At 34.3% G+C, this 60948-nt stretch overlaps 2 protein-coding genes across 3 annotated transcripts; both read left to right on the top strand.

The window, feature by feature from the left end:
• Positions 1–249: 249 nt before the first annotated feature.
• On the top strand, positions 250–33157 carry LOC6640367 (homeotic protein distal-less). Of its 2 annotated transcripts, none has more exons than XM_002062924.4 (7): positions 250–749; positions 4571–4746; positions 8073–8266; positions 32127–32268; positions 32358–32462; positions 32544–32763; positions 32904–33157. In XM_002062924.4, the coding sequence occupies exons 1-7, from the start codon at positions 619–621 to the stop codon at positions 32920–32922; spliced, it is 987 nt and encodes a 328-aa protein (XP_002062960.2). In that variant the 5' UTR covers positions 250–618; the 3' UTR covers positions 32923–33157. The 2 variants fall into 2 exon arrangements, with proteins under 2 accessions (XP_002062960.2, XP_023037897.1); XM_023182129.2 differs by having other exon boundaries at positions 32337–32462.
• A 20316-nt stretch (positions 33158–53473) lies between these two features.
• On the top strand, positions 53474–56355 carry LOC6639961 (odorant receptor 88a). The gene is made up of 3 exons (XM_002062925.1): positions 53474–54490; positions 56064–56219; positions 56308–56355. The coding sequence occupies exons 1-3, from the start codon at positions 53474–53476 to the stop codon at positions 56353–56355; spliced, it is 1221 nt and encodes a 406-aa protein (XP_002062961.1).
• Positions 56356–60948: the final 4593 nt, after the last annotated feature.

Below are 60948 nucleotides of genomic sequence, written 5' to 3'. Positions count from 1 at the left end.
ATGATGATGATGATGATGATGTTGTGTTTGTTGCATATTTTTGCAAATGCCAATTGAATAAAGAGAAGAATATATATATATATATATAAAATTATATACAAAAGAAATTCAAATTCAATTTCTATCGAAAATTGTAACAAGTGTTCAAGTGACCCCATAAAATTTACAAGTGCCACAAGTGAGCAAAATAAAAGTGCATAAAGAAAAATTTATTAAAAAAAAAGGATTTACGCGAAAAAAAATATAAGAATACTAATATAAACTGTGTGTGTGAGGAGGGGCGCATGTCTTTTAATTGCCCAATTGAACTGAACTCTAATTAAAACTTTTGTTTACGTGCAATTAAAAGTCACACACACAAACACACACACACACACCATACACACTTATACACCTTATCACCTCTATTTACACACACACACACAATCGTTCATAGAGATTTATTGACCCATCGAAACGGAGTTTTGTCGGTGATTCTGATTCTGATTATTTCCCGCGACCGTTCCAACAAAAGCCGCCAAAATTCTTGATAAAGTGGCCTCAATAGGCGCCAACACGCTTAATTTCACGGATCTAGGGAGCCCCTACGAGGGGCCTCCCAGTACACCGCAATCGGGCATGGATGCTCCGGATGCCCCTCATACGCCCAAATATATGGATGGAGGGAGTACGGCCAGTAGCATAACGCCCGGTGTTAATATACCCGGCAAATCGGCCTTTGTCGAACTCCAGCAACATGCCGCCGCCGGGTAAGTGGGTGGAGGGGGGCATGGGGGGGAGAGTTGGATCATCAATTCATTACAATGGACACAGAAAAACTATCTGAACATTTTAATTATAGAGACAAAAACTTTATCGCTAGTTGAAAATCTTGCAAAAAAAAAAAAAAAGTGCACAACGACAAAATAAACTGAAGGACTGGCAATCTGAGTGACTGACTGACTGAGTGAGTGACGGAATGACGGACTGACTGACAACTGCCAGCCTCAAGTTAGCTAAACCCCCAAAGTTTTCCATTGCATTTTGCTATTTAAGTTTTGTTGTTTTGCATTTCGGTTTTGTATTTCTTTTTTTTGGTTTTTGTTCTTATTATCGTTCAGTCTTGATCAGTTTACAAGCAACCACATTTTTTAGGTAAACACACCCCAATTCAAATAAAAAAGGTAGAAAAAACACACAACATAAATTCTAGGGGCGTTCCCCAAGCCAGGCTAATAGATCAAATTAAAGTAGTTCAGTATGAAAAATGAATGCAATATCAAAAGCCATGAAATATTCAATACATATGCAATAGACAAATTTCATTTCAATAATTTTTTTGAAAATGACAAACGATTTCGATCAGTTAACTTAGCGACTTACTTAAAGAATTTATATTAGCATTCAATACTTAGAAAAAGTATAGAAAAGTAATGAAATATTTGTAGATGGTAGAAAAGAACTTTTTATAACAGATTTTTTTTTGTTGAGTTTGTGTTATGAAACCTTTATATATTTATGAATATTTCTAGTATTTAATACTTTACAATGGTATTAATATTTTTAGGCATGGTAATTATTAAAAATGTGCCAATGCATAGAAAAATATTTACAAAAAAAGAAGGAAATCTGATTTAACAACAAGTTTTTAAACTCCTTTTAAGTCAAACGAAAAAAACACAAAAATAATAAACTTTTATAGGAGCAATTGGTATAAAACCATTTGAAAGCAAGTAACTGTAGGCTAACTATGGTTAGATTTAGTTACTTTCTTTAAAATCGTTTTATTTAATAACTAATTGTTGTCAGATATACGGATCTAGGGAGCCCCTACTAACTGTTGTCAAATTGATATGTTGTGGCTAGAAAATTGGAAAAAACAAACAGGATCATTTGAAAGCAATTCAAGAACATTTTAGATTCGTAAAACACAAAAAAAAAAATCTAAAAAACACATAAAATATTTTATAAGAAGTTAATTTCGAACATAATTCAGTTTCAGAATTCAACAACATTTTAAATTGGTGAAACATAAAAAAAATCTAAAAAGCCAATGAAATACTTTATAAGAAGTAAATTTTAAACATAATTCAGTTTCAGAAAGACTTATACATTGATTCATTCATTCATTTATTGACTAATATTGATGGGTATATATATTTAATGAGTGAGAGTAATATTCTAAAGACTTACATATATGGTGAACAAATTACGTTCGAAATCAAATTTTAGAATGCTTACAAAATTAACAAGAACAGGAATGTTTAAATGTTTTAAAATAACAAAATAAATTTAAAACCAATCAAAAAGAATCTTTTAAAGATGAACAAAAAAAACATTCTTAAAAATGTCTTAGAATCCAAATTGAAAATGTACTAAAAACACAATCGTAAGCTTAATTTTGAAACTTTACAAAAAACAAAAAAAAAACCTTTCTGAAATTTTTCTTAGTAAAAGGTTTTTAACGTAAAAGAATTATGTCTTTTAAATCGTAATAATCGAAGTAAGCAAAATCTTATATCAACTTTGATTATCATTGTAGCTTTTAAATAAAAAGATTTCTTCTTAAGTTAATAAACGAACTTCAAACTAGGCAAAGATAACCTTAACACTACTTGGTTTGACGTTCGATTATTTACTTCAAACTAGGCAAAGAAATTGTTCTTCTTAAGTTCGATTATATACTTAAGAAGAACAATTTTTATTAATACCTTTTAATTCGTAAAGCTCAAATATTAAATATTAGAATATTTTATTTACAAACTGCTTAAACAAATTTTTCATTCATTCATTTATTTGCACATTCAGATGTATAAATATAAAACCAAATGGTTATGTGAGCCATATTATAAGTACAAACAAGTTTTTTCTACTTAAAAGATAGTTTATAACTTAACAATACAGTAAATATTTATATATTTAGATATATATTGGTTTATGTGAGCACTAAAATTATAAGCACAGACAAGTTTTTTCTACCTAGAAGATAGTTTATAGATTAACAATAAAGTAAATGAATATAAAAGATTAAGTTCATGGACTTAATCCAATTTGTTTCATGGCTTCCTTTGCATAAATCTCAGACATAATTTATATAAAATTTTAGGTCAAAATTAAAAATAAATGAAACAGGAATAACAACTGTTTACTAACTAAAGACTAAAGCAAAATCAATTGATAGAAATCTAAAGATTTGATACAAGTCCAAAGCTAATAATCATAGATATTTTGAGTTTAGTTTTCGTTTCTTCGTTTTAGATTGAAGTTTTTGATTTAACTTAAATTAGTAGAAATCTAATATACTTAGTTCTAGTTGGTATCTGAGTGTTGTCTTCTTTAACATGAGGATAACTTTTTCCGGCTTATGGATTATGCTGGTTGATGTAGACGATGATGGTTGATGTTGATGTGGATCACTCCACAATTTCTCCCTCGCCATGGCAATGAACGGAAGCCAAAAATAAATTCAATTAAGTGCAGTTAGTTTATTTATTATTATTTTTTGTACAGTAGAGGGGAACTTACTCACTCACTCACTGACTCTCTAGACGGATATATGTGACTGACTGTAGTCTATATATCCAGGGGTAGTGAGTGGTTCCGGGGTAACGCACGATTCGATTTTTCATTATACATATTTTATGGCATTTTGTGTGTGTGTGCGGTTTGTCATTTTCTTTTTGCCCATTGCCCATTTTTTTCTTCAGTTTTTTTTTGCGGTGCGTGTTCAAGTTGACTGGGCCCTGGCTATGCGGTTAACTTGAGCTGGCTTAGACTGGCCTATGGGCCTATATGCCAAAGTGGCAAAAGTAACTGCCATATTGCGGAGTTTTGGTTAGACATTTTGCGGTTTTTTTGGGCCACTTTTTCAGCTGTAGCTTGTTTCCGTTTCCGTGTTGCCGCCAGAAAGTATTGAATATTTCATGGCTCTTTGGTATTGGGCAATTTGTTAGGAACGTTAACATAATGCGGTGGTTCTACCAACGGAAATGCATGGGAACTAACTCAACTGTTTTTTCCACCTCCCCCCTCTCTCTCTCACTCTCTGTGTCTCTCATTCTTTACCTTTTGTTTTATTGCAGTGGCTTCTAACTGAAAAGTGTTAACAAAATATTTACTAGAACTGAGAGAACTGGAAATTCTTTGACATTTTATTGATTTTTTTCTTTCTATATTAACCGCATAAAGTTCAGAGAAGTTGTCTATATAAATGAAGTCATGGAAAAAAGTTTGGGTTTGGTTTTTTTTTGTTCCTCTTTTTTTTTGTTAGTTGTTGTGAGAAAAAAAGTTTTATTTCGACGCTTTTTGCATTAAACATGAAAATTTGGTCTATTTCTTTTTTGGTGTTGTCTGTTGTTGTTGTTGTTGTTGTTGTTGTTGTTGTTGTTGTTGTTGTATTTGGAGTTGTTGGCTTGAATTTAATAGTGAAAAGTGTAGGGAAAACACGCAAACTCTAGGCCGTGGCCAGAATCTAGTCTAACCAAGTTTAGTTTCATTTATTTTACTTTTTCTGTGTCTGTTTTATTGATTTACTAGTAAAAAAAACAAATGGAAATTTAATATTTATTTTTATTGCCTATTCTATTTTCAGGTATGGCGGCATACGCAGCACCTATCAACATTTTGGTCCACAAGGTGGCCAGGATTCGGGTTTTCCGAGTCCTCGCAGTGCCTTAGGCTATCCATTCCCGCCCATGCATCAGAATTCTTATTCTGGCTATCATTTAGGCAGTTATGCGCCACCCTGTACGAGTCCACCAAAAGATGGTAAGTAATAAAATTTCCAAATTGTTGTCGCACATCACTTTAAAGTTCATCATGCTGATAATATCAAGGGGGGGCCAGAAGATCCATTGAGTTTCATTGTTCAACATTATGTTGGCTTTAGTTTTTTGATTTTTGGCGACACTTGAACTGAAGTAGACAACCGTTTCAAGTGCCATTGTTGTCTCTCTTTGCTGGGGGCTTTGTTTGAATAAAGTCAAAAAATATACGAAGGCGAAACAACTTTATTTTATTTTATTGACTTATCTTAGTTTTTATTCAACAACGGGTACAGTTTGCGAAAAAAAAGAATATATAAAATATGAATAGACTTTGAATTGATTACTGATATTGAATATTCTGTGGTTATTTGAAGAGTTATTTTATATTAATATATATTTTCTTCCGATGTATTGATTGATATTAGAAAATAGGAGGAAAATGTTTATTTGCTTTAATTTTCTCTTGTGGTTTTTTTAAAATATTTTGTATCATATAAAAATCTGATTTTCCATTCGATGTTAAAAGTAAATTTCATCAGCAAACAAATTTTAATATTTACTTTAAACTTCATTTAATTATTTATATTGAAAACTTGTTATACAATCTAAAAAAGTAAGTAAATTGAACTTAAATTCAATCTAAAAAAGTTTTTTATAAATTCTAATTGAATTTAAATTCAAATTACTAACTTTTTTAGATTGTATTACAAGTTTAAATTTAAATTCTAATTCTTTTGGACTTAAATTGAGTTTAAATTCTAATTCTTTTGGATTTTTTTAAAAGTAAAGCTATGATATTTATTAGAAAATGAAAATTAGATGGAGTATATTTATATATGTATATCTTAGTGAAAAACAATTTTTATTCATCAAAGTTTTACATAAGATCGACTTTCTGTTTGGAAATCGGGTATTTAGGTGGGATATTGAAATTTTACTAGTTTCAGTGGAAAAATCTTGGTTCTCCCTCGTTTCCCTAAAAACTATGCTTTAGTTTAGTCATTACTTAGGTTTGATAAAGTCAAGAACACTATAGAAGTCTATATAGAGACTTCCACTGAAATCCTAATTAATTTCAATCTTTTCAATTCTTTTTAAATATTCTTATAAATAAGGTCTAAGACATAAGCCAAGCATTACAATAGCTAAACAAGTAAGGAAACGTTCCTAACGACAAGATATAAAACATAAGTCAAGCTTTATAATAGTGAAATGAAGTCCTTCCTAATCTTAGAGTTCTCAAAGTTCGTGATTCATTGATGGAGATACGTATTCAATATAAACTTTTTCAGAACTTTTCCAAGAACCTTCTTAAAAACAAGTTTAAAAACACATACCAAATTTTCGAATAGTTAAATGTGGGACTGGAATATTGATTGATGAATATACACATTCCCGGTTATAATTTGATGGTTATTTGATTTAATATTAGGATAAGTATTAATTTTTAGATAATACTAGATTTAAATGAATTAATGTTTAATGCCTTTCGTCGTTTGCGTTAAGTCTTTTTGTCGTCTTCGATTCGTCTTTTCCTTCGTGCTCTCAATTCTTGTGTGTCGTCTTTTACTTCGTAAAGACGAAGAAAAGGAAGACAATCCGGCAAACCGGCCAGAGAGGGAGTGTTAGTAAAAGTACTTAGTGTTAGTAAAAGTATTTACTCTCTGGCCGGCTTGCCAGATTGTCTTACTTTTCTTCAATCAGCTGACTTAAATAGCATTGCCAGACCATTCTCACATAAATAAACTTTCAACTATTCTAAGTTCAACACAATATCTCATATTTTTTTAGGAATTTTTATATGCCATTCATTGATTCAGAGATTCAATTGTATGCTGTTGGCTGTTGGCAAATTTTTCTCAAATTTTCCATATAGCTAGAGATACACATACATAGATAATGGTTTTCCTTTAGCTTGACGGTTCTCGTTGCTGGCATAATTGCGCGCTTGACTGTGACATTTTGTGTATTTTATTTTTGTTGCTTGTTTGTTTGTTGTCTACCCAAAAGTATCCAAAACATATAGATGGATGGATATATCTATCTATAGTCTCGTATTTTGTTAAACACTTTTTTGTTTTTCGTTTGTATTTTATGCGTTTTGGTTGAGCAGTTTTTCAGTTTTGTTGTATAAGTGAAAAGCAATTCATTTTCAGTTCACCCATTGTAGTTGTTGTTGTTGTTACTGTCGCAATTTGACTTTCGTCACTCATACGCAACGTTGGCCAATTAACCTTGATGCGAGTTGTGTAGATATGTACTTGGACTTGAATTGACAGAAAGGCCAAAAAGAAAGGCAAAATGATAATAAACAAGAAAAAAACAGCTGATCGTTAGCGCTTCATTGATGATTAATTTAATCCCTCTCTCTCTCTAGCACTCACTCTGATGTATGTGAGTGTGTGTGTGTGTGTGTGTGTCGAGTTGTTTGTAATTATAATTGCCCGTAATTACGCTTTCGTTTGGCGTAATTAATTATACCATTCTTTGGCAAATGGCGACCATTGGCCAGGCCAGAAAAGACCCAACAACATGTGCATAAACTCTAGGGACAAAGTGTCAGCCTGACTAATGGCTCATACATACATTGGGTGGTCTCTTTCACTCTCTCTCTCTCTCCCTCTCTCTCTGTCTCTCTCTCTCATATGAGGGTTGCCATTTTGTCATTAAGCCGGCCAGCAGCACGTGCCTCAATTCACTTTTGGGCGCCAATATTTGTGTAGATATTTTTGGCGCAAACTCACTCTCTCATCGAGTTGGCCTCACCTTCCGCCCCCTCCATCCCCTTCTTTATACCTGTTACCATATTTGGCATTTAATAATAGTTTTTGTGTGGTTGGCTTCATGCTATTTTTAAACAATTAGCAGTCGTCGTTGTCGTTTGTCGATTGCAGTTGTCGCTCATTGAACTTCAGTAGCAACATCAACAACAACAACAACAACAATCCGGGGGAGCTTTGAACTTTTGCTTTTTGTTTATGCAATTAACTTTAATTTGATGACATTTACAAGTTACTTAACTAAGAGGACTTCTAGCAATTAATTTCTGTATTTATTTTCTGTATTTTTTGCCATAAATGTAACAGATTTTATGCATTCCAATATTTGCTCATTAATATGTAAAAGTTTCCAGGAAAGGTTTCAATTCGCATACCTCTCCCTCGCTCTATCTCTCTCTCTCTCTCTTTCACTCACTTGGTCTGCTAATTATAAATTCATTATCCAAAAGCAAAAGTAAGGCCAGACCTTATTTGATCAGAGTTTCAGTTTTTTTTTGTCTCTGTCTTTATTTAATTCTTTTTTTTTTTTTTTTGTCCATTTTTGCAGATTTTTCCATCTCCGACAAATGCGAAGATTCGGGCTTACGAGTCAATGGCAAGGGCAAGAAAATGCGCAAACCTCGCACCATTTACAGTTCACTGCAGCTCCAGCAATTGAATCGACGTTTCCAAAGGACTCAATATCTAGCCTTGCCAGAACGTGCCGAATTGGCAGCCAGTTTGGGCCTAACACAAACGCAGGTAAGATAAAAGTCAATAACTATAAGCCAAATAGAATTTATTAAGTATTATATTGAAATATTTGATCTAGTATTGGAAGTATTGGATTATATATATGAATCTCTGACTTCTCGATGCAGTCCAATAATTTCGGTCTAAGGAGAACTTCCAATTCCATATATTGAAACATTTTATATTCAATATTAGGACTATGTATCATATATACGAGTTATTATATTACTCGATACTACTCGATATCTAGTATTGAATGGATCATATATACGAGCGTTTAACTTCTCGATACACTCAAATAATTTCATTCTAAAGAGAACTTTTAATTCCTTTTATTTAAAGAGAACTTTCAATTCCATATATAGAATTTTAACAAATATTAGAACAATGGATCATTTATGCCAGTATTTAATTACTCGATACACTTTCATAACTTCAGTCTAAAGAGAACTTCCAATTCCCTATATTGAAATATTTCATCCAATATTTCTTTCTATAGATCATATATTCGAGTTATTATGTTACTCGATACACTCAAATAAAATCAGTCTAAAGAGAACTTTCGATATCCTATGTAGAAATATGTATTATAACTAAGGATAACTATGTATATACCAGTATTCAATTACGATATACTTTAATAATTTCAGTCTAGAGTAAACTTCCAATTCTCTGTATTGAAATATGGTATCCAATATTAGAACTATGGATTATATATTCGAGTTATTATACATATGTATCACTCGATTCACTCGAATAATTTCAGTCTAAAGAGAACTTCCAATATGGAAATACTTCATCTAATATTAGATCTATAGATCATATACATATTTGAGTTATTATATTACTCGAAACATTCCAATAATTTCAGTCTAAAGAGAACTTCCTATTCCCTATATAGAAATATGTTATCCAATATTATAACTAAGGATTACTATGTATATACCAGTATTAATATACTCGATACACTCACTTAATTTCAGTCAGTTCCGTTCCAATTCCTTTTATTTAAAAAGAACTTCAATTCCATTGCTCCTACTTCTTCCTTCAGAAGATATAACCATCCTTCCCAGATATATAAAGGTTTGATATCTTCAGATTTCAGTTTTATACTTAAATTTTATTTTTTATTGTTGATTTATATCTAGAGTCTAGACTAACAAATTAAAAATCAGAGACTTAGAAAGGTTTTAGGCTGGGAGTTGTAGGATTTATAGTGTTATATTTTCGAAAAGGTAATAGAAAAAATATCAAGTTTTATACGAATCTGTGTTTTAGCCCTCGAAAAATAGTATTTAAATGATTTCAAAAGCCCAACTTTCACCTTCAAAGGAGATACTCCAACATATGAGATACGATCAAAGTATTTGACTATTATTATTTTAATAACAAATATTGAAAAGAATTCGTAAATTATTAGCACTTAAATATGCCTTAGCAGATCGATATACAGTAGAATCCGGTTATAACGACGCAGCTTATAACGTCTGCCGGGTTATAGCGACTAGAGTTCGATGAGTGATTGGTTGGCAGCAATACAAACTTATATGAAAGGGACTCCGGTTAGTAGGTCTTCCGGATATAACAACGAAAATCGTCGGTCCTTCGAGCGTCGTTATAACAGGAGTCTACTGTATCTATGAATTGGCTAAGCATACCCTAAAAAAGTTACGAGTTGGACATTTTTTAAACTTACTTATTTTTTACTTTTTAAATATTATAAAGTAAATTTCATGCTTAACCTCTTTAAAACAAGTCAACTAATTTTATGGCATTACTCTTTTAAGTCCATCATTGCATTTCATGCGCAAATCCCTTGTGCATTTTGTTAGTTTCTCTTTGTCCTTTGCTATTTTAATCCTTTCAGCCATTGTTTCTAACCGGGCAGTCAGTTAATTTCTATTTTCAAATTGAATTGTTGACATGCCTCCTAATGTTAAATGACAAACGAGCAAAGACAACGCCAACTACCAGAGACCTCCTACGCCTGTGACCCTCAGAGTTGATGGACTAACCGAGAGACAGACAGACAGACAGACAGAGAGACAGACAAACCGAGTGAGGCATCGCACATGCAACTGACTATGTTGTATTGTTCTCCACGTGTGTCAATGTCAACTTTTTGTGTTTTTTTTTTCATACACGCGCTGCTGCTCACAAATGTCTTTACATATATAAAGAGAGAGAGAGAGAGAGAGAGAGAGAGAGAGGGAGAGATAGAGAGAGAGACGACACCCACCCACAAATAAGCTAGATGCAAAAAAACTAAGAAGAAAACTAAACTACAACTGGAAATGAGAAATGTGAATGAGTCTCGTTTTAGTGAAAATTTATTGATAGTGGGCGTGGGCTTCCTAATTGAATTAGTGTGCCACAAAAGTTCATACAAACAGCACACAGAATGAGACAGAGAGTGAAAGAAAGAGAGGGAGAGAGAGAGAGCAAGTAACAGACCATTCGAATGTTGTAAAACTAAAAACTTGTAAAACAAGTTGAAGACCCTGTCTATATGTGCGTGGCCTGAAATGGCGTGGGTGTTGCTCCAGCCTTAAGTTGTTTATCATGATATATATTTGAATATATATGTATTTGTATGTATGTGCAACATATATCTATGATATGCAGAGGAGACTAGCAGAGACATTGACGCCCGACATCGGTTAGACGGGCGTGCCACACGGCGGCTGTGTAATAAATTTTCAGGGACTTAGTCACCCTATAAAACGCAGATTTGAAGTTTTCTCTCTCTGTCTCTCTAGATGGCAGCTGTCAATCGGCAGGCCAAAAAAGAAAACTTCCAACTAAAGTCTAAACAAACAGCCACGCCCCAAAATTGCATTTCAGACAATTCGGCGTGCACCACAATCAATTTGGTTTATCTTGTTGACCCTCAGGGCAAAAGTCACAATGCAAAAAGGGGTTAAAATGCAGAAGGAGCATTAATTTATGAGTGCAATTGAGAAGAGTGTGGTGGGGAGGTTTAGTTTAGTCCTACCCAGGAGTAGGACTTTCGCTTTTGGTGTTAATTAAAACCGCCCCGACAATTTCTACCTTCGTTTTTGTCGTTCGTTTTTTTCGGACTACAGCGGAAGTTTTTGTTCTTTATTGATTTGCCTAGGTCTCTCGTCTCAGGTGCGGACTTAGTCCACGCCAATGTTTGCGACCGGCAAACAAACCATTGTGCTTTAGCCCTAAGATTTATGCGTTACACAAACAACAACCGCTGCAACACTTAATGGCCTTCAGCGTTGGGGGCACTACATTCAGTCAGTTAGTCCGTTTTACTTATATTTTTTGTTGTTTTTGGGGCGTGTTAAACAATTTGTTTTGTCTTAAAGTTAAAGTTTTGCATGTTAAGTTTCGTTGTTTCGTTGTCTTTTCAAAACGAACTTTGGTTTTTGGGGTGATAACATTTACAACAAGTTAAGAATGCATACTAAAATTAAGACTGAACACTCTATAAAGTTTGCATAGTATTCATTCATAAAAAGGCATCATAAAAAGTGTATTAAAAGCTAGTTAAACCAGGTACTCGCTCTATAAAAAGTCTCGAAATGTAAAAAAAAAAACTATAAAAATCATAAATCACTGTCATATTTTGTTAGTTTACAGTTTTGTACATACAAATCTTTTTATTAGGAACTCTACAAAGTCAACAAAAGTTTGCAGTGCTCTCCAAAAGTATTCAAACTAAATTTGATTCAAAAATTTGTTTATTTCAATCTTGAAGAATCTCTACAATCTCTCTATGCAGGTTTTTTGACTTAGTCTACAAAGTCTCCACTAAATAGAAAAAATGTAGGTCTCCAAAAGTGCTCTCCGAAGGTTTTCAAACTAAATGTGATTAAAAATTCGATAATTTCAATCTTGAAGAATCTTTACAAACTCTGTATTCAGGTTTTTTAAGTCTCCAAAAGTTTGCAGTGTTCTTCAAAAATATTCAAAATAAATTTAATTCAACAATTTATTAATTTTAGTCTTAAAGCTTCTCTACAAACTCTCTATTCAGGTTTTTTCACTTAGTCTACAAAGTCTCCACTAAAAATAAAGTATCTAATAGCAAAAATGTAAGTCTCCAAAAGTATTCAAACTAAATGTGATTCAAAAATTGGATTATTTTAATCTTGAAGCATCTCTACAAACTCTCTATGCAGGTTTTTTAACTTAGTCTACAAAGTCTCCACTAAAGATAAAGTCTCTAATAGCAAAAAAGTATGATTTTTGGTTGAATGTTTTATATTAAAGCTGCCGAAAACATTTTTTTCAATACTTTCAAAAAGTCTCCAAAGCCTGAAACAGCCTCCAAGCTCTCGTTAGCCCATAGTTGAAAGTGTCTAGTGCAATTACTCAACAAAGGCTCTTAAAAAACACAACCCAAATAACTATAAAAAAAAGTTGGAGACTGCGAGATCATGAAACTAGTCACATTATATATACATATAGATAGACCTGCTGTTAGAAACCTATTTGCATCTTTCACTTTGGCCACTAGCTGAGTTTTTTATTTGAAAGTGCATCCGGTCGATGTTAATGATCACAGAGAGAGACACACACACACACAAACACACACACACTCATTGCTACCTATATTAATTAATTTTCAATTAGAGCAAAAATCTTGGCTACTGTTTTTAGTGTTTTTTATGTTTGCTTGTTTTGTTTTGTTGTTGGTTTTTTTTATGTCTTACACTCCACCTAATTGAATAATTACATAGAACGTTAAAGCTGATTGCCAAATGTTTCAATATCGAAACAGCCACACAAAAAATTTCAACTCAAAACCTGACAGCGCGAGACAAAAGTTCTCCCTCAACTCCTCGATTGCCTGAACCACCTATAAAATACATATACATATATGTATATATATAGGAAGGTATAAAACTTAAAATACTTTTAAACTGCGTGTTTATGAGCTCATATCGGCACATTTTGATCTGTTTTTTTTTTTGTTTTTTGGTTTCTGTTGTGCAGCAACAAAAGGGCGCAACGCTGAAAAGAAAACCAGAAAAAGATCGAGAAAGAAATATATTTTGTAGGAGGCCACGCTGCTGGCTGCAAAAAAAAAAGAAAGAAAGAAAAAAAAAAAAACAAAGGATTTTGGCAGCAGCAACATCAAGTTTAGCAGACGAACTGCCAAAACGGCGCTTGTGGGAGCTACAAAACAAAGCCAGACCATAACGAAAAATGTTCGTAGTGGAGGAAGTTATGAGAAATGAATGTGAAATATATACAACAAGAAGCTTCAGCTACAATAATATTACTTTAATTTGAAACTAAATTGACTTTTAATTGCATAATTTTGTTGATTAACTTTGCCAAAAGCTAACTTAGCTGATTAGCTACTACTTCATGACGATTTCAAGCTCCTCAGATAGATAGAGAACTGATATAGAAGAACTGAAGAGTCATATGTAAACCTTGAAAGTAAGACTTTAATAGATGATTTTTTGAGTCTATAACCATTTCAGGCCCAAACAAGAAGTCCATTAAATGTTGTCAATGGTTTTGACAGGAAAGTCATGTTTCTAATTTCTTGGATAAATGTAGAAGAAGATACTTGATAACAATAGGATTTACTGGTGGCGGTAGATGAATCAACCGATGTCAGAATATTTAGGAGATTCGGGTTATAGTTGCTTTAGATTAGTAGTAGTTTACTTCATTTCTTCACTGTACTTATTATAGTTATCATTATAGTTAATAAGTTTCTCTCGATATCTGTCCTACACGACCCACACGTCAGACGCGCTAAACTTACCTCTCTCTCAGAGAGTCATTAAAAATACCGGGATCAAAGAGTAGCAAGAGGGCAAGTGTCACCGTTTCTCCTGCTACATTACTTAGTTGAAAAACCTTTATTAAAAGTTATTATTTGTAGAATACGTTAATGTATGTAAAGTATCGATATACGCCTTGATATCGATAATTAAACACAACTCTGCATAGGACTTTTTTCTATAAATTAACATAATAATGTTAATTGAGGCACAAAACTTGTGACTTAAGAACAATTGCAAGAAAGACTAGCACTTTTTCTTACTTTCTTCTAAAAATGAACTTTAAAAAGGAACTTAAAAAGAATTTTACTCCATCTACTTTTTACTTTCTTTTATGAATTAACTTCAAAATTGCAAAATGGACTGAAGAAGAACTTGAAAAGATGGCTAGTAATACATAATAAAATAAATAAAATAATAAAATAATAAATTAAATAATACCAAGTTTAACCTCCAACCTCTAACATCTGACCTCTGACAATAACTAAAAACATACAAACCTACCAAAGTCATTGATTCTAGAGTCTAGACTAAGATTCTGCTTCGAAAAAAAGTTGCTAAAAGTGGCAAGTTCTCATCTAGAAACAGTTCTTAGCTAGCCTTGTCTTCTCTCTATATACAAACAATTGCTTCTTAAATCTTAGTTTGACTAACAATTTTTTGGTTTTCCTAAGTCCTACTTTGGGTCTGTCTTCAAAAATCAACAACGCCTGCTTTATGAGTGTGTGTTTGGTTGCTGCTGTCGCTGCTGCTGCGGATCACGAGTCCGTAAGTCGCAAGTTGTTGTTGTTGTTGTTGTTGCACGCAGCCAGAGACGATGACGACGCAGACGCATCGCCCACGGTGCACACCTTCGCTCTTTCTTGTTTTTTTTGTTGTTTTTTTGTTGTATTCTTGGTTTTTTGCTCGACTGCGATATAAGTCTGCTCCACCCCTAACATGAACGTGGTGGCCAATATATACTCAAAGGTCATGGACTTTACTAAACATCATTTTCACTGGAATTTTTGAAAACGAAATACTTGCAAAAATTATAATTAATTTCCACACATCAAATACAAGTAAAGCAAAGAAAAAGATATACAAAAAAAAACCCAATCTGTACGTGCAAAAAATAAAGAGAAAAAAGCTAAGAAAAAAAAACTAGCACAACTTGATTTAAATAATACAAGTGTCTAGTTAGTATCAACGGCTAAATACAAACATGAAAACTGGCTGACCGCATTTAAATGTTCAGAGATGTTGCCCAGTAGCCGGCTCTTTGCTCACGTTCATAGTAGTAACAGTAGCAGCAGCAGCAACATATCGTCGTCGTCGTCGTGATCGTTGTCGTTGTCGTTATGTGTATACATATATCAGTGATTGCCTGATTTACACGAGCAATGTCAATTAAATTATGGCACATAATACAATGTAACTTGCCTGGCATCAGCTCGCACGTCTTCTTAAACGCACGCACATTGCTGCAACAACAGCAACAACAACAGCAGCAACAGCCCACCAGCAACATCAGCAATAGCAATAGCAACAGCTGCTTGCCTCCCTATGTCGAAATTTTGCACCGTGAGCTCGCGTAACAGGAACTTTGAATTAAGTTTGATCAATGTTGATGCTGGTACTACTACAACAGCAACAGCAACAAAAACAACAACAACTACAACAGCAATGACGACGACAACAACAAAACAAGTTGCCATTAACAATGATGCATTGCTTTGAAGCTTTTGAAGAGTAAGCAACGAGACAGGCAACACTTGCGACGGAGGCGACTCAAGCTCTAGCTATAAAACGTTTCTCAATTTCTCACTTTGCTCACAATTCTCATCATCATCATCATGATCTGACCGCATTTGCATATTTTCTAAAGAGAGATAGATAGAGTCTCCCCCCCCTCTCTCTCTCTATGGCCTACGTGTGCCTAGCTTTTGTCTGATCTTGTAGTTGACATAATTTGTTACAGGTAGAGAGATCACACATGAAAGATACAAATACGATAGTGTCCAAGTCGAATTGACCCACAAAGCGTGCCACTGTATAAAGACTTACACATAAAAGTGAATTTTTTGAAGGCAAAGCAAGTGAAAAGCGATTTCAAATTGTATTTAAATGGTTAGAGTTTGAAAACTCTATAGGATTTTTCTTTAGTTTAAACTATTAACTACTTTAAATCGATCGAGAGTCAATGATTTGGAGAAATGTTGAAGAATTGATAGGAAAAATTCGTAGAAAATGAACTAGATCTGAGGTCAATTTGTTGAGAATCCAAATTTAAAACATTTTAACGAAAATTTACAAAGAAACTTCGTCAAAATCATAAATATATCGGCTAGTTGAGAATTTCAGGGATTCCTGCATCGTTGTTTCCATTATTGGCTTCCATTTTTGTCACTAGGTTTGTCACAATGGCAGCGTATTCTGTCATCGCACATATCTAGTGTTAAACAGTTCTACATCAGTCATGTTATTCATTACTCAACACTGATCAATTCGCCTTAAAAGTAGGCTCACAATTCCAATTGTTAGAAATGCCTAATACAATCTCCGACAAATACAAGCAAAAATAATATTTTTGTAATTTTTTTAACATTTACCTTTACCTCTATACTCTTAGCCTTATGTCTACTACCAAAAGAAAGCACAAGCACTTTAAGCTTAGAACTTTTTACCAAACTTACCACTTTACCATTTTCCATTGTTCTTTATCTAGTTTTCGAAACAATATGTGAACTTAAATGTTGCAAGAATTCGCCAGCAAATCTAGCTAAACGAACCACTGTGCGTTCTAATTAATAAATTTGCATTACAAATGTTAAATATGTGGGAAATAACAAATCAAAATGTAAAGCAGTTTCACTCGAGAAGTTGATACTAGAATTAGACTCTAAATAGAGCAGTTAGTAGTAAGGTTAATCATTAGAATAAAAATAGTTGAAGATTTCAAATTCCTGTCCTTCTTCACATATTTAAGATGGATCTTGTAAAAAAGAGGTATCAGTATATGACAGGATATCCCATGTTTTTATGTGAAGAAGTTTCAATAGTTTGGCCTTCTCTTCAACTTTGTCTAGCTCATGCAAACTGGCTTTTTGAGAGCCTTTCGTTTTAGCATCCTGCTCACATTGGCTTCCACTTCCCATTGAAATTAACCATTTACAATCAGCCATCAACTCTTCAATCGCCTGCAATCTCTTTATTCCATCATCACAAAAAAAAAAAGAAAAGAAAAACCAAAAAAAAAAATGTTGCCACACAGCGTGATCTTGGTGGAAAGATTTCACGCTTGTCGCTGATGTTGCTGCTCGATGGTTTGTCCGGTGGTTGATGGTTTGCTGAAAGCAAGTTTCGCATTTCATTCACAATATTTTTCGTATGCTTTCAAAAAACTGGCCACCACTTCCACTTCGAACGTTGAAACTGAACAACAACGGATAAATATCATACGCAATGCTCAGGAAATTACAAAACTTGAAGACAGGGCAAGCGGCTAGTGGCGTGGGGGGAGGGTAAGAAAAAACTTGTAGTGTCTCATGCCTTAGACCTGCCCAAGTGAGAGTATTCAAATAAATAAAATTTTATGATTATAGTTTGGCATAGTTTGAATGCCAACAAAAAAACACAACTGAGGACAAAGTCAACCCAGTCACAGTACAGACGACAGAGTGTCTGGTGTGTATATAGTTTTTTTTTTTTGTTTTTTGGGGCCTGTCAAGGGTTAATTACACGCTCATTTATTGACACACACACACAGCAAGAGACGGCAGCAAAACCGCTCCTCCTCTCAAGGATGGAGTCTCCATTCCATTGGGCTCCAATGAAGATTTCAGTTACGCGATAATCATAATAATTATTATTTTATTATGGTCGAGGCCTCAACATTTTAACGAAGTCGCAAAGACGTAAAAAGTCAACAACAAAAGGAAAAACCAACATATGAAAACTCCTTTAATTTTCTGTAACTTGTTTTCTTCTTCTTCTTGTTCTCCTTCGTCTTTGGGTGGGTGGTGACTGACTAAAGTCTGACTCATCTGTTCTCTCTCTCTGTCTCTGAGTCTCATATTTTAATTGGTTCTCAAATTGTTTCGCAGTTAGCGCAGTTATATGAAACCAAAACAAAGCAATTTTTGTGGCCAATGCTGAAAAAACTGACGAGAGAATACCCTGTTAGACATATGCGGAAATAGCGACTAGAGAATACCCTGTGAGAGTTTGGTTTGCTTTCTGTTACTTTTTTTTAGTAACTTTAACAAAGATTATGATCTTTCTGATCCAAAAGTTGGGACTTATAAGTTTGTAATAGATTTTTACTTTACAATTTTCGATTCTGAACTGATTTAATGGGTTTTTGATTCCTTCTTAAGGCCTTTTTCTGGATCTGTTGCAAAGAGATTAAGGAATTGATAGAAAATACCCTGTAAGGGTTTAGTTTCCTTCCTGTTACTCTTTTTTAGTAACCTAAACAGAGATTATGATGCTTCTGCGTCAAAAGTTGAAGCTTATAAGCTTATATTGGTATTTAACTTTACAATTTTCGATTTTAAACTGATTTTATGGGTTTTTGATACATACTATTAGATCCTTTTCTGGATCTGTTGCAATGAGATTAAGAGATTGATAAGATAGTGGCTTCATAAGTCCTTTTGTTCAGAAGTTAGTTTTGAGAAATCGCGTCTATTTAACTGGGAATATGAAATTTATCATATATTTGTATTATATCTTTATGCTTCTAATGTAAGACTCGTGAATCCTTTTATGATTTCTATAAATCTCAAAGAGTCTATACGAGATAATAATAGAATCAAATGAAGTTGCATCTGAAGACAGTCATAGGCTTAGCTTTAGTAAGTTAAAAGACTCTTTGTATACCTTTGACTTTTCGATTGTATATGCCCCTTAATATGACTAATAGATACTGCACCTGTTAGAAACTGCTTCACTTATGCTCATACCCAATATACCCTTCAAAAACGAGGGTAAAATTGGCAATCTCAACCCTTATTTGGCCTGCACTTGTTTCGTCGCTCTGGTAAATGCGATGCCAATTATAATGCTCGAATATCCTTCATCATTTCTTGGGCTGATGCTGCTCCTGCTGCGTTTTCCGCTTGTACTTTGACACCAATTAATATATACACACACACATACATAAATGTATAGGAAATCAGAATCTTTAGACCTTTAAAGCAATCCAACAGCAGCAACAGCAGCAACAATAGACAACAGACAAAACTTTTAACGCTTGGTTAAGTTTTCCACTCTTTTGTTTTGTTGTCGTTGTTGTTTTTTTCCTCCTCTTTTTTTTTATCATGATCGCTGCTTTTGTGAAAATGCATAGGAAAATGTAAAGCGACAAATAATAGTCAGTTGACCATGATTTCATTTGGCCAGGTAAAAATAATATTTAAATTACTTAAACACAAAACAAAACGTAGACAGAGAGAGAGAGAGAAACTTATATAAATTGTGCAATTAAGCGCCACACTTTTTTTTTAGTATTGTGGTGGGTTGTACTATCTATTTTTATAGATCTCAATCTGGATCGTCTGTAATTATACAAAAAAACAGTCTGACCACAAAAATGATTTTTACCTAGTTCAGGGAGTTTTGTTTGGAATCTTTTTTTTTTTGTGTGTTTGTGTTTGCGTTTGTTTTTGTTTCTGCTGTGACTTTTTCACTTAATTTGTTTAACAATTTGATATTCAACTATGCACTTCGTGGTCAACAAGAAAGGGAGGGAGAGAATGTGTGTGTGTGTGTGTGTGTGTGTGAGGAGGGTCAACCAAGTGGAAAATGTTCTTTTCAAGTGCACTCACTTTTATGGGAGACTATTTAAACTAAGTCGGGAAGGGAGAGAATTAAGAAAGAGTTGCATTTTATGATAGGATATGAAATTATTGCAAGCATAAGAATATGCAAATTTCATTATCAATATTAATTGTAATAAAACTTATGGCAAGGACATTAAAAATAATCTTAAATTATAAATTTTCAGTTATAGAACTTTTGTATTTTAAGTTTTCTATTGAAAAGTAAGAAAAGATAGTGAAAAAGCGATTAATGTACACTGTAGGACGGTGAAAAGGTGAAAACTTGCCCTCTAATGTATGCAATAAGCAGCCAAACAGTTCCTTCTTTTAAAACATTTTGAAATTTTTAAATGTACTGTAGATAAAAATAAATCTTTCAAACAATTATTGTTAAAAAAGACTTACAAGGTATACAAAAATGTATAAAAATCGTTGAAAACAACATACATGTACATATGTTACTATATCTTTTTGAAATTACTTCTCTTACAATTAATTTTTTTTAAATAAGACATGGACAACTTAACTCAACAAATGAAATGTATATTCCCAGCATATTGCATACTTTAAGGGGCAAAGTTCCCCTGATTGTCGTCCTAGATCCACCAATGTTTTTCCCTCTATAGAAAAGTTTTGAGAACCCTAACATTCTTTGCATCTAAATGAAACTTTCCTTACCTTCTTAGAAAATTTCAAAAAACTTGTATGAAGAATTTATGAAAATAGTTTCTTGACTGTTCCCAAGAACCCAATACAACCAAATTCTATATAAAAGAAGTCTTAGAAATTGAATTGAAATCATTTTTTAATGTTTACTTACTAAAAATATAATATAAATACAAAATTAACTATTTGTTGGGCCATGTTCTTGAAAAACTTCCTAAAGGGTTCCATTTTTAGTAAGTAAACATTAAAAAATGATTTCCATTCAATTTCAAAGACTTCTTCAATACAGAATTTGCTTGAATTCGGTTCTTGGGAAGAGTCAAGTAACTATTTTCATATAATCTTCATACAATTACTAGCCAAATTTGGTACAGTTATCTTTTGATTAGCATGAAAGTTCATGCGGGAATCCCCTGACATTGATTTGGAATTTGATCTTAAATTCATTATTATGACTGGGTTGTTCCCCCTTTTAATACAGTTTGCTACAATTACTGAAAAACTGAGAATGCCTTTATCCTCTCTCTACCTCTTCCTCTTTCTCAATTAAGATGCACACGTCACAGTGTATTAGAAATGTATAGATTTTTTTTTTCAACAGAATCGCATTAATATTAAACAAGTTTGGTTTTTTTCCCAAACAATAGACAAACCAAAAAGTATATATATGTATATATTTTTTAAGTATATACAGAAAGCAGCTACAGAAAAAAAAAAAACAGTTGCTAAAGAGTTTTTACCCATTTGTCTTGTTGCCTGTTTTAGATAGTCAAAATGACATAACTGCAAACAAAGTGTGCAAGTTGTTGTTCCTTTTACCTATTTAACTGTCACTTGCTACAAAACCAAAACTAAATTAAGTATGACTAATATTTTTCAGTGACTGTTTAAAACAAAACAAAAAAAAAAAAAGTAACTTGGAGAGACGGCAACAACAATGCTGAATAAATGTGCAAGTTTTTGCTTTTAAAATAATATACATTTTTTGTTGCTGTTGTTGTTGTTGTTGTTGTAGTTGTTGCCGTTGTGTCCGCCCCTAAGGCAACTACTTGGAACTGCACTTGCAGCGTCATGAGTTGATGTTGTTGTGGTTGTTGTTGTTGTTGTTGTTGTTGTTGTTGTTGCTGCTGTTCTATCTGCTTAGAATCTCACCTTGACAATTGTTGATCAAATGTTGCCGCCGATTTATTGTTGAAATTTTTTCTGTGTGCTGCAATAATTTTTGTTCAAACTGAGTCAGTTTTTTGTTTAGTTTTTTTGTTTTTGCAGTTGTTTTTGAAATTAGAATTACAAAATTTCAAGGCTTTGCAGGTGAATCAAACGACAACAACTACAACGAATAGCAACAAAAAGCAAAAATTCCCATTCGCATTGCATGATGCGAAATAAAAAAGTTTTGTTTTTTTTGGCTGGGGCTTTATTTTTTTCTGTCCTCTTCTCTGTGTGTTATTTGTTGCTGCTGTTCAATAGTTCACAGCAGCAGCAAGTGTCTATAGAACCTGGGAACAGTTTCCGGATTGAGACAAAACAACATTTGTTGTTGCTATTTTGTATTTTGTATTTTTGTTGCACAATAGCTTTAAGAAGTCCGAGAGAGGACTGAGAGCTGTGACCAGGTCAGACCGGATGACGACGAACGTCAGAGATGGGAGATTCAATTGCCATTTTAATTGTTTCTATGAAAACTATAAACACAAATTGTACATTTCTATCTCTGTCTCACTTGTCGATGCGAATCGTCTCCTATAAAGCACTAATTGAGTTAGTATAATGCTCGATTTGTCTCTTGGCCAAGACTAAATTTGGCTATTGGCATGCAGTTGACTTGTCGTGAGTTCGCGCTAGGCCCATAACCATATTGACCATTATAACCATCTTCATTTTTCTCTTCTTACCTTCAAGTTGAGGCCAAAAGCCGTTAGGCCAAGTCGGTGTAACAACTTTATCAAATTAATACACAACTTCTTCTACTTCTTCTTTATGAAACGATTAAGCAATCATTGCAAACGTTCGGTTGATCGAACAAATGTTAAACTGGTCCACACACACACAAACTCTCTCTGTATATAGAAATTAGATCAATATCTTTATTTATTTATGAAAAAAAAGAGAGAAATAGCCGTTGAAGACTTAGTATGTGGAGACTCATTTCTCATTACCAGCATCCAAGGCATCCATTGAAGTCCACATTGCCGTCATCGTCCACGTTAATTGCTATTAGAAAGAGTTAACCAACGGCAGCAACATTGAAGCCACATCAGCAGCAACAGCAACAGCAACATGAACATCAGCGGCATCTTATATAAACAGCCAACAGACTGACTGGCCTTGCTTAATTGCATATTTATTGTTTATTAAGCAGAGCTTCCCTCTAGGCTAGACGCAACTCTCTCATAACTAAGCCCCTCTCCATCCCGCCCCTCTTCTTTCTCCATCATACCGATTCTCATTCACTTTTTACGCATTGCCTATATATGCATAAATTAATGCAGCTGGGGCAAACAGTCTTCATTTTCATTCAGACATAAGTATGTCGCCATCCTTTGCCTATCTTCTGTCTCTCTTCCTCTTTGTTGTTGTTTCATTGATAAAGATCAATGGCATAGCTAGGCACTCTCCCTGGGGTAAAAGCTAACTACTAGTATATATTGAAGGCAGTAAACCAAAAATGGTCAAATCAAGTGGCATATTTTGCATGACAATGCCCAATGAGACTCACTGAGCATCAGTAAACTTTAGTATGCAGTTTATTTTAACCCACTGTTGCCCCCCCTATATTCCCATGTTGAAACTTATGATGAAGCTATAAAGTAACTATAAACGTGTTATACATAGTTTACTATAACAGTTTTAACTATAACATTTTGTAATTTATATTTAATGAAAAGATTGTGAAAATTTATCTTTTAAAATCGAAAGGTTTTAACTTGTCTTCAGTTTTGGTTAAGTCTAACATCTAATAGGTTCTTTTTATGATAGATTGTTATGGTCTGCTTCTAAGTGAAAGTTATATATGTATCTGGTAAATCTTCAACCTAACTAGAACATAGATCAGAAAACTTAAATTTCCAAATAACAATTTGTAATTCATATCTAATGAAAAGATTGTGAAAATTTATCTTTTAAAGGTTTTAACTTGTCTTCAGTTAAAGAAAGTTAAAGTCTTCAGTCTAAGAACTAAAAGGTTCTTTTTCAAAATCAAAAGGTTTTAACTTGTTTTTAGTTTTTGTTAAGTCTAAGATCTAAAAGATAGATCTATGATAGATTCTTATGGTCAGTTTCTAATAAAAAGTTATATATCTACGAAATCTTCAACCTAATTAAAATCTAAATCTAAAAAATTAAATAGATCAGAAAACTTAAATTTCACAAGGTTTGAGCCATTGTTCTTTGCCTTTTTGAACTTATTTGATATTGGATTCTCACTCATTTCATAACAGATTTAAATTGTATAGTAAAGATATAGCCAATTATTGATATTTGAATTTCAGAGTATAGCATATAGCTTATAGCTATAAGTAATCATATCAATTTAACAAAGATTTTGAAAGTTGGAGTAACTACTCCAAGCTCCTTCCTTAACTACTCCAAGCTCCTTCCTTATCTACTCCAAGATCTTTCCTTAACAAAATTCTAATTTTTAAAGAGCTTCAAAACAGTTTTCAACCCTTTTCACCTAAAGACAATACAACTTTACCTGTAATAATAGACAAATAGTTTCACTTTTTTCACATTAAATCAAAGTTGAGTCCATTTAAAAGCCAAGATCAAGCCTAACATTAAACATATCAAAGACTATTGCAATTTCTTAACTTTTATGAGCATTAGATTAGATATAGATAAATATATATGGATGTATATGCAGCAATTGCAATTGAAATTCCGTTTGGCAGCCACATGGCACAGGTGAAAATGAAACCTCACATGATTTTCAGGTAGCTGGTAGCTGGTCTAAAACAAGCAACTAGAGAGAGCCACGTGCGTACAACTATTTGTTGGAGGTCAAAGCTGCAACCTGAACCCTACGGCCACGTGTTTCAACTTTGAACGTGGGCAACAACTGTTGCTGCTGCTGCTGTTGCTGCTGATGATGAGATGATGCTGATGCTGGTCACGGGCTCAAGCTGGTTGGCCTGTTGCCGCATCGATTTGCTTTCAATTTGTTTGGCGGCATCGGCGTGTTAACTTGCGTTCATTTGCGCTGGACCAGCAACACACTCTCCGTTGCTGTTGCTGGTGGTTGCTGGTCAAGCTGGAGTTTGGAACTGGAGTCCAAGGCGTTTTCGTTGCGTTGCGTTGCTGGCCTTGAAGCCTTTGAGCGTTTTGCTCGTTGCTTTCTTTTTTTTTTGTTTCGTTCGTTCGTTTTTTTTTCCTTCTCCTGAGTTTTTTGTTTCGGTTTTTTTTTTTTTTTTTTTGGATAGGCGTTGCCCAAAACAGCCCGCAACGATTTTATTTGGAAATCACTTTTGTTGCACCTCGACGAGGCCAAGCAGCAGCAGCAGCAGCAGCAACGTTTTTTGGTTGCCTTTCTTAGTGGCTGCTAACAAGAACATCCATGAAAACGAAAGACTTAAGCAGCAAACTTGAAACCTTTTGCATGTGGCTTTAATGAGCTGAAGAGTTTTTTTTCCCATTTTTGAAGCTGGAACTGTGTGCGTGACACTTGACTCTAGGGCATGGAACAGCCAAGCTAAGTCAGCCAGCCAGCCAGAGAAGGGAGGAGCGGTTGAGGCAAGGCGAGACAAAGGCTTTTCAAAAGAAAAGTTTTTTTTTTTTTCGTTACCACGACATGGCATTGTTTTTTTTTGTTGTTGTTATTTTGTTTTCTGCTGTTTTTTTTGAAGTCATTGCCTGCCTGGCGGCGGTTGTACACTTGCATTCAAAATTATAAACAAATTTTTTGTTCAACGGCAAAACAATTGCATGCAATGTACAAATTTTCCACCAACAACAACAACAGCAGCAACAACAATAACAACAACAGCAATAATAACAATAATAAAATGAAAATGCTACGGCCGGCAAGTTGCGTAATCCGTCAACCATGGCAGTCAAAAGAGCATAGAAGAAGTAGAAGGAGAAGGAGAAGGAGAAGAAGAAGAAGAAGAAGAAGAAGAAGAAGAACCCCCGCCTACCAACCCTCCTCCTCATCCTCCTCCTCTAACAGAGAGTGGGTGGGGCTGGGTCTATGTAGCGGTTTTTGTTTTTCTTTTTGCCACACGCAACAACAATTGTTTTTTTTTGAGACACACAGACAGAGAGAGAGAGAGAGAGAGAGAGATGGAAGATAAGTAATATTAAATAAATGCGTTTTGTTGGCTTGGCTTTTACTTTTCGTTGTTGCTGTTGGCTGAGATAAAAATCTGGCTAACTGCCACGCGGTGAGCCTCAGCTGTTTTGCTGCTAGCTTTTATGAATGATCGTCATCTCGAAGGAGGGGGGAGGGGTTGATGCTGAGACAGAGACTCAGACTGACCGCTGCGTCTGACGCGTTGGACACTTGGACTGACTGACTAACTGACTGACTGAATTTTGAGTGAGTTATACTGCCAAAAGCACTTGTTGCGCCAGCAAAAAAAAAAAAAACACAAAACTTGTACGGCAGCTTCAGACCGGCCAAGTGTATGTGTGTGTGTGTGTGTGTGTGTTGACGAACAACTTCAGCGACAAGATCATAAATCAAAATTTTTATTTTTATTTCAGGCAACCGCTCTTCCGCTCTCGTGCCTCCCCCCCACACACTTTTAGCCCCTCCCCAACCACTCAGCACTATCTCTATAAACTTTTTTATTATATTTTGTTTTGTGCATAAATTAAGAAAATATAAAAAAACACACACACACACACACATTTTTTTGCACTAAAGCGCAAGCTGTGGCTATTGCAGTGCGATCAAAATAGATTGTCGAGTCAGATCAGTGGCCGTTCGGTTGAGGCCACAAAAAAAAAAAAAAAAAAAAACAAATAAAATTGAACCAATTCCTTTTGGCTAATTCAAAGAAGAAGCCGACGCCCCGAAAAGCAGCAGCAGCAACAACAACAACAACAGCTAAAAATGTGCACAAAAATATGTTAAAATCTTGTTGCTTGGAATTTATGAATGAAAAGCAAAGCAAATGCGGTAACAAGCAACATGTTGCCACTGAGAAGAACAATGCGGGGAAAAACTTTTATTGTTTTTCGTTGTTTTTGTTGTTGTAGCCATAAATTTGTAGCTGCAGCAGCAGCAGCAGCAGCAGCAGCAGCAACTGCAACCATTTCTTGCGCTCGTTTGTTAGGCCACATAAACATTTTTTTTTTTCGCTTTTTTGTGATGGTTTAACGTTTAAGCCGACTCTGGGGTTCCAAAATGGGAAAATGTTTGCACCAGCAGCGAACCAGCAGGAAATTTAAGTGTGTTTTTTTTCTGTGGGGAAAGCTTGGATACCCTGGCCAAGTAATGTGGAAAGGCAATTGACGGCAAATTAATCAGACTGCAGCAATGTCATAGGAAAAAATGGTTTGCAATGCTTTCGAAAAATAAAAAAAACAGTCAAGAGAGGTGCATAAAATGGCTCCAAAGTGAAGGCATTTGATTTAGATCTGATTAAGTTAATAGCCAAGAATGAAAGAATTGAATGGTGTGAACAATTTCCTAGAATCTAAGCCTATTTATCATGTTGTTTGATTCATTTATTCTTAAGTTTCTAGTTAGAGATATAAAACTTGCTTAGGAAAATCTTGAAATTTATATTTTCAAATCTTCAAACATAAATTCTACTTTCATCAAGTCAAATAAATGCATAATGTAAACACTTTTTGCATTAATTGTGTATATTTTATGCACTTTTTCTTATTTCTTATATAAATTTGTAAGAAATTTTTAGTCTTAAGTCATAAGAAAATGCATTTTTGTTAAACATTGCCATTGTAGACTTGGAAAATTTTAAGAATTTGATGGCTTAAAGCTAATATTTCTATCATTTTTTCCAATATTCTATGTCTTAATGGTGCATTGCAACCAAAAGTGTTGACGATTTCCTTAAAAATTTTATAACTTTAAGAAACAGCACTTAAGAAATGTTAATGGCAAATCCTTATAAGGCTTATAAAGCAGGCTTATGAAGCAAATTTAACCCCCTAAAATATGCAATAACCAGTCCAAAAGCGTCCCAAATTAAACATAAAAAGAAATTATGAAAAGTTCTGTGTATAAAAAAACTCCACAACACAAGAATAGTTTATAGACAATTTCTAAGCATATGAAAAGTTAAAAAAACGTTTGAATTAAAGAATACATTTCCAGTATATTGCATATTTTAAGGGGCAAAGTTCCCTTACTTCTCAGCTCTACACACGACTCTTTAAACGTTTTATCCCTTTTTGAACATTTTGATAGAATGTTTCAGATAAGATTCTTAATTAAATAACAAAAATAACGATTTAAGTTATAATGACTCCGCTTATAAAGTCCGTCCGGTTATAGCGACTAAAGTTGGTTGTTTCTAATTCAAACTTATATGAAAGGGCCTTTGGTTAGTACGTCTTCCAGATAAGCCGACAAAAATCGTCGGTCCCTTGAGCGTCGTCGGATCCTACTGTATTAGCATTTTGATTTGTTTATTTTTTCATTACCAAAGCACAAATTAGTTGCTTATATCGAATGAACTTTTTCAAAGTAAGTGTATAACATAGTTCACAGTTATTGTTGTTGTTGTTGTTGTTGGGTGGGCGTTGTTGTTGTCATTAGGTGGCGGGCGCATCCGTGTCCGAGGTCTGTCTTAGCTATTTGCCAAGCTTGGTCAAAAAAGCATTTGAGGTCTTGGTACTTCTCAAAGTAAATAAAGACATGAGTTTTGCTTATTTACGATGCAGCAAAAAGGGGCGTGTTATACGCCCAAGATTTATTACACAAACACTCAGAGACAGCAAGAAAGAGAAAGAGACAGGATTAGGATTAGAAATATGATTTTTGTTGTCAAAAGACATAAGCAAATCTCCCACACTAATCAATTTGCCAAAAGAGTTTTCTACAGTTTGTTCGTATGGAAAATCAATTGGCGCTTATCTTTTCCCACGTTTTAAATGCTCAACTGTCAAATGAATTAAATGCCAAGCCAAGTGGGGTGGGGGAAAGGCAAACGCACTTTGGTTTTAACCGAAACCAGTTCCAATGATCTTACAATTTGTTCGAAACGCAGGTGTCTGGCCAGTCACTAAAAACCGTTCGTTGGCTCCTGCCTCACCAAGTGGAATGCTAGAAAGTCTCCTCGGTTCGAATTTAGATCCGAAAGCTCAAAGAGCACTCGATCCATCTGTTGCTTCTACTGCTGCTGCTGCTGCTGCATCATCAGCCATCTGTAATCATCTTCATCTGCATCTTCATCTTCATCTTCATCTGGCTAGCCATCATCAATTCTGCATAAATATATTGTGACATATTGCGGAAGTGATCAAGCAAGTGTTTCTTTCCAACCACCAAATGTGGGTTAAAAGGATAAGGCCAGACAAAGCCAACTTCAATATCTTCGAGTGACACAGTGACATGCTAATTTCTTGTTGTTTTACCAACATCTATATATATGTATATGTATATATATATATTTATAAGTCAAACACATTGACTGAGCGAGACGAAGACGAAACCAGACATAAGGCTGATTGACATTTTGACAGTCTGGCTGGCATTTTGGCCAACTCTGGCAAAATGTTGTTATTCATGACAACTGTTCAAGCCACACTTTTACTTTCCGTCTATACATACAAAATGAGTTTACTACTTATTAATTGTTTTAAACATTCAAGTGCAGAAATAAAATATTCGTTTTTTTTTGTGACAATTTCATCCCGCAGTAGCTTCCTGACTTTGTGCATAAATAAATTTATATATATTTATTTTTTTTTTTTGGTTTTCGTTTTTTTTTTGCTGTTTAACCGAACCTCGACAATATTTTATCATTGAGCGCATATTTTTCGCTTGGTTTCTCTTGCGTAACACAAAGCCAAAGCCGATAAAAAGTATACAAAAAAAAAAATAAAACCCAAACAAATTTCTTAGTTTCAAAATAGACAACGACTAAGCAGATACCTGGTAAAGGGTGGATTTATATAGTATCATATTTTTGACTACTTCTTGATTACTCTAATCGATGAGCTACTCAAGAATAAACTGAAAAGTTCAAAGGGATTAAATAAGCTATTCAAAGATATGTATATCTACATAAGTAGTTTTTAGGGATATTTGCAAAGTCAGAAACACATTTTAATAAGAAACTATTAAAGATTCGTAACAATAAAAAATCGTAAAAAATCAGTTAGGAATTTTAACTTTAAAATATAATTTGACACCTGAACTAATTTGTTTTTTGAGAATAATTATTTTTTCTGACAAGCACAAGTCGAACTGTTTACGAAGTGCCGTTGCCGAACCTACACGAGCATTTACAGTGTATGTGAGACGGCAGTGCTGCGGCAGAGCTAGGCCCTAGTCCGGGGAATGGGCCGTGCCGACCACTACTTTAAATCTTCAGACTGATATAGCCCTAACCGTTTCAACCAATATAAATCACATTTGTCTAGGTATTTTAAAGTTTTAAAGAAAGATTAGGAATATCAAAAGGTGTATCAATTAAAAAACTATCTTCAATAGGGTAAAATGAGTACTAAAGATTAACATTTTTCCGGGCCGCAGAGAGAAAATTAGGCCCCGGGGGTAACCATGTTTGGGCCCCCTACTTCCCTTAAAATAAATCCGCTGTTTTCGACTGTGATGTATCGCGGGCCCTTCTGAAAACTGCGTTAGCCCCCTCTCGGTGGCCCTGCCTAAAGGTATGCACAAAAAGGTGGTTTTCAGTAGCTTTTGCCAACTTTTTTCGCTCCACTTAGTTGTAATTCCCAATTAGTTCTAGCGTTGAAGACATGGTATGGCTATTGCAATTCTGGAGTTCTTTAGCAAAGTCTGCAGATGATAGAACTTGGTGGTTCTTGAAATTGATATACAGACAACCTGTTCACCTTTTTGAGCTATCTTTGATATAATCTTCTTTTGCAAGATTGACATCGAGCCGACTAAATTGCACGATTCGATTTAGATTAACATTTATGTTATATTTTTAGCAAGCCGAAGATACTTTAAATGAAAAACATTTTATAATAATATATTTTCTTATGCTATCTACCTAATTTTGAGGATGTCTTTAAAAACTTACGTAAGTAAGCCTACAAAGCCTAACCTAATATTATTTTCCATTCATTGGCTACATTTTGTAAGCCTCAATATACCTCCATCTAACATTGATTTAAAGGGTGTATATAAATGAAACACCAAGAGTAATAAATGTGGTGTCTGAGCTTCTGTTTCCTTCTAAGCATCTCAAAACGCTTTGGCTTTCTAAAAGACTGATATATCAAGGTTGTTCTTATGGAAAAGCTAAAAATCCATTTCAATGACGTTTCCCGCTTGATTAAGCAAAACCAAAAAAACCATAGAGAAAAATCAAGAGAAAAAAAATTGAAAGAATTAAATGGAAATTGTATAATCTATTAAAGTCTTTTGGGCAACACTTGTCCAACTTGTCAATAATCGCTTTGATCGCATTGATTACGATAATAAAAATTTAGAAAAAAAAACACACTGAAATAGATTGATTAGACAGCATTCAATACCGGTAGTTGGTTATCGCTTAATTGAAATCAACTAACAAAATGCACATAAAAATAAAAAGCCAAATGAAAAACGCAAAAAAAAACATTCTTCAAACTGTTTATGGACAACATAAAAACAGTCAGTGAAATTTGCCCACAAAATTCAACCAAGCGCGAAGAACGACCTTGAACAAGTCGGGCTTTAAGTATATATAAAAAAAAACAACAACAAAAACTATATATATATATATATGTAGATATATTTAAGATTGCAAATTGTAGATACAGTTAAGAGCTGAGCGCATAAATAGCATTAGATATGCGTTGTTGTTGTTATTGCTTTTGCTCTGATTGTACCTATATTTAAACCAAATACTATATAGGGGCTGAGGCTTTTAAAAGTGAAGTGAAGTGAAGTGAAGTAAAGTGCTTTGGCTCACAATTAGTTCTACATACAACAGCAGCAGGCAGCATTTTGAGATACTCGTCAAATGGAAACTGAAAGTAACTCTCAGATATATATTTTGGTTTTTTTTTGTTTTTTCTGACTCTTCAAGTGCACACACACACACAAAAAAAATTGTAAACCAAATCAAGTTTGATGACGAAATCTACTGACTTAGATTATTTGTCTCTCACACTCTGCCAAAATCTTGGGTTTTTTTTTTTATTTTAGAGCCATTTTCCAGCCAGCTGCAGTTTTAGCAGCAGCTCACTTTTAATTTCATATGAAAAGTGGTTTGAAAAGCTGTCACCAATGTTGGCTTCAATGCTCTTAATACATATCATTAACATTTTCTAAGGATGTCGATTTGTATTAATCTCTCCATCCCCCTCCTTACCCTCTCCCTCTCTCACTCTCTGTAACTACTTGGATTAGTTCACACGTCACAAATGTAAAACTCATGCTTTAATTGTGTAATAATTAATTAATTGTCATCGTGATTCAGCATTAATTTCTTTAACTAAATAGAGTCTTCCCTCTTTTTTATTTTTCAGGTGAAAATCTGGTTCCAAAATCGCCGATCCAAGTATAAAAAAATGATGAAAGCAGCCCAGGGACCGGGTACAAATAGTGGTATGCCTTTGGGTGGCGGTGGACCAAATCCTGGTCAGCATAGTCCAAGTCAAATGCATGGTGGTAAGTCTCCATCCCCCCATCTCTCCCACTTTTTTGGGGAATTGTTTCAATTCTTAGCTAAAAAACAGAATTTGGTCTCTATTTGACAGGCGGTAATAACGGCAGTGGCTCGAATAGCGGTTCCCCATCACATTATCTACCTCCCGGACATAGTCCAACGCCATCAAGTACGCCTGTGTCTGAGTTATCACCTGGTAAGTTATCTAAGTTTACTTTTTTACTCCATGATGTGTTTTTTGACAAAATTTTGGGTTTGTTTCTTGTTGTTGTTGTAGAATTCCCACCAACGGGACTCAGTCCGCCAACGCAAGCGACTTGGGATCAGAAACCGCATTGGATTGATCATAAGCCACCACCGCAAATGACACCGCAACCACCTCATCCAGCGGCAGCAGCGCCACATCCGCATTCGCATCTTCATAATCCGCCGCCACAAATGGGCGGTTATGTGCCCCAGTATTGGTATCAGCCCGAAACGAATCCCTCATTATTAACGTAAGTGTGCTAATCCTACTTTACCCTTTTCACCCTTTCACTTCTCTCTCCTCCCTCCTCTTTGTGATTTGGTCTAAAATGGTATTTTTCCTTTTGCTCTTTTCTCTTTTCTTTTTGGGGATTTGCTTGCTTTTGTTTAGTGCTTGGCCGACGGTTTAACAGCACCCGAATCAACTGCCCCCCGCTGCTGTAGCCTGGTCGCAGGCCAACTCCTCCTGCCAGCAGCAGCTGCATTCAGATTTGAGCCTGCATCCGGAATTGCAGCATCCGCCGCAGCATCAGCAGCAGCAGCAGCAGCCGCCACATGAGGCAACGGCCACAGTCTACGGGGCAGTTAACCATCATACAATATCTTAGCCAATAATAATAATAAAAAAACAACAACAACCTTGATAGCAACTTGTAAAATATTATAAATATTAAAACAAACAACATTTTTGTACATTTTCAATAATTAAATTTTATCGAGAATATAATAAAAACAAAAAACAAAAAGTCGTTTTACAATTTAGCCTAAGGAACAACAAAAACAGAAAGAAATAAATCTAAAAAAAAACAAACATTCCTCACACTTTGAAGCGTGTCCTTCACTTTTGTTAAAATCTTAAATTAAAAATAAAACAAAACAAAAAAAAAAGTAAAACAAAATACATAATTGAATCATGAAATCAGCTGTTGATCTTAAAGCCTTTTTTTCTAAGCCAAAACCGAAATGCAAAAAAAAAAAACACAAAGTTATAAAAAAAAAAACAACAGACAAAGTTATGGCAAAAAAAAAAAACAAAAACAAAAATAAAATCAGTAAAATCAGATCTCAAAAACAAACAAAAAATAAAGAAAAAGAAAAAAAGGAAACAATTTTTTTTTTGCATTAATGAATTTTTTCTTTTATTTTAATTTTTGTTTAAACATCTAATTTGCACTGCAGACAACAACAACAACAATAATATCAACATCTACAACAAGAGAAAATTGTGCAATATAATTTTACAACTAACTAACTAAAAAAAACTAAAAGCCACAACAAAAATGAAATAAAATAAAATAATAAAAAATTTTGTAAAAGGCATGACAAAAAGGCAAAAACGAAAAACATTTTTTGATTGTAAATTTGAACTGTAAATTAAGCTAAATCAAAGGCATGAAATGTAAAGTAAAACATTAAACACAACCAGCGTAATAATTATAATAATAATAATAATAATAATAATTCTATATAAAACAATAAACAAAAAAACAAAACAGTTTATGCTAAATAATAGTTATTATTGCTGTAGTGCTTTGCTCTAGATCTAATTGTAATTTTTAAGCAGCGACTTGTGTTTCACTGTACAGTGAGGCAAAGGCAAAAACAACAGCTACCCAAAAAAAAAACAAGAAAAAATGTGTTTTAAGATATGTGAAATATATTAACAAATAAATTTTGTAAACTTATATAGGGCTCAGAAGAATCAAGAAAGACAAAAATATAGAAACATTTTCTAAAAATTTGAAAATTAATACAAAAATTTGTTTTATTAAACGAAAAATGGATTTAGAAAAGATTCGAAAATCAAGATCATTCTGAGTGCTGTTTGGTACTGAAATATTTGAGAATATATTTCTTGTATTTTATAAACATTTTTCAATATATTTTTTTTTTTGGGTGCTCTGTTATATTATTTGTTCCACTGTAGCTTAATTTAACTCAAAACAAACACAAAAATTCAGAAAGAAGAAAAAAACAAAACACATAAAAAATAATTTAATTCAATTTTTTAGTTTAACTGTGTGTGTGAGTGTCTGAATGTGTGTATGTATGTGTGTGTCTGCTGCATTGTAAACTATTAAAAAGGAACAGAAACAAAAAACAAAACAAAAACAAAAAAAACAAAAATCTATGCAAAATACAAAAAACAGAAAAATTATGATAAAAAAAACAACTTTAAACAAAATTATGTGCTAGCATTTAAATTTAAATAGTTTTTAATCTAGAAAATGGCATAAATAAACCAGAATATAAAAAAACATAAAACACACAACTATAAAACGAAGAGAGAAATGCCTAGCAACCCAACAACAAAACCCTTCCACCCTCCCCCTTCTACCCTTCCCTTTCCACTCCTCCACTACCACCCTTTCCCCTAAGTCCTTTAATTTGTAGTAATTGTCGTAATTTTTAAATTGAAATCAAATCGAAACAAAAACAATAAGAAAACAGCAAAAAACAAAAAAAAAGAAAACAAACAAAAAGAGAACAAAAAAAACAAAGAAAATAAAGCGCAAAAAATTTCAATATTGTAAGAGAGTTCAGACATTGGCTGAGTTTTTCCAATAGACCGGGCAAAGAGGATAACTGAAAGGATGGATGGACCAAAAGTGGGCTCTGAATTGAGGACACATTAATGCATTACACTTAAAAAAAAAAGAAAAAAAAAGTTAAGTGGCAGCAAGTGTGTGTCTGTCTCTGTGTGTGTGTGCGGAAGGAAACTGAAAAATCTGTTCCATTAATCATAAAGAATGCAACAGGATATGCTTGAGGCTGGCAGGCTTTTTACCAACGTCCTTTGAATGGTTTCCATTATGTGCTCGAAAAGGCATAATTTTTGTTCACACACACTTTCCCCTGCACTCATTTTGTCTCTTTCAGGCACTGTCTCTCTCTGTCTTTCTCTTTCTCTCGCTGTCTCTCTTTCTCGTTGTGTATCTCTATTCAGCTAGAGATACATTTGGTCCTGGGGGTTGATTTTCCTCTGCTAATTTTGGTAAGTAGCTAAGACTGATGGATTTTCAAGCAGAAACATCTTTTTTTCTGTCTCTTTCATTTTTGCCTGTGTTTTTTTTTTGCTGTCAGCACTCAAGTTGATCGGCTTGGATCTTTGGACTTCCAACTTCAACTTCAACTTGTCGTTGCTGCTCATTAAATCAACACCTTTTGCAGGAACGAAAAACCTTTTGACTTTTGGCAAAAACAATGGGACAAAGGAATTTTTGTGTTGAAGATTTTTGCATTTTGCGATTTCAATTTAAAATCTTGTAGCGGCAAAATCAACCAAAATGCAAGAACTTAGGAATTTGTTAAGAAGAGGGGGGAAAAAAGTTAGCCGCACGTGATTTTTAATTATTTAAACAATTGGAAACAATAGCTATAACTATAAATCCTTTAAAAGTGGCCAGAACTGAAGCTGATATTTGCGAACCTCTTGGACGATTTGCACTTGGCGTTTTTACATAAATTAGCAAAAAAAGTAGCAGGAGCAAAAGGAGTCACAAGTCTCACAAGTCAGTCAGACAGTCAGTCAGTCCGTCGCTCACAAAGAATTTCCTCGTAAAAATGACGCATACCAAACTTAGACAGACACAAGGAAAGAAAGAAGGAACGAAAAGGAACGTTTCTTCATTGCCTGATGGAACGAAAAACTCAACAAGGTTTTGTGTCAACCAACGCCAAGGAAGGCCCACATCCCTCGCCACCCCCTCTCCCTCTCTCTCTCCTATCTTCTACGTTTCTCCTGATGCAATACCAAATTGGTATTGGTGTGTGTGTTCATGGCACAAAAATACTCGTACAATAAATAACGCAGCAAAAATAAAAAAAAACCGAGAACAGCCAACAAAATGCAGTTGAAGTTATTTGTGAAATTCATCCGTCAAAGTCTTTGGGCTTTGGGCCCTGGGATCTGCACCAGACATTGGGGCTTTTGGCGTAAAACTTGAAAAGCGTTCCTTTCATGGCTTTCTTGGGGCCATTGTCTTAAAACTTGGCTACTGGTCATGGGCTGCAGATTGTGACTTCGAATGGGAGTGGGACTGGGGCTGGGGATGAGAGACTTTTGGGGCTGTGCTCCAGCATTCCAAAGCCTTCGCGGGTCCCCTTTGGAATGATGAACGATGTGTCGCTGATGACCTGATCAAAGTGGAGCATCTGCACGCATATCGATTGCAAAGAGTAAAACAAAAAGGAACTGCTACTGGGTAGAGGAGCAAGAGCAATGTTTTAAGGACATGACATTTTTTGTCGTTCGCATTGGGTAAAATAACTTTGTTAAGATTTTCTTCGTTTTCGTTTCTTTTCGTTTGTTTGTTCTTTCCAAAACTAAAAGAATACATTCGAAAAAGGGACAAATTTGAGAGGAGTAAAGAGAGAGAGAGAGATTGAGTATTCCTACTCCTGTCTGTCTGTCTGTCTGTCTGTCTTCTTAGGCAGTTCCTCCTTTTGTGTTGCATTTCAATGAGTCTCAATAAATCTTAACCAGCAACGAATAAGCCAAGCAACAAAACAGACCAACCAACCAACCAACAAACCAAACAAACAAACAGACAAACAAAACAAATGAAACAAGTAGTCACTGACCGCACCGAACGACCGATTTTATGACAAATGTATTTTATGAACTGTCAAAATAGGTGTTGAAAATGAATTAATTTGACCGCTCACTGACTGACTGGACTGACGGATCGACGGACTGACTGACAACATGCGTTTTGTCGGCAAACTTCAGACTCTTTTCTCTCTCTTGCTGTCTCTGTCTTTGACATTTTGTAATATCAAATTGAACTGCAACCGAGATACAAACTTGTGTAACCCATAACGATGGTGAGAGAGAGAGGGGAGCAATTGGCAGCTGCTGCGCCTGCGCTGAAATTTGAAACTGCCAATTACCCAAACCCAAACCCAAGCCCAAGTCACAAGGCATATCGAAAAGTTATATATGAAATCTGTTAATTTAATTAACCATTTGAATAAAGGCGTTATTGGCCCATGCAGGGCGTGGTCAACAAAGGGCACGTGACCTAGAACGTTTGATGTCATCCTGCAGCTGGGCAGAGGGACAAAAGTGGAAACCCATCAAAATGCATTGATATGGTAATACGATTTTAAACAGTTAACAACCTTTAATCAATTTATAATTTCTTGTTGTCAAAAATTACAGTATTTAGTATTCATTTAAAAGTTATACTGACAATTTTAGTTTCAAAATCAATTAATATTTGATTGCTTGCCTAACTATAGTTACTTTAGTTAACTTAGTTACTTAATTGATCAATGCATTTTAAACTCTTGCAAAAAGGGCTAGAAATTTGCAATTTGTTTGAAAGCAGCTTAAACTAAATTATAAATTATTAATCACTTGGGTTAATATAGAAATTACGAAAACCATCCTAAGATTCACTATGAATACATCTTTAGTAATATAGAAATTTAGCATATCATAAAATTCACTATGAATACATAATGAATCTGTGAATAGTGCAAATCTGATGATCTGTTCACTCTTATCTAAAACTAGATTAAAATACTATAAGAATACCCTAAAAAAAATTGAAAATATAAATGTTTTTCTTATTTTTAGGGAATTATTTAGTAAGACGTGACCATCTTATTTTAGTAATTCTTTGCAAAAAAGACATTAAATTATATCATTTTGGTACATTAGCAAATATCAGATAACAAAATTGCATCCTATAACTAACTTTAATCAAAATTACATAAAATACAGTTGACAATGAAAAATCAGTAATTTAATTTAATTTACGATCTCCATATTGATTAAAAATATATAAAAATTGCTAAATTGATCTATGTTTTTAACTCCCTAGGTACTTCTATTAAAACATCTAACAACTTAAATCGGACCGCAGGTTTTTTTTTAGCAGAATTGTTGACCGTCTTTGAACCCTTATAATAAGACTACTATTGACAATAATTAAAAGAGCCTATCGAATAGAACTTCACAAAGAATTTATAAATACCTACCAAGATCGGTCCACAGGAATTTTGAACACAGTTTTGTTCCTTTTGACAAAGAACAGGCCAGTCATATAAAAAACAGAACATATGGACATATAAATATCTGATATTACTTTTCTTTTAATTCCAAAGGCGGACTTTCATTGAAAGTCGGGTTTTTGAACAAAATTACTTTTCAAAGCTGCTAAAGATAGGAATTAAAAATTGAATTCCCGATTTAGAAAATGTATAACTAAAAAATGTAGATTTGTTTGAAATATAATATAAAAGTGACTTGGAAAATTGAGGAGTTATAAACAAAGTTGGGGTAAAGAAAAACGTCAAATTTAGTTTTTGTTGAAAATTTCGAAACCACAAAAATTGGTTTTTTCTATTAACGTAGTTATTAGATAACTAAATTTTTATTGGGAAATCCGAATCGTTCAAGTACATCTCAGTTAATTTTTCTTAAATAATTTAGTTTAGTTTTAGTTTTGGTTTCAGGTTAGTTTTGAAATTGTTTTTATTCTTTTAATAGTATTATATTGTATTTGATTTTTTTTTCTAAATTAAATAAACATAAAACCCTTTTAAAAAATCAGTATCTTAGCTCACTTTGTATAGAATGAGAATAAATCAAAATATAAGCAGCTATTATCGAATCTTATAAATCATTCACATAAGATTTCTAATAATCTCCCACTGTACTATTGCTTCGTGCCGACTTATAATCCAATTCAAAACAACGAATAATATAAGGTAAATTTATTTAAAATCTAAGAATCTATTTCTCTTCCTTAGCCATAAGCACTTTAAGAAGGACTTTGAGAAGGATATATACATATCTGCTTAAGCCACTGTCTGATTTCCATCATAATCTTCAATCTTTAGATAATCAAAAACTGTCTTTGTTTCATATGTTGAAAGATTCTTTCTTCGTGTATATAAATCGCTTAAGTACTGCAATTGTAATTGAACAACCCTCGATCTTTGGAACAACTTCAATCTGATTTGTCAACACTAAGGGTATTATTGTGTGCATGTGTGTGTGTTTGTGTGTGTGTTTGGGTGACCTTTAGTTCAACTCGTTTGCATGAGCCACATCTTGATTAGCCCAAACACTTTCGAAATGAATGCCGTCCTCGTCGTCGTTGTCGTCGTCGTCCAGTAACAATTGTCGGTAAGTGTGTGTTTTGGATTGATGATGTCGTTGTAGTTGTTGTTGTTGTTTGACCCGGTCCCCCACCTAATCGAATTGTTTCAGCGCCGCTCGACAATTGTCCGCCAAAACGAGTCAATTTAATTGACCTCCAGAGGTCAAGCTGCCTTTATATAAACGAATGTATATATGTAGTTGCCATTGCCATTTGCTTTCTTTTGCAATGTCCCCCCAGTTTGGAGTCGGAATGTCTTTTATATACATATATCGACTGTGGGATTAAGACTAGAGGGTGAGGGGTGAGATGTGAGGGAGGGCGCCTTAGACTTGTAGCTTTTTGTCTTGTTTTTAATGGATTTAATTGAATTTGGCTGCGATGCTTGCGTTTTTTATTTGTCTTAATTGTCTGCGAAATAATCATAAATCAGTTTTTGTGGACGACAACAACAACGCAGAGTAGAGACAATTCACCAGCAGCTTTTGGGTTCAGCACCAGCATCAGCATTCTCCCACTTGGCTCAATCAATTTATGACATATCTCAACTCATCGGATCCCATCCGCATGATGAAGCATTTTCATTTTGTTTCGCCCTGGGAACTTTATTGCGTTCACTTGACCGATCCAACCAGCGACTAACCGACCGATAGACAGACAGACAGACAGACAGATAGGAGAGAGACATCATCACAAATGAAACATTGGAACAGTTGTAGAGAGAGAGAGAGAGAGAGAGAGATTTTACTCAGTTGGGGCCATTGTTTTGCGTATGCCAACCGCCTTCACCTCCATCTCTACGGGTTCCTGATCTTCCTCCTTCTCCTCTTCCTCTGCTCTTATGCAAAAATATTTGAGCATCTGTCTTATAATCAGTCAACGTAGCAGATTCCTTTTAGCACCCACACAAATTTATAGATCAGTGGCATATTAAGGGGGATTTTCTAAAAAACTAATACTTAAATCTTATATTTGATTTTAGTTTATTTCTAGATATATAATTCATTTAATATAGATATATAAGCCATTTAAAAGTAACTGTTAAGATTGATTAAAGTCCTTTTAGAATTTAAACTTGCTTTTAGCAAAGAGTAAGTATTTCAACTTGAATGAATAGTTAAAAATTAGAGAAATTATTAGAAGACACATAATTGAAAGAAAAATTGTTCGACTATCTTGAAAGTTTGAGAATCTTTTATAAAACTGTTTCTGAATATGCAAAAGTATTTAACCTTTTCACAAGCTTTTTTTTGAGTTTTCAGCAACTTTTAAATTTGTTTGCTAAATTTAAGAGATCGGACTTAAAGACAATATTCATATATGTATGGGCAACAAATTTAAGAACCTTTCTTGGAGTATAACTAAAACAAACCCCTGAGAAATCATACTCTTCATTTTATTTTGTACTAATTCTAGTAAGGATTTTTTATATAAAACAAATGTTCAGCCAAATTCAATTCTAGAATTGAATATCTAGATATGAACTCCTTTCTGAAGAATCTATATAGCTTGATTAAAGATCATTTGGAACTTCAAATTGCTTTTAGAAACGACTTTAAAGTATTTCAACATAAATTACAGGTTGAAACAATTTTCGAAAACACACCAATAAAGGTTTGAAACCTTAGGAATTTTATCTAGAACTGTTTATGTTCTTACATCCTTAAGTTCCTTAAAGTTTTTGCTAATTTTCAAGTGTTTTCGGAGTTTTCAAGGTTTTAAGCTTAAAGACAAGACTCATAAATTGTCAAAAATTGTTTTATAACTCTTTATAGTTTAGTCATATAGAATAAAAAACAAGAAAATAAAACTCCTTGTTTAATTTTGTCCATTTCAAACAAAGATTACTACATAATCTTTTAGATATCTGAGTAAACTTTAAAGCATTTAGCCCCCATTGTGGATTATATAAAATACACCCATGTCATGCCATTGTAATCAATTGAGGACCAGCATAAGTAATTCTGTGTCTGTTTGTAGTTCTGGTCGAGATTTAGTTAATTTAGCATATAAAATTTATGTGAAAGAAAGTTTTCCATCTTCACATGAGTGGACATGGACATGGACTGGATTGCTTGCGGTCTATATCAAAGCCACTCGAACACATTGGCTTAGGTTTCTTGGCCTGTTTGTGTTGACAACTAAATAACACGTTAATGTGTTTATTGCGTATGCGACAATGTCCCCAGAGTGTTGTGTGTGTTGTGTGTTTTGTTGTGTAAGGCCTCTAAGCTGGATCTGACTGGAAGACTGACTCTTGAAGTTGGACTTGGAAATGGGGACCTGGACCTGGACCCCTGTGTCTATGTGTGTGTGTGTGTTAGGTGTCGCGGCCAACACATTTGACCAGCTTTTGCTGACGTTGCTCACAACTTTCGCATTAAACATGAGGCACACATAAAACGCGTTTCACGCCCCAAACAAACTGCTGCCACAAGTTGTTGCACTTGAAGTTGTTCTCTTTTTTTTATTTTGCAAGCTGCTCCTTAACATTTATTTATGTATTTATGAAAACGTCATTCGATATAGTCCATTGATATATGTACATACAATCCGATAATCATATGCTACAAGTGATTTTTCGCAAAAATCTCCTTTCATACATAAAACATTATGTGATAGATAGAATAAATATTGCTCTACGATTCCATTTACAGGGCCGTCTTAAGGGTAAGGGGTGTAATCTGGGGAAGGTGTTGTTGTTGTCATTGAATGTGGCGCAATAAAATTTTCTGATTTATTGCATTTGATCAAACGGCGAGAATCTTTACAAATATTGAAATGCCATGCAGGAAATGATTAGAAATTTAAATTTTACAACAGATTTTTCACATTTCATCAACTATATACTTAATATTTATCAAGTTACTTGTACTTAATATTTATCAAGTGACAAATGCGAGAATTCAATGGAAATTGCGAAACTAGAATCGATTTTTCAATCAATGGAAAATCTTATTGTTATTGAGTTGAGAAGTAAAAAGGTGAAAGTAAATTAAGTTGATTTATTTTTAAAAACTCCCAAATTTTCCCTTTATATGTCCTCCCTGCCCTTTATATGTATATCTATATATTACTATGACGAAATTCATTGGACATAGAGAGGTAAGTTTGATATATTATGTATATAGTATGGTATTAGATTATGTAGAAATTTTGAAGGATGTGGCTTTGAAATGTTTATCATTTACTTTTATTTTACTTTACCATTTAACCATTTCAGGAAGGTGTTGTCTATGGGCAATACATATACGTCTTTATGAGCTAAAAATTATGCTCCTATGTTTGGTTAAGATATTTTTTAAGTTTCTTTATCAATTACGTTTACTTATTCTTTGAAAGTATCTACCACTCGGGACTAATGTTGAACCAGACACCTAAGACCTTAAAATTAATTTTGATTAATATTTGTAGCTATACTTAAACAAATATTTTTAAGGTCTCTACATTAAAGTTCGGTCCTGAAAGGGTTAAAAGTATAGAATATTTAATTAAAATTGGTTGGAAACTAAAAATAAACAAATATTTTGTTTTAAATTCCGCTACTGTGCAAAATACTTAAACTAATTAGCAAAAAATATAAAAAAACAAAAGAATATGATAGTAAAATTAAAATACTTTATTTATAACTTTAGACATAAGTCTTAAAAATCAATTCTATATGGCTTCCAGTTAACTTACTTTTAATCTTAACTCTATTTTATGTTTGTATAAAAATAATAATCAGGTTAACTTCAAACTGCACAAATTGCAATAAACTATACCACTCTTTCTACTCCCTTTAAAACAACTAATTAAAATTAGTATGTTACTAGTATGCTATAGTTAGGCACTAACAGAAACATCTATTAAATTCGAATGTTTTCTAAACTATTTAAAGTTAAAATTTTCAACTTTATTTCTGCATTGTTAGACTAACCACACAGAGGACTATTGATGGCATTGAAACCTTCCCTTACATACCCTTTCAATATCACAATCAAAGGACCTCCTACCCCAAGAGGAAGAGCAGCACCGCAAAAGTTTGTGCAAACAATGCAGAGCTATATATATATATATGGTTATATAACTGGCCATATCAATTTATTACTAGTTAATGTTAATGCCAACAGGAAGGAAATAAAGTTTGCCATGTTTGTGGCCAAAAACTTTATGGCCAACCAAAAAAAAAAAAGAAAAAAAATAACAAAAAGCAGAAAAAGGATGCTGAAAAAAGAACAGCGAACAGTGAATTAAGCTACGTGATATCATTAAAAATGCAACAGCAAACAAACAAACAACAAACAGCCGACGACAACAACAACAACAACAATCGAATAGGTGTCTCCAACTGTCAATCAAACAGAGAGAGAGGGAGAGAGAGAGGAGTGTGAGGCCCCATGCTGGGAGAAACACTAAATACACTCGCACATTGATCCGATAATACAAAATGCATCAGAGGGGAAGGTAGGGGGGGATTTAGAATGCAGCGACCACGCCCTCTACATTACCTTTAGAAGCATTTGTTTGCCATGTCGGGCATGTGCACATATTTTTCTCTGTGTTTTCTGTTTTTTTTTGCGGATTATCATTGTGTCGCACTTTGTTCAGGTCTCCTATAATAGATCAATTTTCAATCAATATGAAATTTTGTGTAGGTCTGAGTGTTGGACGCACAGCGGGTAGTCCTAATGCACTTCACCGAGGATAGTTGAAGAGGAAGAGAGATACGAGGTTCCTCCTCTCTAGAGGGCACTGCAGCCTCCCATGGCGATCTATCTAATTGCAGCTGAGGAAGCGGGCATCTATCTGAAGAAATCGATTAAGAAACTCACTGGGCAGCTCAGTCTTTCTCTCTGTCTCTCTCTCTCTAAGTCTTAGTACCCAACCCAAGCCCATTGATGACAACCAACAACGATCGGATAGCATCTGCGGCTGCTGTTGCTGCTTTGGCTGTGTTGTTTTTATTATTATTGCTATCTATTGATGGTGATCGGCGGTGGTCAGTAGTCGGGGGGCCAGAGACTGAGACAGAGCCACAGTCACTCCAGGCCGAGTCAAGTCAAGCCAGGCCAGGCCAGGCAACCTGTTGCTTTGATCGCATTTTATAATTTAATGCTCGGCTTCTGGTTAATTGCCACTTTCATTGTTCAGCGGACGTCAAATGTTGCTGTTGCCGCTCACTCACCTATACACACACACACACACTCACTCACTCACACTCACACTTATACCCATTCACTCACATTCACACTGACACTCGGCCTATTCATTGATTCGCATACGTATTCGTGGCAAGCTTTGGTTTAGTTTTGATTAATTTCACTTGAACTCGGCCTCATGCTGGGACCCCAAAAGCCACCGGGGGTTTCGTTACGCATGTCCATTGGACTTGGGACTCATCATCCATGAGAGAGGGGAGAGAGGTGAGTACGATGGGGGGGACTCTGCAAAACTTCTTTATCTTGTTCACACCTGAACACAAAACACAATTCGTTGAGAAATGCTTAAAAAGTTTTCAACATTTGACAGGCGATTCTATTAATCGAATTTATGATGCTCTTAAAATTCAAGGAAATCCAAATATATTAATGGGACTTATGTTTTGATTTTGATTAGAATTTTAATACAATTTTTTTTTCTTGTTTTTTTTTTTATGACTTTTCTCTATTTCCATTTCAATTCTACGGTTCTCAGACTTTGTTGGACATGCTCTTTCTTTCTTGGTAATTTCTCATCCAAACTGAGATGAGGCAAAAAATTTAATAGAAATAGTTGGCAAATGTATCTTTGCTTGCTGAAAAGTATCTCAAGTTGTTTCTATTGTATCTTTAACCCTTTTTTCGTTTATTATGCCATTTTATTATATGTTGCTTTTAATTGGTTCGCTTTATTTTAATTGCATAGAATTAAGTAAAAGTTATATTCTATTCTACACATTAGTTGGAATCGAAAGTAAAAGTAGCAAGAAGATTTAGATGTCGAAAAAGGTCTAAAACGAAATGGAGGAAGAACCAATTAAACGTAAAATTAGACAAGACAATTAACGACCCATAAAAGTTATTTAAGTTTCTAGGCAACAGAAAATATTAGTATTTGAAGGCGAATTCTTATTTAATCTGTTTGAGTTTGGTAAAATTAGTAAAATTTAGCAAAATCACTAAAAAATGTATAGATTCATTTACTTAATATAAAAAAAGTGAGTGAGAATAGGTCAACAAATTAAGAAGAAATTGATTTAAGGACCCAAAGAAGTTATGTGTATGAATTTTGAAATTTGTTGCAATTAAACGTAATCAATTCGGAGGTGGACTGAAGCTAAAGCCAAAGTATTTAGGTCCTTATCGAGTAACTTAAGTCAAATCAAAGGATACTTATGATATTGTGGTCCTTATAGAGTAACTTAAGTCAAATCAAAGGATACTTATGATGTCACAAAAAAAGGACTCTTTGTAGATGGTCAAAAAAATACGACTACTTGCGACGAATATATGAAGAAATGGATCCCTTATGTACACTATGTAGACTATGACGAACTATGAAGTAAATACATACGTTTGGATTACGATGTTCTTAAAGTTCAAACTAAACCTTGCAATTAATCCAACTCGAGGTCAAGAAATTATATCTAGAGGCAGTATAAAAAGGTGATTTGTTTGACTGTATACTTATTTCTAGAACCACAAAGTTAAAATTTCAGACTTTGCTAAAGAACTTCAGACATCTAATGGCCATACCATATCTGCAACGCTAAAACTAGTTGAGAGTTGCAACCAAATGCAGCAAAAAAAGATTGGCAAAGCTATAATGATAGAATTGTAATGGAAATACCATATCTACAATACTAAAACTAGTTGCGAATTGCAACTAAATAAAGCAAAAAAAGATTGGCAAAGCTATAATGATAGAATTGTAATGGAATCACCATATCTCCAATGCTTAAACTAGTTGAGAATTGCAACTAAACGACAAAAGAATCGTAAAAGGATTGGAAAATATAAGTAAACTTAATGAGCTAATCATTAACAGGGTTAATGATAAAACTTAATTTATAAGAAAGATACAAAGATTGTTGAATTTGGAGAAGTTCTTGGACAAAAATAATATATTAACTAGTTATTATAACAAATTAAATATTATTTAGCAGAAAATGATATGATATACTTTGATATGAAAATAACGTTTAGCAGAAAATGATACTTTGATATGAAAATACAGTTTGAAACAATTCCTTAGAATAGGTGAAAATGAAGGGGTTAAACAGCTGAGAATCTTGACGAAAGACCGTTAAGTAGGCGTTAACCAACATCGACAGATGCCACCAACTCAATATGAAATTGACAACCAAATCCCGACAGTTGATCGAGAGAAAGAGCCACCACCAGCACCACCACCACCAACAGAAGCAGTAAGACTATCCTTTTTTACTGTTACTGCAACTGTTACCCTTAGCAATCTTGAAAACCAAGCCACTCGTAAGAGGTCGCACGAGCAGATTCAGTCAAAGTTTCCAACATTTGTTGGCCCTTTGTTTCAAAACGACGACATTTCCGTGTAATACAAATTGTTGGATGTTCTTAAGACGTCAAGCAGCCGTACACTGAAGGCAAAAGCAGAGGCAGAAGAAGAAGAAGAAGGCATTGGGAATGGTGCACCAATGTTGCGTTGGGCGGAACTTGCCACTCGCTAGAGCCCGGCCAGAGCTGGTCTTCCTTTCTCTCCATCTCCCTCTTTTTTTTTCTCCTACCCAGCGTCCGTTCCAAAAAATTCCGTTCACCTTTTGGGTTGGCACATTGCATTGTGTAATCCAAAACGCGCCGGAAATCAGCCAACAACAAAAAAAAATAAAAATAAAAAACGAAAAAGAAAGAAAGCAGCAACAGCAAAAAAATGTATTTTGGTTAACGCCCCACAAAAAAAAAAAAAAGAGAGAAAAAAAAAAATACAAAACAATTGCGACGGCAATGGCAACTGGAATTGTAGAAGGTGCAGCGGGGGGAAGGGAAATCTCGACAAGATCTGCCCAGCGACCTAGCGACGGCTGCGTAATTCTAGAAGGGCCCTTCAATCTTTTTGTCCTGGCTAGGGTGCCCCTCCCCTCTCCCTTGCAATAGAATGAACCCTTATTGTTGCTGTTGTTGGCGGCAAAGATCTTGAAAATTATTATTGCATGAGGTTCAAGTTGGAGTGTAGAGCCAACAACAACAACAACAGAAAAGAGAAAAACACATATATCCATATAGCCAAGCGAAATCAAAGATATGTCAATTAAATGTTTGCCATCAGAAACAGTCAATTATGCAATTAGAGCAAGAAACTAACTTTTAGCACCTTTTTCTCTGTCTCTCCTCTCCTCCCATCTCTGTCTCTCTGTTTCTCTCATGCACAGGGTGACTAGAGCATTTCACTTTCAAGGTCGCCAGACAATTTTTTGCGTTTCTCAATATTTTTTTTTTATACCATACACCCATAGGGTGAAATGGTATATTAAAGTCGCCAAAATGTATGTAACAGGCAGAAGGAAGCATCTCCGACCCCACAAAGTATATATATTCTTGATCAGGATCAAAAACCGAGTCGATCTAGCCATGTCCGTCTGTCCGTCCGTCCGTCCGTCCGTATGAACACCTAGATCTCGGAGACTATAAGAGCTAGAGCCACCAAATTTGGTATGCAGTCTCGTGTAGTATGTACGCTTATCGAGTTTGTTTCAAATTTTTGCCACGCCCCCTTCCGCCCCCAGAATTTACATAAAACTGTTTTTCTTAAAAAGTATAGCAGATAGAAACATCAAATTTGGTTTATATACTCGTTTAGTTAGCGCGCAGAAAATAATTGTTCCAACTTTTTGCCACGCCCCCTTCCGCCCCCGGAATTCACATAACTCTGATTTTCTTAAAAACTATGAAAGCTACCGACATTAAATTTGGTATGTAAGCTAGCTTAATAGACGCGCAGATATTGACTATTTAAAAATTTTGCCACGCCCATTTCCGCCCCCGAAAATTAAACAAAACTGATTTTCTCGAAAGCTAACAAAGCTAAACTCACCAAATTTAGTATGTATATTGGCTTAGTATGCGCGCAGAATACATATATTTTAATATGTTGCCACGCCCACTTCCGCCTCCATAATTTAGAAAAAACCGATTAGCTCTTGCAATTTTTTGACCATCGCGATCAAATTTGGCAGACTCATAAATCTTATCTATTTCTATCAAACTTGAAATCGGACTAGAAACATACAAAATATACGTATGAACGTATTTTGCTACGCGATCCATAAGGGCAGAATTGGCCGTTGGCTAGTGGCGGCGCTAGAGTGCTTGTGCGTTTGTAGAGTGAGCGAGATAGCAAATGGTATGAGCATGTTAAAACAATTTAGTAGACGTACATTTGGTTTTCGAAATTTTAAATATTTGTTTCACCTGGTGTATGGTATACCCAAGTCGGCGAGACGACTTACTTACTTCATTTTTCTAGTCTATAATTTTTGAAGGTTTTTTTTTTTTGTTTTTTTCGTGTGTGTCCCGTTTGCCCATTTGGCATACATTAAATTATCATGTTGCTGTTGTTGTTGCTGGCCAATTTGCAATTATGTTGTTGTTGCTGTTGCTGTTGTTTCTGTATTATGATTATTATCATTTTCAACAGACTTGAGACTGGCACAGGGTCTGGGTCTCGGGTTTAAGTCTGGAGTTCGAAGGCATTATAATCGTTTCGATGTTGGAAGAAGAATATCGGCAACTCAACAAAGTGATTGACTTCTGATTGACTTGCTGAAATGCCGAACAGGTTAACAGAGAGAGGGAGAGACAGAGAGGGAGAGTCAGACCAGAAAAAGATCATGTTTTTGGGATCATTCGACCCTATGACCGGGTTTTTGCCTTAACTTGGTGTCTGCTCTGGGAAAATGCACATGAAGCTCATTACATGGCTACAGAATTTTCATACCTGTTAATTGACAATGTGCTAGCAATTTGCAATTTCTCAGCACTAACCTGGCTATATAATTTCATGAGTAACAATTAAGACGGCAATATAACACCACGATAGATCCACTTGTTGAAATAACTAACTAGAAACAAACTTTTCAATTTCCAGAGACCTGACCAGAGACCTCTATTGAATAGAGGGGTTCTCAAGGGGCCAGGGATATTTGTAATCAATTTGTCTCCAATATATATTAACTGAAAGAAATATTTATTTCAGAGGAAAGCGTTTTTTCAAGGATTTTTGAAGGTTTATTTGATTAAGAGAGCAACAAATTATTTGAATAAAAGTTTTCTTAATGGAATTTTCATGTTTTTACCATAAAATATGTACATAATGTTCACAATGTTATAATTCTCATCTGTAAATATAACTTTAAGTAGACTAACCAAGATTTATCTAGTTAAAGGCCTAATAGCTACACTAATTTAGGAATTGTGTGTAATTTGCAATTGGGTTTCGATTTGATTTAAGAAATGCTAAGAACCAAACTTTTAACTTTTTCCAATCATTTTGAAAACTTTGTGTTTATATCACCTTAAAGTCCCCTTAACTTTAACCAAAAGTATTATCCAGAAATATATTTTTCAATTGAAATTCAATTGAATTCAAATCACTTATTTCACTATTAAAAATGGAACGAATTATTGTGTATATTCAACTATAATGCAAAGAAGAATATAAAATTTTAATTACTTTCAACTTAGACTTTAACACATAGTCGTTAAGGCTAAGATCAAAGTGTAGTAAAACTTATTTGAATATTTTCAAAACGTATTTTTGAAGGATACAACAAAGTATTCTTCTTACAGATATTAAAGATGTCTCGAGTAGCTTAAGTAAATATTTACCAAATAAATTAAAATTATCGAAGTCCTTATCGATACTATCGATAGTTTGATTAATCGATTGCGAAAACTATCGAGTGGAGCCACTATCGATGTCTTTGCATCTCTAACTCACATCTAGTCAGCCTGTAAGAATGTTCTAGAGCGACGACACGGTATAAATACAGGAACACAAAGGGTTAGAGCTCATTCTATTTCGTTAAGTCGTTGAGATAGAATCAAATATTTTCCTTAATTTTCGCCCTCACTTATAACTTTAAAACATTTTATTCCTTATTCATCCACATTAAAGTTTTAAAGTGCCTATTATTATCTGAAGTCCACATTCCAACAGCGCCATAGGCCTGTTAGGAGATGTGATTGACACCGACGTTAAGCGTCTATTGTTTAAAGCATTTTCCCTATTCATCTTACTTCTGTACTTTCATAAATGTATGCAATAACCAATAGTAAGGCATAGTAAGAGATTTAATTGTGGTTTCGCCAGCTTTTCACTAGTGACAGAACAATTTCGGCAATTTTTCGTTTGCACGATTGCCAATTACTTCGTTTGTTAACCTTAAACTTCTCCACATTAGTCAGAGGAAAATATACATATATTGATAACAATTGAGCTGCCAGTCCTATCAACATGTCATGACTGCGCCGACTCGAAAATTCGATGCATGTCCTAGCAATATTTTTTGACTGATATTTCCAGATTTAACGATCAACGATCGTTGTGGATCATCCGATTCGATTTATTGTGTTTACTCTTGCTTTTCACAATGTGGCGACTAGTTTGTTGCTACTGCTACTAGTTTAAAAGGTTCAAGCCTTCGGCTTTTATCAATTTCATTCAGTTAAACGCTTGCGATTTAGTTGTCTTTTTCGTCTTTTGATGCTGATCCCTCTTCATTGGTCATTGGAAAAATTATATCGATCACCGTCGAGCTGCCAGTCTTATCAACATATCTTTGCAAAACCTTTGGCGCAGTTTTGCAATTGTTTCTTTACAATTCCAATGTTATTAACCGACATCTGGCTTTCACATATGTCACACATAAACACGAAGGGCTAGATTAGATTTTATTGGCCCATTTTTTTCTTGGTTTTTTCTTCCAATTCATCAATATAAATTTAAATTATTTTATTTTATTTTATTTAAGTTTTGAAGCTCTTTATTTTCCTCCTAAGTCCACATTCCAATAGCGCCATCAGCCTTTTGCATAATTGACGATTGTGACTTTTGGATCTGTTAGGATCCACGCTTAAAGCATTTTCCTTATTCATCTTACTTCTGTACTTTCATAAATGTATGCAATAACCAATACTAATGCATAGTAAGAGATTTAATTGTGGTTTCGTCAGCTTTTCACTAGTGACAGAACAATTTCGGCAATTTTTCGTTTGCACGATTGCCAATTACTTCGTTTGGTCAACCTTAAACTTCTCACATTAGTAATTTATTGCAGAGGAAAATATATATTGGTAACAATTGAGCTGCCAGTCCTATCAACATGTCATGACTGCGCCGACTCTAACATTCGATGCATGTCCTAGCAATATTTTTTGCCTGATATTTCCAGATTTAACGATCAACGATCGTTGTGGATCATCCGATTGGATTTATTGTGTTTACTCTTGCTTTTCACAATGTGGCGACTAGTTTGTTGCTACTGCTACTAGTTTAAAAGGTTCAAGCCTTCGGCTTTTATCAATTTCATTCAGTTGAACGCTTGCGATTTAGTTGTCTCTTTCGTCTTTTGATCCTAATCCATCTTCATTGGTCATTGGAAAATTTATATCGATCACCGTCGAGCTGCCAGTCTTATCAACATATCTTTGCAAAACCTTTGGCGCAGTGTTGCAATTGTTTGGAGTTTACTTTCTTTACAATTCCAATGTTATTAACCGACATCTGTCTTTCACATATGTCACATATAAACACGAAGGGCTAGATTATATTATTGGCCCATTTTTTTCTTGGTTTTTTCTTCCAATTCATCAATATAAATTTAAATTATTTTATTTTACTTTATTTGAGTTTTTAAGCTCTTTATTTTCCTCCTAAGTCGACATACCTTTTGCATAATTGACGATTGTGACTTTTGGATCTCTTAGGAGATGTGATTAACACCGGCGCTTAAAACATTTTCCTTATTCATTTTACTTCCGTACTTTCATTAATGTATCCAAAAACCATAGCCATACTTAGTAAAGTGTTTCTACTTGAGGGCCAAACCACTTTATGGTTACTAGGCATTTGCATAGATGACTTTACGATCGTTCAAGTCGATGCATTACACAAAACTAATAAAATTTGTTCACTTTTATGGTTTCAGTTGACCAGTTACCGCAAGGCTCTTCCAAAAAAAGGCATCTAAGGGAAACAGCCACGCCTTATAAACTATTCAATATTTTTCCACGAAATTTTGCACAAACATTGTTTATAAACTGTACTTTAAGTGTACTAAAAATGAAAACATTCGTTTAATGAAATAATTGCAAACTTTCCTCGTTTTCTTCGATAAAGAAGGTATATAACCCCTTAATGAAAATATTATAATTGCCTAATTTCAATAAAAATTTTGATTCACAACTATTTAAAATGCAAGTTGAATGGACATAATTATTTATTTGTTTATACAAAATCCGAATTTTGCTATAAGAAAAAAATATAATGTAAAAAAACATCTAAAAGAGCATTTAAATTTTCAACAAATTGAACACGTAATAAGTTTTAACTCTTTTAATAATATTGTAAATTTTATTTCCAACCGTTTTTTGTGTAGAGTTTAGCAGACCCTTTCAGCCCCTTTCTAAAGATACGCATGTGAATTGAAATTAGCAACCAAATACAACCCATTTTATGTAATATTCTCGCCATATTGCGTATAACTAATAATTAAATTACACCTAGGCAAAGAGCAATTAAGTGACCATATCCCTCGTTTTTATATATAAAAGGGCTCGTGAGTTTAAGCCAACTAAAAGTCAGCATAGTGAACTTCTTGAAACTAGTCTAACCAAGTCGCAAAAGCAAAATGGAAAAGTTAGAAGAAGAAGAGCATTTGGTGCGTCTTGAAGACTTTCTGAACTATTGTTGGTTTCAAAAAATCTCTGGCTTGATACCCTTCTACTGGGCTCGGGATCCAACGAATCCGCGACGTTTGATTAACTCAACTCAGATGGGCTTCTTGAGATTGGGCATCCTAAGTGTGGCGTATTTCTTTTTCAATGGCTTTGGTTTCCTTATTACATCATATTTGGGAGTGCCATCCAATCAGAATCCACCAATCTTTAGCATCAGCCTCTATTTCAATCTCAGAGGATTGTCGCTATATCTGAAACGTAATCATATAGTACGTTTTATATGTGCCTTGGATAGAGAATCTGCTCAGAATCTAAGCGAGCAAGAGGAACTACAGCTCAAGGAGGTATATGATACCTATAGGAAGCGTTATCTAATTGTGTCAACTTATAGCCACGCCTCTCTAGTGTTTTTCTGTTGCCTACCATTGGGATTCTATTTTCTTACCAATGAAGGACCCGATGACTATATTACTTTGGATCAACAGTTGCTGGCCGGTTGGTTGCCCTTCAATATGCGACAGAATCATCATCTCTATATGCTGTGCTGGACCTATGACATGTTGTGCACAGTCTGTGGCATTTCGTTCTTCATCAGCTTCGACATGCTCTTCTATGTGATGCAGCGGCAACTGATAATGCATTTTGACACTCTGACCCGTCAGATAACCGCCATCGATGCCAGGGATAGTCTGGTTTTGGATGAAGAGGATTTTGTTTTCTATGCCAAAATATATCGTTTGGCCTCGCGTCATCAGCACTTGAATGATTTGTGTGGCATGTACAATGAAATCTTTAAAGCAGCCCTCTTGATTGGAAATTTCGTATGTGCCACTTCCATTTGCTTGCATTTGTATCTCATAACAGAGACAACGGATTTATTCAAAATATTTCAATTTCTTTTCCCCACTCTGGCTCTATTGGGATTCACTTTCGATCTGTGTCTACGTGGAACTCAATTGGAAGAGGCGGTAAGTTGCAAATTAAGTATGAGAGTTGATACTTATTTAAAGTATTCACTAAAGTAATTCTTTGACTAGCAGTAGTCAGTTGATCTTGATTCAATGCTTTACTTTAATAATCTTCGTGTTTTGTCGTATAGGTCCCAGAAGAAAACATAGTACATTAATATAAATAGATGTGGTCTTTTAAGAATTCACATTGTTCCACTTTGAAAGTAAATATCCAATGCAATAACTGTGCCAAATTTGATCAAGAGCGGGTGACTACATCATATAGCTCCCATTGCAACGATCGATCGAAAACAGTGACTTTAGTCAATAACTTCGTTACTTTTTACGAAAATGTCATAAAAATTTATATTTCTATGTTAAACAGCTTTTGTCGCTTTCTTCGTTATTTTCTATGCTAAGATTGTAAGCCGTTCTTTCGCAAATACTAGATTTTTTTGATAAAATGGTTTTCCACTTTAAAGGCCATAGGAATGAAAAGAGTAACGAAAAACTTGCCAGGGAATACAAACTTTGACGCGGTTGAAGTTAGCCCCAGCCCCAGCCCTCTGATTTTAAATTGTTTCTAACTACCTCCGCTTCTATCTCTTTAAAACATTTAAATAATTTCATAATTATATGTTCTTATGAACTAGCTCATGTAGACGTAAAGCCCATTCTCGTTTTATAGATTCTTCTTGTCGTTGAAACTCATTTGTCGGCTTTTTATATCCTAGTAATATTCACTAAAAATCGAGGAACGAATTGAATAAAAACAAAGCAGAAAAAGATCAGAATTTGTTTTAACGCTTTCTCTTCAATCCACTGAAATGGACAACTCAAAGAGCTGAAGAATAAAACTATTTGACACAACTTCCAGAATTATCAAACCTTTTAAAACACACAAAAACCACTTTCCAAAATTATTCCAGATTTGAAAAGGTAAAAAACATCCGCAAAATAAGCCTTTAGCGCCAAAACATATCAGAAAACATTTAGCCATATCTGGAATATGCTTATTTAATCCATTCCAAAGAACATACATATATCATCTGGTGTTTTTTATTTAATTTATTTTATAAAATAAATGGGTATTTATTCTGAACGTTCATTTCATTCTGTTCCTAATTTCTTTTTATACAATCGGGCAATGAACGAATGAATTAGTTTAACTACTTCCTTTACCTTATGTGGTCATTCAGTGTACATATATTAGATTTCAGCCTCATTTCTTCGATGGGACTGAATGTCTCAAATATCGATTTGAATACATTCATGGAAACATATCACACAATTTAATTGGAAGCCAAATATTTCAGTTAAATTTCAATTTCTAATACATACATGTAAACATATACAAAAACACATAAAATAATGTGTTTTGACATGTATTAGTTGCATTAAGAATATATTTAGTTATAGGCATTAAAATTCTTGAGTTTATGGCAATTGAGCATCTCAATATATCAATTAACTAGTCGCAAACCAAAATTTAGTTAATTAGAATGCCATTTTGGTTAATGAAAAACACTTTGAGTATATTAAAATTGTATAATTCTAGTAATTGAAATATAATTGCATATATCATTTACAGTCTGGCCGCCTTCAAACGGCTTTGTATAATCAAAATTGGTATATGGGAAGTCGAAAGTATCGGAAATTGATGATACTCTGGCTGCAATTTGCTCAATGTACACAAAAACTGGATGCCTACGGATTGATACAGGTTAATATTGTGCATTTTACAGATGTAAGTAACATTTTATTGGATTAATTAAATTAACTTCTTCAACTAATTGTTACTTTGTTTTTGTTTTCTCTCTATCTTTCTCTTGAAGCTACTTCAATTGGCTTATAGACTTTTTACATTTCTCAAATCGCAATAGATATAATGCTTTTAAATTCTTAAATGTGTAACATTTCACTCTTCTCCCTCAATTCATCTCTCTCTCTGATATCTATGTATTTAGCTCTCTATCTCTTTCTGTTGGTGATGAAGCCCAAATTGAAATCAAGTCACGTATTTGATTAAACATGGCGACTCGAAATCGGGCCCCATGTTAGACGCTTTGGTGGCTAACGAGGCGACAGTTGGCCAAGAGTCGACTTGACTCGACTCGACTCACCTTCACATCCGCCCCAAAGAGCAAAAGATGGATACCAAGACGATGGCAGGAGGAGGAGGAGGAGATGTTGGAGTCTCAGTCTCCATCAATGGCCTAATTGCACTTATTATCAGCCAAAGCGTTTCAGCTTCAGATGCCGTAGCATAAGAAGTCATTATTAAATTTCTCATCACACTTTAACAAAATGTACAAAAATTCATTGCAGCTTGGTCACTTCATAAAATTGAAAACAGAAAATTTGAAAATTTATTGAAAAACCAAAAAAATGTAGTGCAGTTGTTGCGTTGCATCTGTACGCCATTTTGTCTACTGCTGCATAGGTTTACCCCTCTCTCCCCTCATCTTCTTCTCACCCCCTCACTCTATTAAACTTTAGGTAAAGTGCATAGTTTTGTGCTAACCGCAAAAGACTTGCTGGAAGTATTTTTTGTTTTTTTTTGTTCGTTTCTCCCTCTGCAAGTGCAATAAATGTATGTTTTCCTCGTCTTCTTCTCGTTGTTGTTGTAGTTTTTTTTTTATTTTTTGTTGCGCTTTTTTGTTCAACCGCAAAAAGCGAGTTTAGTAGTAAAATAAGTTGTATGCGGTTGAAACTTGCCACGGCCTCCATATCTCTGTGCGTCTCTCTATCTAGATGTTGTTGCTGTGTTGTTGCATTTTGGGCTTTTGGCTTGGGTGGTTGGCACGCAAAACAACAGCAATACGAACAACAACAACAACAAGAGTCATGCCATATAAGCCACAAGCGTTCGTTTCGGCCATAATGCGAATGCATTACATATACCTACATATATATTTGTATCTTGATACATACTCACACACATGCGTTTTACACGCAACATCAGCAACATGGCGTCGTCTACTTATATATATATACACACATATAAGAAGAAGAAAAAAAACTATATTCATACTTACATAAAAAAAAATAACTGATATATAGGTAGGTATACTTCAACACGGTAAGCAACCGCAAGACACAACTCAGTTGGTTTTTTTTTTTTTCAATGGAATTTCCTTAGTTTTTTTCTCTTTTTCACTTAGCATTTCAACGTTTTGTTAGCATTCTGCATATTTTAAATGAAAAAACGAAAGAAATGAACACATCTTTCGCTGTGACGTAGTTGCAATACTCTATTAAATGGTAGACTTATGATAAATCGATTTGTTTTGAGTTCATAACAGAATTTAATGTTCAAGTGCTGGCAAATCATTTAAAAAGTATTATTTTAAATTAATTCCATTTTTTGAGAAATAACTTTAGTTAAGAAATTTTGATGGTAAATATTTTCTATATATATAAAATTGTAAGCCGTTTTTTTGTAATTTAATAAGTCATTCAGGAATCAACCAATTTTGCCCATTTTTTTTTTGTAAATGTTCGTTGTGGCCCAAAGAAGGGTTTTTTTCCAAAAGAAAGTTAATTTTCAGTTTAAGCAATTAACTAAAGGCGTTTTAAAATGAATTAAAATAACGAACCAGTGTTGTACAACGTATACCTCTAACGTATAGTGTTGTATAACATATAGCTTTAATATACCAGTGATGCTGCCATACATTTAATGACTGATGTATTGTTTATATGGCATTCGTTGCCAGATCATTGCATTCGTGACTGTTACATGTCAATTTTTTGCGTTCAATAAGAAAAGTGAGGTTAGAATTTAAAAAATTAAGTGAATTGTACATATATGAACCACATTTAAAATGCCACTTCCAAGACGTTCAAATACTGGTAGACGAACACGAAACGCCACAGTTGTTAGAGAATTTCGTAGACGTAATGCGAACACGGTTGACAACAACATGGAATTGGCGGCTCATAATTATGATAGCACAATTGATTATAGCATATATTCCAATATTGGGCAAATGAATAAGGAATGTGTGCATTGCAGAGCATTGAAATTTATGAACGAAACGCCTGCCATGTGCTGTGATTCTGGAAAAGTTAATTTGCCTGCATTAGAACCTCCACCAGACCCTTTGCACTCATTAATTTATGGCAATTCACAAGCGTCAAAGGAGTTTTTGAAAAATATTCAAAAATACAATTCGTGCTTTCAAACGACACCTTTTGGGGCTACAAATATTATAAGAGATGGATTTATGCCGACCTTTAAGGTAATTACTTCTTAGTACTTACTATGCAATTTGATTTATGAGAAAAAAAATTCCAGATTCAAGGTCAGATATACCATAGGGCTGGGTCACTGTTGCCACTCCCAGATGCTGACCATCAGTTTTTACAAAAATATTTCATTGGTGATGTTGATAGAGAATTGAACCAGCGCTGTGTAATCGCTACAAATGTTAGAAGTAGCAAAAAATTTGAAAATTGCCACGTCGAACATTTAATGGATGAACTAAACATTTGATTCGCCAGCAAGTAAAAAAGGGGGCAGAGCAACGCTTGCCAGCTAGTTTAAAATAATTTAACATCAAAATTTAAAAATTTAAACAGAATTGATTGAATTTATATGGTTTGCGTTCAAGTTATTAAATTTTTTGCACAAAGACAATAAAAACTTAATCAGTCTGTAATCTCACGTGCTTTTCTTTAAAATAGACATGACACCCGTGAAGGAGATGTATTTACGCAAAATTTTGAGTCATCTACGACTCACCGATATGTTCAGAATTTTCGATTAACATTTAACATTTAAAAGTTCATCTCTCAGTTCTATTCGCCATAATGGAATGAGCAAACATTTTCTTCCACTGTCTTGCAATCATAGAAAAAGGAAAAGAAATACCATTTAAACGCTACATTGAGAAGTACAATAACATCGAGCAGATGCCTAGTAACCATAAAGTGGTTTGGCCCTCAAGTAGAAACACTTTACTATGCATGGCTATGGTTATTGGATACATTAATGAAAGTACGGAAGTAAAATGAATAAGGAAAATGCTTTAAGCGCCGGTGTTAATCACATCTCCTAAGAGATTATGCAAAAGGCATGTGGACTTAGGAGGAAAATAAAAAGCTTCAAAACTTAAATAAAATAAAATAAAATAATTTAAATATATATTGAAGAATTGGAAGAAGAAACCAAGAAAAAAATGGGCCAATAAAATCTAATCTAGCCCTTCGTGTTTATGTGTTACATATGTGAAAGCCAGATCTCGGTTAATAACATTGGAATTGTAAAGAAAGTAAACTCCAAACAATTGCAACACTGGGCCAAAGGTTTTGCAAAGATATGTTGATAAGACTGGCAGCTCGACGGTGATCGATATAATTTTTCCAATGACCAATGAAGAGGGATCAGCATCAAAAGACGAAAGAGACAACTAAATCGCAAGCGTTCAACTGAATGAAATTGATAAAAGCCGAAGGCTTGAACCTTTTAAACTAGTAGCAGTAGCAACAAACTAGTCGCCACATTGTGAAAAGCAAGAGTAAACACAATAAATCCAATCGGATGATCCACAACGATCGTTGATCGTTAAATCTGGAAATATCAGTCAAAAAATATTGCTAGGACATGCATCGAATTTTTGAGTCGGCGCAGTCATGACATGTTGATAAGACTGGCAGCTCGACGGTGATCGATATAATTTTTCCAATGACCAATGAAGAGGGATCAGCATCAAAAGACGAAAAAGACAACTAAATCGCAAGCGTTCAACTGAATGAAATTGATAAAAGCCGAAGGCTTGAACCTTTTAAACTAGTAGCAGTAGCAACAAACTAGTCGCCACATTGTGAAAAGCAAGAGTAAACACAATAAATCCAATCGGATGATCCACAACGATCGTTGATCGTTAAATCTGGAAATATCAGTCAAAAAATATTGCTAGGACATGCATCGAATTTTCGAGTCGGCGCAGTCATGACATGTTGATAGGACTGGCAGCTCAATTGTTATCAATATATATTTTCCTCTGACTAATGTGGAAAAATTTAAGGTTAACCAAACGAAGTAATTGGCAATCGTGCAAACGAAAAATTGCCGAAATTGTTCTGTCACTAGAGAAAAGCTGACGAAACCACAATTAAATCTCTTACTATCCCTTACTATTGGTTATTGCATACATTTTTGAAAACATTGAACTAAGATGAATAAGGAAAATGCTTTAAAGTTTAAACGATAGACGCTTAACGTCGGTGTCAATCACATCTCCTAAAAGGCCTATGGCGCTGTTGGAATGTGGACCTCAGATAATAATAAGCACTTTAAAACTTAAATGTGGATGAATAAGGAATAAAATGTTTTAAAGTTATAAGTGAGGACAAAAATTAAGGAAAATATTTGATTCTATCTCAACGACTTAACGAAATAGAATGAGCTCTAACCCATTGTGTGCCTGTATTTATACCGTGTCGTCGCTCTAGAACATTCTTACAGGCTG

Source organism: Drosophila willistoni, assembly GCF_018902025.1.
Source record: "Drosophila willistoni isolate 14030-0811.24 chromosome 2L unlocalized genomic scaffold, UCI_dwil_1.1 Seg196, whole genome shotgun sequence".
Taxonomy (NCBI): Eukaryota; Metazoa; Arthropoda; class Insecta; order Diptera; family Drosophilidae; genus Drosophila; species Drosophila willistoni.
This window is presented reverse-complemented; position numbering and strand designations above follow the sequence as displayed.

Coding starts and splice junctions, on each gene's coding strand:
- LOC6640367 (XM_023182129.2), top strand. CDS start 619: ATGGATGCTCCGGATGCCCCTCATACGCCCAAATATATGGATGGAGGG. Junction 32,269..32,336: donor TCCAAGTCAAATGCATGGTG/GTAAGTCTCCAT, acceptor GCTAAAAAACAG/AATTTGGTCTCTATTTGACA. Junction 32,463..32,543: donor TGTGTCTGAGTTATCACCTG/GTAAGTTATCTA, acceptor TTGTTGTTGTAG/AATTCCCACCAACGGGACTC.
- LOC6639961 (XM_002062925.1), top strand. CDS start 53,474: ATGGAAAAGTTAGAAGAAGAAGAGCATTTGGTGCGTCTTGAAGACTTT. Junction 54,491..56,063: donor GAACTCAATTGGAAGAGGCG/GTAAGTTGCAAA, acceptor TATCATTTACAG/TCTGGCCGCCTTCAAACGGC. Junction 56,220..56,307: donor ATATTGTGCATTTTACAGAT/GTAAGTAACATT, acceptor TTTCTCTTGAAG/CTACTTCAATTGGCTTATAG.